At 42.0% G+C, this 72089-nt stretch overlaps 4 protein-coding genes and 1 long non-coding RNA gene across 7 annotated transcripts in view; 4 read left to right on the top strand and 1 right to left on the bottom strand.

Annotated features, from left to right (window-relative positions):
- lum (lumican) overlaps positions 1-2652 on the top strand; it is a 5930-nt gene extending 3278 nt beyond the window's left edge. The window contains exons 3-4 of one of the 2 annotated variants that reach the window (XM_060889808.1): positions 342-1248; positions 1344-2652. In XM_060889808.1, coding sequence (XP_060745791.1) covers positions 375-1248; positions 1344-1498 — 1029 coding nt within the window. In that variant the 5' untranslated portion in view covers positions 342-374 and the 3' untranslated portion in view covers positions 1499-2652. Of the gene's footprint in view, positions 1-338; positions 1249-1343 lie in introns of both variants that reach the window. The other variant, XM_060889809.1, reaches the window with a different exon arrangement.
- A 2434-nt stretch (positions 2653-5086) lies between these two features.
- On the top strand, positions 5087-14576 carry kera (keratocan). The gene is made up of 3 exons (XM_060889595.1): positions 5087-6329; positions 11639-12513; positions 12685-14576. Exons 2-3 carry the CDS (start codon positions 11652-11654, stop codon positions 12852-12854), a joined length of 1032 nt encoding a protein of 343 aa, XP_060745578.1. The 5' UTR covers positions 5087-6329; positions 11639-11651; the 3' UTR covers positions 12855-14576.
- Positions 14577-25306: 10730 nt separating this feature from the next.
- Positions 25307-47025, top strand: epyc (epiphycan). The gene is made up of 9 exons (XM_060889231.1): positions 25307-25423; positions 37741-37933; positions 38192-39166; positions 39400-39552; positions 39898-40017; positions 41845-42003; positions 43507-43709; positions 44018-44113; positions 46855-47025. The coding sequence occupies exons 1-9, from the start codon at positions 25307-25309 to the stop codon at positions 47023-47025; spliced, it is 2187 nt and encodes a 728-aa protein (XP_060745214.1).
- Positions 47026-48184: 1159 nt separating this feature from the next.
- Positions 48185-53754, bottom strand: si:dkeyp-38g8.5 (uncharacterized protein LOC568385 homolog). The gene is made up of 4 exons (XM_060890023.1): positions 53587-53754; positions 51835-51928; positions 50488-50575; positions 48185-49579 (listed from the first exon to the last, which is right to left on the bottom strand). The coding sequence occupies exons 1-4, from the start codon at positions 53657-53659 to the stop codon at positions 48887-48889; spliced, it is 948 nt and encodes a 315-aa protein (XP_060746006.1). The 5' UTR covers positions 53660-53754; the 3' UTR covers positions 48185-48886.
- A 940-nt stretch (positions 53755-54694) lies between these two features.
- Positions 54695-56253, top strand: LOC132859341 (uncharacterized). Of its 2 annotated transcripts, XR_009649732.1 has the most exons (4): positions 54697-55317; positions 55419-55514; positions 55628-55739; positions 55867-56253. It is a non-coding gene; the product is annotated as an uncharacterized LOC132859341 (long non-coding RNA). The 2 variants fall into 2 exon arrangements; XR_009649731.1 differs by having other exon boundaries at positions 54695-55514.
- Positions 56254-72089: the final 15836 nt, after the last annotated feature.

The following is a 72089-nucleotide window of genomic DNA, read 5'->3' as shown; positions in this document are numbered from 1 at the left end:
TTTTTTTTTTAGGCTTGCAATGGTTTACATTTAAAAAAGTTCGGGGGTGCTTTAGGTGGTGTACTTGGTTGAGGAGGGGCAAGCAGACTGGGATCATGATAGCAGTTTAAGTAAGCCATAATGAGGAATAAACGTGTATACAAGGGGCTGCTAATTAAGTGCAGTTGTGGCCTGATTTGTCGATATGCTAAAAGATCTTCTACAAACTAACAGATTAACTAAGACACAACAGACTAACTAAGATTTTGAGCTTATAGATGTTATACAATCGTAATGTTAATATTTATGTCTAGGTCGAATACATCTGTCTGAAAATCTTATGCTTAATTGTTTTCCAGCAGAATTTCCACAGTGTTTTTCAGTGCTGTGAAACCATGTTCCCTCTTCGGTCTGTCCTCTTGGCTGGCCTTGTCAGTTTGTGCATCTGCCAGTACTATGATTACTATGACTACCAGCCTGCCGGACAGTCTATGCCTTCTTCACCTAATTGTGCTCTGGAGTGTGACTGCCCTATAAACTTCCCCACGGCCATGTACTGTGACGGCCGCAAATTGAAGAACATCCCGTTTGTCCCAACAGGAATCAAATACCTCTACATGCAGAACAACCTTATCGAGGAGATCAAGGCAGGTGTTTTTGACAATGTCACTGACTTGCGCTGGCTGGTCCTTGATAACAATAACATCACTAGTGATAAGATCCAGTCAGGGACCATTGACAAGTTGGGCAAACTGGAGAAACTCCTCTTCAGCTATAACAAGCTGAACAAACCTCCTGCCCTTAGCACCAAGTCCCTGGATGAAGTGAAACTCATCGGCAACCAGCTGACTACAATTCCCTCAGGTACACTGTCTGGCATGGAGAATCTCACTAGCGTTCACCTGGCCAAGAACAAACTGACCACGGAAGGCCTTACCGGGGCCTTCAAAGGATTGAAGTCGTTGATGCTGCTGGATTTAAGTGAGAACAAACTGAAAAAACTCCCAGCAGGCGTCCCCGCTTCCCTTATGATGCTGTATGTTGACAACAACGATATAGAAAACATCCCAAATGGCTATCTGGCCAAACTGCCTGCACTTCAGTACCTGCGTCTGTCTCACAACAAGCTGGCAGACTCAGGTGTTCCGGCAGGCGTGTTCAATGTTACTTCTCTCCTGGAGCTGGACTTGTCCTTCAACAAGCTCCAGTCCATCCCTGAGGTCAATGAAGCATTGGAGTACCTGTATCTGCAAGTCAATCAAATTAGCAGTAAGTGCTTAGCCTCTTCCAGTTCTTCCTTTCTCTGCCACTGTGTAGTCATCGCTGTCTGACTTTTATTTTTTTTGTTTTTTTCTTTTTTCCAGAATTTGAACTGCTCAACATCTGCAAGATTATCTCACCTGTAAACTACTCCAGACTGGTTTCTCTGCGCCTGGATGGAAACAATCTCACCCAACATAGCATGCCTGACGAGGCATCCGGCTGTCTCCGTCGTGCCTCTGAGATCATTTTTGATTAGTTCTCAACTCCCTGTCTTCTTTGACCAACTACTTTAAAAGATCTATTCATACATCAGATTAACACTTCAATATATATTGTTATTACAGGGGGTAACTTTCCCTCTCAAATAGTGACAGAACACCATAGTCATATTGTCAGTATAGCCCCAAATTACCAAATAACTCCTTGTTATTTGTGTTAGAAGATCTGTACATTGGAGAATTTGTAATACTAACCAAAGTACACTGAGATCTATATAATAAAAGCTGAAATTTCCATTCCTGGCACATTCCAGTATACGGTATGAAGCACACATGTATTATGAATGTTATGTATGACTAGAGCTTCAATACAAAACATGCTTGAACACCTTTAATTTCAGTCACTTCAAACATTCATTCTGTATCTTATATTTATATGGATCGAATTGAAGCACAGATCCTCATTTGCTCTTATGCTTTTGTATAGTTTGTCTAAATGCTGGCACCGACACTCTATATTCACTGTACACATGATAATATTACTCCTTCAGGAATTAGCTTTAAAAATGTCGTTTTTTAATCACCTCTGATGAGCTACGTCTGTATACTATCTCTTTCCTGTTTGGAATTTTATATCGGTTTAGCCAAAGACGGCGTCAGCTATATTACTCTATGTTTCACGTAGCTAGAAAAAAAAGAGAAAGAGAGAAGCATTGATAAAGTCTTGCATTAATCAAATATTTAGATATTATCTTCTTCCCAGAAGGTGGACATTAGTTAAATCTACTAAAGGTGTAACTTGCAAGTATTATAGATTTAAACTGTGAAGAAATGCTATGTATTGTAATGAAAGTAACGTTTGATTTGCTCAGTAACGGCTTACCGCTCCATAAAACCGCGAGATTTATTCAATACTCTAATTTACTTGCATGCAAATCATCATACACTCTCTATAAAGCACTCTCTTCCTTCCTTTTCTGTAGGAACAATATAAACAACATTTTACATACAGTACAACGAATCGTATGCGAACGTATTTGCTATAGTTACAATATCGGAAGATAGATTTCGAGCATAATTGCAGGTCTACTATGTTTAATGATTAACCTTTTTAAGATTTTTAAAGCAAATAAATCAAGATTCTTAAACATACTGTAAACTTTAAATCCATAAACATATCACAATACTCGAATGTTTGCTTTCTTATTATTCATCTATTTAATTTGTAACTTGAAACAAACCTTAACACAATGATGGACTGATCTTGAAATAAAATGAAATGAAATGAGGATGTAATGTGGAATAACTGACAAGTCACAGATCACACTGACGATTCTAATCTCATTCGCTGCATACAACACTAATGCCATATTTACATTTACAGCATTTAGCAGACACACTTTTCCAGAGTGACTTACATTTTGTTATTTCAATTTATACTACTAAGCAATTGAGTGTTAAGGGCCTTGCTCAGGGGCCCAGCAGTGGCAGCTTGGTGAACCTGGGATTTAAACTAATGACCTTCCAGTCAGTAATCACCACATCCCAAAACAATATTACATTATTTCTGTTTTTCTAATATAAAGCTGGTCCATGTATTTAAAATTAGCTAAGACAACCAATTTCATCATTATAATGAATATTTATAATTGGGGGGGCACAGTGGCTTAGTGGTTAGCATGTTTGCCTCACACCTCCAGGGTTGGGGGTTCGATTCCCGCCTCCACCTTGTGTGTGTGGAGTTTGCATGTTCTCCCCGTGCCTCGGGGGTTTCCTCCGGGTACTCCGGTTTCCTCCCCGGTCCAAAGACATGCATGGTAGGTTGATTGGCATCTCTGGAAAATTGTCTGTAGTGTGTGATTGTGTGAGTGAATGAGAGTGTGTGTGTGCCCTGTGAAGGGTTGGCACTCCGTCCAGGGTGTATCCTGCCTTGATGCCCGATGACGCCTGAGATAGGCACAGGCTCCCCGTGACCCGAGGTAGTTCGGATAAGCGGTAGAAGATGAATGAATGAATGAATGAATGAATCATTATCTGAATATATATAGGAACATTTTATTTATTTTTTTGGACAAAATAAGGTTTTTGCCCATGTCATACTGATGCCTCAATTCCATAAAAGCGTAAATATAATTCAGAAAGTCAACATCAAACATTTTTGGGTAACTTCTTGTTCTCTGGGGTGGAAGGAATGTCACTTTTTCTCTCCTGTCAATCAGAGCAACACTAACCAATCACAGGCATCTGTACCTTCATGTGACACGGCATAGGAAGCGATTTGAAAAGATTTGCACATGGGCTGGAAGACCAAATTAAAGGATAGGTAAATAATCACTTTAATAAGGAAACTAACTGTTTTTATACTGTATACTTTTATCTTTCTTTAGTATCTACCTGCATAGATCTGTAAGATATGATTTCCTCATCCAATTTAATGTCTCACTTTAAAAATTAAGTTGTTGGACAGCAGAAGACAAAAAAAACACTTTAGTGCACTTTTTTGCTGAAAAGTACTTGAACGCCTACCAGTGAAGACACAATTTTATTCATTCATTCATTCATTTTCTACCGCTTATCTGAACTACCTCGGGTCACGGGGAGCCTGTGCCTATCTCAGGCGTCATCGGGCATCAAGGCAGGATACACCCTGGACGGAGTGCCAACCCATCGCAGGGCACACACACACACACACACACTCATTCACTCACACAATCACACACTAGGGACAATTTTCCAGAGACGCCAATCAACCTACCATGCATGTCTATGGCCCGGGGAGGAAACTGGAGTACCCAGAGGAAACCCCCGAGGCACGGGGAGAACATGCAAACTCCACACACACAAGGTGGAGGCGGGAATCGAACCACGACCCTGGAGGTGTGAGGCGAACATGCTAACCACTAAGCCACCGTGCCCCCCGACACAATTTTAATTACTTTTAAAAGATAGAACAGGCATTTATAACAGAAGCATTTATAACAGAAGCCTTTATAATCACCACATATACAGTACATTACAGCACAGTGGAATTCATTTCTTCACATACCCCAGGTTGGGGTCAGAGTGCAGGGGCAGCTATGATACAGCACCCCTGGCGCAGGGAAGGTTGAGGCAGTGAAGCTTGGCTGTGCTGGGCCTTGAACCCCGATCCTCTGATCAACAACTCAGAGCCTTAACCAGTTGAGCCACCACTGCCCCAATAATAATAGCTCTACTCATGTTCGGTGCAAACGAATCAAAGAAGGCTTTGACCAAACACTGTAATCAATTCCATTTCTAATCCAATATCAACCCTCAAGACATCTCATGCCATGTGAACGATTTCCCAGGCCACCACACATACAAGTATCTACAGTATAGTGACTGATGATTAGCAACCCACAGAAATAATAAACAAATGGTCTTATTTGTAGAAGGCTTAAGAAACTTCCTTGTTGTACACAAAAATATCCATGAATGCACTCACTCACTCATCTTCTACCGCTTACCCGAACTACCTCGGGTCACGGGGAGCCTGTGCCTATCTCAGGCGTCATCAGCATCAAGACAGGATACACCCTGGACGGAGTGCCAACCCATCGCAGGGCACACACACACACTCTCATTCACTCACACACTACGGACAATTTTCCAGAGATGCCAATCAACCTACCATGCACGTCTTTGGACCGGGGGAGGAAACCGGAGTACCCGGAGGAAACCCCCGAGGCACGGGGAGAACATGCAAACTCCACACACACAAGGAGAAGGTGGGAATCGAACCCCCAACCCTGGAGGTGTGAGATGAACATGCTAACCACTAAGCCACCGTGCTCCCATGCTGTAGATTTATATTTGCAAATTGCTGGATCTAAGAGGCCCAAACCTGTTCCTGCATGTCAATGCCCCTGTGTCCAAAACCAAAAACCAAGGTGTAGAAAACCATGGTGTAGAAGATCTCACATGGCCTGTACAGAACCCTGACCTTCTTTGGGAGGAAAGGAAATGACTGCACCACAGAACACAGACAGACAGACAGACAGACAGACAGACAGACAGACAGACAGACAGACAGACAGACAGACAGACAGATAGATAGATAGATAGATAGACAGACAAACAGATAGATAGATAGATAAATAGATCTTCCCAGTTGGTAGCATATGAAAGGGAACAGATGACTGATGGTTGGAATTGGCAGGTGACCAAAAAGTGATAAAAGAGTCCTATAGAAACAACCCCAAAAACATCCATCATAAAATTCTAACCTGAACCTGTTAACCGAATAAGTGAGCTCGAGTAACACTAGCGAAAGCGTATGCCCTCGAAGCCCCCCAGTTCAGTTTCACCTTTAACTCTACATATTTCAGACAAACATGTCTGTGCAATATCTGTAACCCTGCTCAGGCACACACGGACAAACTGATGGATGTGCCCTCTGGGTGGTCTGGTAAACTGGAGCATTCAAAACGTGAAAGCAATGCAGCAGAGTAAGCAAGCTGTGGGTGTGAGCAATCTAACCCCCCTTCTACCGTCTCCGCTATTCCTCCGTTCCTCTCGCATCTTTTACCTTTAAGGAAAAAAAGAAGGAAAAAGATGATTGGCAAAAGATAGACAGTGCATGCCCCAAAAAGACTCTGATACACACACTCACACAACCCCCTTTTTTTTTTCTAGATCCAGCAGATGTCATGGGTACAGCCTTGAGGGAATAGCACTACAAACAATACATATCTAATAAAGGACAGAGAGACACTGAAACGACACAGAGAGACGTTCACAGAGACCAGATTGGACCACGAAGTAGGAGAAGGTCATTTGGAACACGAAACCAAGACAAGAACTGTCCCATAAACTGCCACTTTTCCATGTCCAGCTCTGAAAATTCAGGTAATGTTTCATCTTAGTTTGATTTAAGGTTTATTAGTGTTGATGTATTCGAAGACGTACAAACGATGCTCCAAACATTGCTTAATAATTACGTTTGGAAACACCTGCTGATTTAGTTGTAATTGATTTGAGTAAAAAATTTATTTTAGTAGATTTGAGTAAAAAATCTTTTATTCTCGAATGTTAGACAGTCGCCTTTCACTCGGTCGATATCTAAAAGAAATGTATTGTATAGTTTTATGTTAGCGTTTGTTTTTTTGTTTGTTTGCTTTTTAATCAAGTGGTATAAAGGGATATGTTTGAAATAAAAAAGTCAATATGTTTTATTTTTAAAAAAAACAACACTAATTTTGCATTTTTGAACAGGTTTGAAGCTAAAGATATTCTTCATTACTTTCAGCCAAAATAAATAAATTAATAAAAAATGTTGGGTTTCACCACAGCTGTCTAAAAGAGCTGAGCTGAACCCAAAAGCTGAGCTAGCACAGAACCATATGTTATTAACATATCTGGCTGAGAAACAATAATCCATCCAGGAAATTAATCTGATCAAGGGGTTTTTTTTTTCATTATATTTTTTGGGGGGTGTTTTTAGAGTGAAATAGCAATATGCGAAAGCCTACACGTTTCCACGGACATTTCTCCTTAACATACTAGAAATGCTAATGCATACTGGAAACTATGCTAAACCAGTGCTAAACCTAAAACAAACTGTTTATCGCAATGAATAATTACGATTAAACGTTAAGAAACAGAATTTTTTTTAATATATTAACAATGAATGTGTTCATTTTTAGTCCATCAATTATATCTTTTATGTTTCCAGGTCCATATAACTGACTGAATTTATTCTATAATGGCATCTGAATTCGGAATATTATTTTTTTGAGTATTTTGCATATACTTCATATGTCCAGTGAAGCTCTTGGTAAGCTCTGATGCCCATGGTGAAGAGACATCTGATCTATGAGTGTTGCTTTTAACAGAAGTATAGATAGATAGATAGATAGATAGATAGATAGATAGATAGATAGATAGATAGATAGATAGATAGATAGATAGATCTTCCCTTATACTTGGCTTATACTGTAGACTGTGCAACAGTTCACTGGGAGTTAAAAATCTCGTGTTAATGCAGCATACAGTGTTCAGATAAAGATCTGAAATACTGTAATCCACAGATCTTAAACCTGGACATAACTCAGAAGAAATTCACAATACGATCACCAAAGGGCATCGAGCTCTATAATTCCACCACACTGTCGAATTCTTGATTCCCATTGGTCAGAACATTTTGAATAAAGCATTCGTTCTCATTATTAAATTTTACATTTCTAATTTATTTGCAAATTTATTATTTCAAATTGTGACAAATGGGAGATCTGACAGTTGTCTCCAGGGAAGTCAAGTCAAGTCAAGAGTCAAGAAGCTTTTTATTGTCATTTCAACCATATATAGCTGTTGCAGTACACAGTGAAATGAGACAACGTTTCTCCAGGATCAAGGTGCTACATAAAACAAAGACAGGGCTATAAGGACTTAGTAAGTTAGTCCTAGCCTCATAATGTGCAACTGTGCAACCTGGTGCAAACAGTGCAGGACAAGACAGACAAGAAAGTGCAGGACAATACAGACAAGACAGTGCAGGACAATACAGACATGACAGACAAGACAGTGCAGGACAAGACAGACAAAACAGTGCAGGACAAAAGACAGTGTAGACAAAAGGTTACAGGACAATACACAAAATACAAAACAGACAATACACAAAAGACAGTAAACAAAAAACAGCGCTGACCGACCGGTGTCAATACTGTATGTAAATACTGTAAGTTCAGACAATATTTAGAAGAAGAAGAAGACCAGGGGGCATAGAAGCCTTTATTATCGCCACATATACATTACAGCACAGTGGAATACTTTTCTTCACATACCCCAACTGAGGAGGTTGGGGTCAGAGTGCAGGGGCAGCTATGATACAGCACCCCTGGAGCAGGGAGGGGTTGAGGGCCTTGCTCAAGGGCCCAGTAGTGGCAGCTTGGCTGTGCTGGGCCTTGAACCCCAATCCTCCGATCAACAACCCAGAGCCTTAACCAGCTGAGCCACCACTTGCATGCAGTAATACTAGAATGAACACAGTTTCTTATCAGCAGGTCCCTGAGATAGTGTAAAAACAGCAACAACTGAAATATTCTACAGTATGTGCAAACTGACTGAAATGTTAGACAGTGTGTGTAAAGAGCAAAGAAGTAAAAAAGTGTGCAAAACAGCATAAAACCAATTTGTAAACAGTAAACATGTAAACAGTTTGAATGTAAGTAACATGTAAACAAGTTGAAGCTCATTTTCGGTCAGGGATTATTTGAACCTGATTAGCTTCGGCCCATAGTGAAAAGTCTGCCAGACTTGCTGATATCTATGCAGAATCATGAGTGTTAGCATGAGCTGAGTTATCAGCATAGCAGTGCTATGAAAGCCCACCTATAGGTAGTATGTATGTGCCTCTTAGATCTGGGTTCTTGGACATTATTCTGCCAGTTGGTAGTTGCTGGTGTTTGAAGTGGAACCTGACTTTCAAAATACTATGAGGCCTGGCTTCTGCTTTTTTGGAATGAAAACTTACACACACACACACCGGCTTACATACTCTGGATAAGACTGGACACCTCTGGTCTGGAACATTGTGTAAGAATAGGGTCCAATGGGCAGGTAGTGGGATTGCAGAACAAGATAATAACAGGATGTATAATGAGAGAAAAGAAAAAAAAAAAAAACATTGAAAGAGACAGCCTTAGAAATGTTTGGTCTTCCCATCAGTGAAGATGGCAAAGCCATAAGCAGTGAGAGAGAATTGTGAAGGTGGCTCAAGTTATAAGCTTATAGGGCCCAGAGGAAACCCCCGAGGCACGGGGAGGACATGCAAACTCCACACACACAAGGCGGAAGCAGGAATCGAACCCCCAACCCTGGAGGTGTGAGGCAAATGTGCTAACCACTAAGCCACCGTGTCCCCAGTTTTTTCTTCTACTGCAATAATTTTCAATATAAGACTCACTGCTTAGTAATTTTCATGTTCTGTTGTTAGCACAAAAAAAGTCTTTCCTCGCTCACCATGTTGCCATTTTCTGGAGATGTTCAATGAGTAATTCAAAAAAATAGTTGAGTCAGTAAACACTGGATTCCAAGTTCCAGAATGCAATGGAGTTATATCAGAAATTTAGTTTAGCTAGTTGGTTAGCAACAAAATAACATGCCTGATGAAGGTTTGAACAGAAATGAGTTGATTCGAACAGAAAATACAGATGAGGAAGTTGGAGAGCTGGTCAGACTGAAGGTCGAAAGCACTGCTGTATGTCTTTCATTAAGTTAAGGTCAGGCCAAAACTTTAGTGCCACTCTCAGCAGATAGTTGTATAGTTCATTCATTCATTTTCTACCGCTTATCCAAACTACCTCGGGTCACGGGGAGCCTGTGCCTATCTCAGGCGTCATCGGGCATCAAGGCAGGATACACCCTGGACGGAGTGCCAACCCATCGCAGGGCACACACACACACACTCTCATTCACTCACACACTATGGACAATTTTTCCAGAGATGCCGATCAACCTACTATGCATGTCTTTGGACCGGGGGAGGAAACCGGAGTACCCGGAGGAAACCCCCGAGGCACGGGGAGAACATGCAAACTCCACACACACGTGCTAACCACTAAGCCACCGTGCCCCAATTGTATAGTATCATGTATAATAAAGATTATTATGGAGGTCATTTATTATTAATATAGTTTTAAAATGATAGTAATGAAGTAAATCAGTTTGGAGTTGTGTTTAAAGCAGGATCATACTTACCGCTGTTGAGGTCAGGTGGAGTTGGCTCAGTCAGACATTATTAGCTGGTGTCCAGATACTCTCCTTGATCTTGCCTAGCTCAAAAAAAAAAGACTGAACCTTAGACGATGAGCTCCCATATGGAAAGTAGACAGCGGAATCCAAGAATTTAAACCATATCCAGATGAGTGCATATATAATTCTTCTCACATGAGTGCAGTTAGAGTAAGACTGATCAAAGATGTTAAACAGTGACCAATAACACCACTGTGTTTGATATAAAAAAGCATGAACTGGAACAGTAATTGATGTGCACATGTAACTTCTGGTCCCATCCCAACAAACTACTCAGAGATGACACTTGCTTAGACTGGACAATCCATGACTCATGACTTCATCCTGTGCTGATAAGAACTGACTGGCCTTACTCCACAGGAATGGCTTTAATCATAAAACTGAAGAAAACTTCACATAAAAGCTTCAAATGTACTGTAGATTTTCTTTGTAGCTGCTCGATGTATTAAATACATTTGCTGGTACATACTGTGCTGCAGTACCTACAGTATACTGCATTAGATTTACAATTAGATTGAAGAATCAGTCTAAGAGTTTGTATTATTCTCTTGTGGAAAGCTTGCTAGGAGTTACAAAGCACAATTGAGAGAATTATTTCCAATTCTGGGGGCATGGTGGCTTAGTGGTTAGTACGTTCGCCTCACACCTTCAGGGTTGGGGGTTCGATTCCCGCCTCCGCCTTGTGTGTGTGGAGTTTGCATGTTCTCCCCGTGCCTCGGGGGTTTCCTCCGGGTACTCCGGTTTCCTCCCCCGGTCCAAAGACATGCATGGTAGGTTGATTGGCATCTCTGGAAAAATTGTCCGTAGTGTGTGATTGTGTGAGTGAATGAGTGTGTGTGTGTGTGCCCTGTGATGGGTTGGCACTCCGGCCAGGGTGTATCCCCGTGTATCCAGCCAGGGTGTATCCCCGCACAGGCTCCCCGTGACCCGAGGTAGTTCGGATAAGCGGTAGAAAATGAATGAATGAATGAATTTCCAATTCTGTTGCCATGCTTCAAGCAGTCTAATGACTCACCCCTAACCCTATAATGCATTTTGGGTCGAAGAATAGTTCACTCAAAGGAACTAAAAGGCAGCTCCTGGGGGCTCCTGGCTGGTGCAACAGAAAAGCATTTGCCATATCATCCAGTTTTTGTTTTTCAAAGCCATCCTGGCTCATGGTATACTCTTTGGTCTGTCAGTTACAGTTATAGACATGGGCATGGGAAACTAAACATGCTATGTGGTCAGGTGGATCTTGTAGATATGAACCTATAGGACAGCAGCAGCACATGATTCAAGAAATATTTAACAGGTTTCTTTGAAACACACAATTGAGTTCAAGAGCAGTCAATGTTGCTTAATAGAATTGTCCTGAGATACCTAATTAATGTTTTAAAATATGTTGTATGTCTTTGTTTGAACAGGCTGAGGTTCAAAATGAAGTCGTTCCTCACTGCTTTTGCAATTCTGCTACTAGCTGGCTCAGTGGATTCTCAGGAAATGTCATATGAACACTTACTGTCCCAACTGCATGCCTGCCCCAAAGAGTGCTACTGTCCTCCCAGCTTCCCCAATGCAGTTTATTGCAACAATAGGGGGCTGAAAAGAATCCCCAAGATCCCCCCATTCACCTGGTATTTGTACATACAGAACAACCTCATTGATGTCCTTTCAGCAGATGCCTTCCATAACACCACACAGTTGAAGTGGATCAACCTTAATCATAACAAGATCTCAAATGAAGGAGTGGAAGAAAATGCACTTAAAGCCTTGCCCAATCTGCTGCATCTCTATATGGAAGAAAACTTGCTCACCTCCATACCTTCTCCTCTTCCACCAAAGATAGAACAGCTACATCTCTCCAGAAACCGGATCTCAAAAATCCCAGCAGGTGTCTTTACTGGGAAGAAACATCTCATGTTACTCAACCTGCAGGGTAACAAACTACAGGATGATGCAGTTAATGAGGTCAACCTTAAAGGCCTCAGTGGTTTGGTTCAGATCAACTTGGCAAAGAACCATCTGAACAGCATGCCTAAAGGTCTTCCACCATCCACTATTCAACTCTACTTGGACGGCAACAATATTCAGAAGATCCCTGCAGAATATTTCAATGGACTCCCCAAGATGGCCTTCCTAAGGCTTAATCGCAACAAACTAGTTAATGGAGGGATCCCAAAGAATGTTTTCAACCTTTCCAGCATCCTGGACCTACAGCTTTCTTATAACCAACTTACAGAGGTACCACTAATTTCTTCTGTCCTGCAGCATCTACACCTGGACCACAATAAAATTAAGAGTAAGTCAACAAGTACCTAAAGTTGATCTGTCTTTTATCACCAATAAGCTGTTTACACATTTTAAAAAATGTTCCTAACAGGATTATAACACTGTCTGAACACCTTCTGACCAAAAGATCATTCAACAACACTGTTGTATAACATGTATAATGTATTCGTATTCCCTGTAGGTGTGAACTCCTCTGACATCTGCCCAGTTTCTGCTGACACTTTTGATGACTACTTTGATGAAAGAGTCCCTCAACTCCGCTACCTCCGCCTTGACGGGAACGACATCAAACCTCCAGTTCCCAGAGATCTGATGATCTGCTTCCGACGTCTCAGTGCTGTAGTCATATAAGGTTAGGACTAGCCAGCTTGTGGTGGACTGGAAGAAATGCTTTTGTAAAACATAATGTTCTATCCTGGTGATCTTGTACTTGTACACAGCGGACAAAAGAGGTTTAGAGATAAGTTTTGCTTCTGAAGTGACTTCACTGTGACTTTACTGTGCTTTAAGTTGATTTAGATTACAGTATACATGGTAGAAGAGGAATAGCATTGTCAGTAGTGTTAATTTCGTCAGACGAGACGAGACGAAATATGTTCGACAACAACCTTTTTTTTTCATGACTAAGACGAGACGATGACAAGACTGCACCACTGTCCAAAAACGCTGACTAAGACTAAATTAACATGCATTATTGTTGACGAAAAAAGACGAGACAAAAATGTTTTGTATAAAATAAAACCTAAGATAAAATCTCTCTTCATTTTCGTTTACAATTGTCTCTGCTTTTTCATCAGCTGTTACGCCTTTAAAATATTCACAACGAGTTTGCGGCTTCGCGCTGTTTAGTGTGTGCGTAGAAACAATTCGTCCACACGCCGCTAAAACAAACTCCTGAGCGCAAGTCCACCCCTGGTCTAGTCAGGCTTTTTGTGTTAAATTATATTTCCTGTTGCTGTGCAGGCTGTTTTATTGTACATGACAGCTTATGTCCCGATGACCGGTCTTTGCATTACGATTAAAAGCAGTATCAATAAAGTAAAAAATGTGGTGTGCAGTCAAGTTCGAGTGTATGCACTGTTTAAACGAGTGTTCACAACTTCTCACCGATACTTTTGTGATTCGCGGACTGTAAATAGGTTGTGTTTTAGGCCCACAGTAAAGTGGCCTATTCTTTTCAGTTTTTCTGAGTATATTCATTTTATTTCTGATTTGAACAGAAACATGAGACACAAGGCAACCAAAACAGTTTTAAAAACTTTTGTAACTTAAGTTGTCAGTCGGAGTCTGTTGGGCTCCAGCTTTAGAATTGTGTTGGTTAAAATAAAATACTCTTCAGAACAGGTTCATCATTTGTGAATGTGTCTCCTAAATCAGACATTGAAAACCAGACATGTTTAACATTTGCATTCAACAAAAATCATTCAACAAGTGTATTTTGTCAGGTAATTATGACGTTTAACCAATGCTTGTGTCACGATGAGACAAAGGCGAGTGAGGATCCAAACGCAGTTCAATCTTTTATTAATCCAAATCAAGCAACAGGCAAACAGACATGCAGGCAACACCAGGCAAAATACTGAGCAAACAGGGACACAGACACAAACATACAACAACCAACCCCAGGGAAGTGAACAAACAGGGTAGATATAGCAAACAGGAACCAATCACCAAGCAGAGACAATCAGTGACTAACATGATACACCTGGGGGGGAGATAGAGTGCAATTAGTGTCCATGGTAACCAATGAGTGGGCGGAGCAAACAATTAACAGCAAGGCAGACAGCAGACAGAAACAGGGCAAAACACAGACAGACTCATTACAGTTTGAGATGTGAAACACTTTTTTTTTACTGAAATGTTTATCAGTAATAATCTCAGTAATAATTTGTTATTTTTAAAAAAGACTACAATTTTTTTGACTAAAACTAGACTAAAATTAAAAGACTTTTAGTCGACTAAAACTTGACTAAGATACCTTGTTTTCTTTTGACTAAAACTAGACTAAAATGACGAGACTTTTAGTCGACTAAAACTTGACTAACAAAAAAAGATATGTGAATGACTAAATATGACTAAAACTAAAAGACATTTGGCACAAGACTAAGACTAAATTAAAAATAGGTGACGAAATTAACACTAATTGTCAGGAAAGTTGTTGGTCTGCATCCGCATCTGTGGGTAATGAATCTAAAGAGTATTGAATGAATTGGTCAACAAATGTAATCAGCTGGTTTCTAGTTAGTATGTCTTTTAATTATATAGTTATAAGATCTATAGTCATAATTTAGTTAATGGACATTCACTAAATTGGTGGATTCAGCAGGTTAGTGTGTGTCAGCAATTTAAACCATAGAGGAAATGGTCAATATCTTTTTTACTTATTTACATTATTTCTTTTTTATTGTAAAGGGCTGGGGCTCTTAGGGATGATGTTATATTTTATTACAATTTTATCAGATTATCTGTATTGACCAATCAAATGAAGTCTATTTGGGTTTGAGAATATTGTAGACAAAACTAGTTAAAAAAAAAAATAATAAACTAACAATTATGTTTTTAAATTAATATTGTGCTCATTTTATTCATTAATGTCTTGGTGCATATTGATCTGGTAAAATAAAAAAATACATTGTTAAAAAACAATAGTTGTTTTTTTTTCATTGCACATTTGTCAGTGAAACATCAATGCGGTGTTTTAACATCAATCAGCTGTTATTCACTCACTCATCTTCTACCGCTTATCCGAACTACCTCGGGTCACGGGGAGCCTGTGCCTATCTCAGGCGTCATTGGGCATCAAGGCAGGATACACCCTGGACGGAATGCCAACCCATCACAGGGTGCACACACACACACACACTCTCATTCACTCAATCACACACTACGGACAATTTTCCAGAGATGCCAATAAACCTACCATACATGTCTTTGGACTGGGGGAGGAAACCGGAGTACCCGGAGGAAACCCCCGAGGCACGGGGAGAACATGCAAACTCCACACACACAAGGTGGAGGCGGGAATCGAACCCCCAACCCTGGAGGTGTGAGGTGAACGTGCTAACCACTAAGCCACCGTGCCCCCCCTGAAGCAGGACCCAAGTGTGCAAATTCTATACATCTTCACCAGAGACTGTAGCATAGGTCATGGCACAGGCAGGCAAAAACAGGCAGCAATAATCCATAACCATAATCGGGAATATAGAAACAATCAAAAACCCAGAAAGTCACATTACCTACAGTACACAAAACATAGGAAACACATATGCATGGATGTCCTGAAACAAAAAACAAACAAACCACAAGGTCAGAAGTAGATAAGACACCTTTATACTGATCCTTGCTGAGGTTTACTTTTTTGAGTGACCTCCGGAAGTTCTTTGACATCTGGACACCCAGGAACTTAAAACTTGGTGCACTCACTACCATAAATTCCATCAATTCATATTATAGCAAGAGTTTTGCCACCTTTTTCAAGTCAATGATGAGCTCTTTGGCCTTGCTGCTCTTGAAAGCCATAATGTTTTCTTAGCAACACATAGTTATTAGAGCTCCTGCATATTTTAAAAAATGTGTTTGTGTTGTATGGCAGGAATGCAGTCACAGATGAAGGAGGAGTACAAATTAAGGCCTGAGGGTCACCAGAATTAAGGGTCAGAATAGATGATCACTATGATTCTGACTGACTGGGAGTGGTCACACAGATAGTCCAGGATCCAAATCGTGGAGCTTGGATACCAGCTTGCATGGGATTATTGTGTTGAATGCTGTGCCATAGTCAGTGAACAGGACGGGTGGGTCCTCTGCAGATCTGCTATGTAGGTCTGGTATGCATACTGGTGTTGGTCATGGTTTTTTTTTTGGCACGGTGCTTTCGATATGTGTCCACTCCAGTTTTTCAAAGCACTTCATTATAATTCAGGAGATGGCAACTTGCCAAATGTCACTGAGGCTTTTGTCAGCTGTTTCTTTAGGCACTGGTACAATGATGGCTGTTTAAAACATTTGTGGACAATAGCCTTTGAACACATCTGCCAGATAAGCTACATAGTCCTCAAGTATTAGTCAAAGAATTCTGTGCCTGCTGATTTTCCAGAGTTTGTCTCACTTTCATCTCCTGCTGTGGATCTCCATTGAAATAAAAGAGTCTGTTCTTGTTGGCTGGGTTCTTGTGGTTGGTTCTTTGTTGTCTTTTTCAAAATGAGCAAAGAACCTGGAGAGCTGCTCGGCTAGTCTGGAGTTATTATTTAGTTAGTGTTTGATGTTGTTCTGTTGATGATAGACTGGATACCTGGCCATTCGTTCTATAGGTCGTTGTTGTCGTTTTTTAAGTTGGTCCTGGTGACACTGTAAGTTCTAAACCTGTACTGTATGCTGCACCTCACACTCTCAGCAGATGGTCTTGTTGGGGAAAACCAAGCTACATTTACAGGCTGCATTTATGTAGTCAGAACAGTATTCAAACCGACCCGCACCAATCACAAGACAGGGCAGAGATCATCTATAAATCAAAACAAGACTTACTGTACATGATAATGTATACAAAGATGTACTTAGAGACACAAAACTTTAGCACAGAGAGAGAAATCCCATGATAGAATTCAGCAGAAGAAACTGCAGGACAGGGAGGCCACGTAGAAGACCTCAAATTGTTCAGAATGGGTTCGTCTTGGCCAGACGCTGCTTGTAGGTCTTGGCTGCCCCCCTTAACCTGACACGGACAATTAGCTGGAGGGCCGCCACCATTTAAAACAAAATTCCAGAGGAAGCACTTCTCTAGATATCATGAACATGTTTGTTCAGGCCTGGGTGTCCTTAAGCAACCAGGTTTGATAACATAATCCTCACTTCTCATCTGGCTTGTGGTCTCTAACCGTCTTATATCAATAGTATTGCTTTTCATTTTGAAAAATAGATCAGTCAGAAAGGTGTTAAATGCTAATGTCTGTCCCAATGAAAAAGCCACAATACACTGACACACACAGACACACACACACACGCACATTCACACAAACACACACAGATACACTCACACAGACACACACACACACTTAGACACACTCATACAGACACACACATAAACACACAGACACACTCATACAGACACACACATAAACACACAGACACACTCATACAGACACAGACACACACAGAGACACAAAGACAGACACACACACAGACACTCACAAAGACACACACAGACACACACACAGAGACACAGACACACTCACAGACACAAACACACACACACACACTCAGACACACACAGACACTCACACAGACACTCACACAGACACACACACACACAGACACTCACACAGACACAGACACTCACACAGACACACACACAGACACAGACACACTCACACAGACACACTCACACACTCACACATACAGACACACACAGACACACTCACACAGACACAAACACACACACACACTCAGACACACACAGAGACACTAACACACACACTTAGACACACACATAAACACACTGACACATTCACACAGACACAGACACACACACACACAGAGACACTCACACACACAGACACACACACAGAGACACAGACACACTCACAGACACACACACACACACACAGACACTCACACAGACACACACACACACAGACACTCACACAGACACAGACACTCACACAGACACACACACAGACACAGACACACTCACACAGACACACTCACACACTCACACATACAGACACACACAGACACACTCACACAGACACAAACACACACACACTCAGACACACACAGAGACACTAACACACACACTTAGACACACACATAAACACACTGACACATTCACACAGACACACACACACAGAGACACACACACACAGAGACACAGACACAAACACACACACTCAGACACACACAGAGACACTAACACACACACTTAGACACACACATAAACACACAGACACACTCATACAGACACACACACACACTCAGACACACACAGACACATTCACACAGACACACTCGCACAGACACACAGAGACACACACACAGAGACACAGAGACACACACACACAGACACAAACACACACAGACACACTCGCACACACACACACACACAGAGACACACACACACATTCTCTGTTTTATCAGAAACCGATGTTCAGTTTTCTAGAAGAAGACACATACCTTAAATACAACTTCAAATGATACAGCACTGGGTCTGTGAACCATAAATGGCAGGTCCTAAGTGGCACAAACGATCTGGGACACAAAAAAGGTGAGGTGTCTTACAACATATAACACTACGTACAGTATCTAGCACCAAAATAACAACAACAAAAAAAAAACTACAAATATTAGTTGTATTGTACGTTTTTGATAGTCGAATCAAGTAAGTCTGAACCCAACCAACACTATGGGGGGCCTCAGACTGCAGCAAACACATGGAGTATGAAACCCACCCATTCTGCCACATCATGTTCACTTCATACCTTACAAAAGTGGAAAAAGATCATTTCACTCAGACATCCTCAAGACGACTAAACCCTTTATGTGTGAAAGCACCCATAATTCCTGCGAGTGTCCAGTTCTGTACTTACTGTACACTCATTCCTGCTCCGATGTACAGTATGTGCCAGTAATCATGAGGATCTGATTCGTCCCAAGCTTACAATGTGGTAGGTCAGGAAAAGAATTGACCAGATATTTATGTTTTAAAAATGCTGTCCATCATTTAAGTTGTGAGGAAATCTTTTAACATACAGTATGGGGAGGGTGAGAGGGTGTTAACTGGTGCGTTCAAGGGGTTCATTCATTTAGTTCATTCATCGCTCTAAAATAATGATCCAGCACTTTGGTGGCATAAAAACAAGAACATGTGTGACTTTATTTAACTGAACACAAGCTATTCAGGAACAGTAAGATAGTTAGTAGAGTAGTTTCCAGATGTGCTTCATGATTTTGTGAGATCAAAGCAGAACTATGACTTTGAGGAAGATTTTTATTTCCTGTAAAACAAACAAAGCTGAAACACGAGAGCTTGTAGGGAACCTTCATGGCAGTGAGGTGGCTTTTGTTTCTGTGGAGTGTTGCATCTCTTGGCAGCACAGTGCAATGTGTAACTGGCTCAGTGTTACTGACTGGCTCAGTGAAAAGAGTGAAGGAAAGGCCTTTCTCCAGGCGGAGACTTTCCCCTGGTCCAGGACTGACAGAGGAGCCTGACAGAGGGCCCATTGTGTACCGGGGACCAGTAGATCTACACATGAAAGCGGCACATGCCTTACTTTCACCCCAGTAAAAAAAATAAGACAAATATCTCAAACTTAACTCTTATTCTCTTATCCAGCAAAAAAAGCAGAACGCTCAGGGGGGGCATCTTTTTGTGTATTTTGTTTCCACAGCAGGTTCTTCCTTTTCATGTGTGTGTATATGCATATGTGTGTGTGTGTGTGTGTGTGTGTGTGTGCCATGGTGTGGGCTGGGTGCTGCTGCTCTTGCAGATATGACCAAAACCATTCGCTCCCCTTTGCTCGGCCTCAGTGCCTACCTTCGCATACACACTGCAGGTAGAGCACCCGGGGTCTAGCAGCGCATGCACACACGCACGCATTCACACACACACACACACACACACATACTCACACATCCCCATACACGACAATATACAAACGCACACGTATACACACCCATACCTCTTCTCAAAGCCGCCGCGAGAGCCCCGTTACTTTGGGAAGGCCCACCAGCCCTGTGCATGTCCAAGCTGAAGTGCAGGACCATCAGGAAAAGCGTGAGACAGAGGTAAGTGTTCTGTCAAACTTATTTTTTTACGCTAGTGCTATTTAATTTTAAAAAAAAGGGTAAAGTTGTTCACTCTTCTTGTTCTTTTAGACTTAATTATAAAGGTACGTCAGTTTATGCACCTTATGCCTGCTGTCCCAATACACACCTGAGGGAAATTATAGTTCTGTATTAGGCCTTGGATTAATGTAATCTGGTGTTTTAGAAAAGGTTTGCAATGTTATTTCATATCAGAATGCAGTTAGTATTTGTCAACAGTCATTCTGAAGCTTGAATACCAACAGAATATGAAAACGTCACCTGATTGAAGGGCTAGCATGTGGTTTAATAACGGATCATGAAGAAAACCGATGCACCGGATTGTTGAATATGTGCAAAGATGTTCATTCAAAGTAAAATGAGTCAATAACACTGAACAAAAAAATCGTTTAGCATGTTTTCTAGTTATTATACTGCACAGAATTTGTGCAAACAGACTCGTCGACTGGCGACGGAGCGCTCATGTCGTTGTGTGATCGGCAGAGGAATTTGTAAAATCTATGAATATCAAGAGCTCGATCTAGAGCCAAGGAAAACACATGCATATATCCATGCTGAGCACACTAAACACACTCATGGGAGTGTATCAAAGCCCAGCTGTGTGTGAAGCACAGTCTCTCTTTCAGTGTGTCCTTTCTGAGTTCTGATGCTTTCAGAAACAGGACACAGAAAAGCCTCGCTCTCCCTGCAGAGGTGCAGACCAAATGATCCTGCGCTTCTGCCACGTCCTAAACGAATCCTCACTCACTGCTTTTTTTTTTTGTTTGTTTAATACTAATCTTTTCCAGTGGGTACCGTCTTGAATTTAATATATAATCACAAACCCAAAAGTGTAAAAATAGCGAGTAAAAATTGGCAACTTGACTGAAAGATTTGTATGTCTATCTATTAGAGTTACAGTCATGAGTCAATGAGTCCATGGGATTTTTTTCCTCCTGTCTGCTCTCAGCTGCCATCCTGTCCACAACCCCTGGTGGAATTTCGAATATGAGTGCAGAGACAGATTGGGATATGTACTTATAAAGAAGCTCTGTCGAAGCTTTTTTACTCTCTCGCTTCAACACACACGCACACACACACACACACATTCCCCTTTAACCAAACTTTCTCCGTCTCACCTTGAGGACCAGAACTTCATCCAAATCCATGTGCCCTCTTTCTGTGCTCACGTCTCTCCTTTCTCACCTCTTCTTGACCACTCAGTTCTTCTCTGATTAGAAGTTCCTCAGATGAAGAACTCTCCGTTTCCTGTCTCTCAAAACCAGGCCTCGTCCATGATCTTACACTTTAAAAGACAGAGGATAATATATGTAACACATACAGTATATGCCCAATTATAAGCTAGCTAAAAGTCAACTATGACACCATATAACAGTTTATTCTATTTCTCAATTCCATTCATTGATTATATTCGTTCATTCATTCATTTTCTACCGCTTATCCGAACTACCTCGGGTCACAGGGAGCCTGTGCCTATCTCAGGCGTCATTGGGCATCAAGGCAGGATACACCCTGGACGGAGTGCCAACCCATCGCAGGGCACACACACAGACTCTCATTCACTCACACACTACGGACAATTTTCCAGAGATGCCAATCAACCTACCATGCATGTCTTTGGACCGGGGGAGGAAACCGGAGTACCCGGAGGAAACCCCCGAGGCACGGGGAGAACATGCAAACTCCACACACACAAGGCGGAGGTGGGAATCGAACCCCCAACCCTGGAGGTGTGAGGCGAACGTGCTAACCACTAAGCCACCGTGCCCCCAAATTGATTATATAACTAAGTAATTTTTTTTATTATTATTTAAACCAAAGTTTCACAGTTTATTCTGTATTGCTGTTCAGTCTCGTATTCTGATCGGTCAGGAGGTGTTAATTTTCTATAACAGCTGAAGTCTAGCAGCTTGTTCTAATGTGTCACTCTTTCTATAGTAACATCTCACATAGGTCATTGTATGACTTTCACTCTTCGTTATTTATTGTTTAAACACATTCTTATTCATGGAGAAATGGGATTAGACATTCAGGCCTACTGTAGTCAGCAAAATACGGTCAAGGTCTCGTGATGCGGCACAATTCTGGATTTTAAATGATGTCTGTTTTAATGCACTGATTCATTTCTATCCACAACAATACAATAAGTACAAAACAAGAAAAACAGCTCACTGCCAGACAACTGCACTTAAGCCCACACCACACTTCTGCTTATTCACTTTGGTCACTGGATGAATAATGACTGCTGTTTGATCTTCTTCCTGTGGTGCAGTTTTATGCTTTAGAACTCAGGCTCATCTGACTGTCAGCATTTTCTTACTGACCCACTAAGAAATGTAGATTTATGAATTTATTAAAAAAAAAAAAAAAAAAAAAAAAACACCAGTGCACGTAAGGACAGGCTCGTGGATTTGATCTCAGGATTAATCAGACCAACAGAATGAAAATATCTATTATAGATCAGAAGACCGTGCCGATGAACGCTCGACTCTGATTGGTCAGTAGGTATTCATTCGTTCATCTTCTACCGCTTATCCGAACTACCTCGGGTCACGGGGAGCCTGTGCCTATTTCAGGCGTCATTGGGCATCAAGGCAGGATACACCCTGGACGGAGTGCCAACCCATCGCAGGGCACACACACACACTCTCATTCACTCACACAATCACACACTACAGACAATTTTCCAGAGATGCCAATCAACCTACCATGCATGTCTTTGGACCAGGGGAGGAAACCGGAGTACCCGGAGGAAACCTCCGAGGCACGGGGAGAACATGCAAACTCCACACACACAAGGCGGAGGCGGGAATCGAACCCCCAACCCTGGAGGTGTGAGGCGAACATGCTAACCACTAAGGGTCAGGAGGTGTGTTCTTTATAAAATGTTATCGGTTCTGTAGTAACTCACGCGGTTACTCGGTTATTCTATTGTTGTCTCAGAGCCAGAACAAATAGACTGAAAAATAGCTTCTTTCCCGTGGCTGTTTCTGCACTGAACAGCAGATATGGTGTTAACAATCACCACTGCACTGTCACTTTTCTTCTGTGTTTTGCACTATTTGGCACCACTTTAAAACCATGCTTCCTTGCTCTACCCAAAAACACAAAAATCATTACACACTGTATGTCCTTCCATATTTATTGTTTATTCTGTGTATATCAGAATGTCAGGCGGAATCCTCGTATCTCCAAAACCGTTATTTTTCAGGAAATTATCTTATCTTAACCCTGCAGTGCACAGGGTTTAGTCCTCGTTACAGTGGATTGTCTTGCGCTAAATTCCTGTTCTCAGATGAGCACCAGAACTAGCGGGGGTCAAGATTTTTTTTTTCTTTGAGCCCAGTGTTTTGAAGACATTTACCTCAGAAGACGTGTTGATTCGTTGCGACTCTTCTTGAGGAGAAATATGCCGTGAAGCTCTCCCGCGGAGTGAGGAAGAGGTGGACAGTTGAAGTGTCCAATGGAGTTATGAGATTTGTGCTCAAGCTATTTTCAAGACTTTAGATTGGTTAATAACTTGTAAAAATAACAGACCTACATGGGGACTGACTAATAGCATCGATATGTGAAAAAATATGAAATTGACCAAATTTGGACATACGAGGTTTCCGCCCGACAGCGACGATATATGTATATATATATATATATATATATATATATATATATATATATATATATGTATATATATATCTATACATCTATATATATACATATATATATATATATATATATATATATATATATATATATATAGATATAGATATAGATATAGATGTATATAGATGTATATATTCATAATGACATTCCTTTTGTACGGATATATCTGTCATACCACTTCATACTGTATCATACTTAAATAAAAACCACACTATATATACCCTTATTCAGTTATATGTACATACAGTATTACTACACCTTCTGTATAACCTCATACCCTTATTTATTACACGGTCACTTGTAAATAAGCTATCTACTGTATGCACTTCTGGTTAGATGCTAACTGCATTTCATTGGCTCTGTACATGTACCTTGCACAATGACAATAAAGTCGAATCTAATCTAATCTAATCTAATCTAATCTAATCTAATCTAATTATCATTTGAATGCGTGCGGAATTGTCAAGATGGTGATGTTTATGTAACTTAATTGATAAAACATAAAACATGTCGGATTAAATAACGTAAACAACGAAAGCTGGAAAAAATGATACAAAACAGGATAATCATTTTAATTTGAATTCCACCTAATAGTCGTTTTATTAAAGCAGCTTATTCTACTGTATACTACTGTAGATTTGTCAGTTATTAGAGCGAAACTAATAAGAAAGGTATGTAGGTGTGTCTCCAGGCAGAAGTTAATGAAAGCAGCCCGAGCCTGGATGTCTGGCACTGCCGCTCATGCCCCCGGCTGACTCGGAGTGTCGTGCAGCGTTAGGGTTTAAGGTTTAGGGGTTAAAAGTGTTAGGGTTAGGGGTTAGGTTTATGTTTAGAGGTTCGTGTTAGGGAAAGGGATCTAAGATTAAGGTTTGGGTTTAGGGTTAAGGGTTAAAGGTTAGGATTCAGTACAACAATAAGATTTTATGTATATAAAATATATAACTACAGAATCTATGGTCAAAGCTCTGCTGAAGTGTGTAGCCGATATTGCACTGAAGTTTCAAATGTTTTGAAAATTATCCTAAAGTCATCCATCGTCTGAGTTAAAACGAAGGTTATGTTCAAGTTGAGTTTAGTCACATTTTTATGCTTGATTAAAAACAAACAAACAACAACAAAAAAAAAAAAACAGCTAATTTTTGTGTAGATTTCGGTGATCGAAAAAAATCCTGGAGAAACTAAGTTGCAGTGTAATTATGTGAATCTAATCATTTTTAATCTGGTGAGATGTTTGTATGCCCTCATTCATTCAGCCGTTTCCTTCTGACAGGTGGATGATGATGATGATGCCATGCAGGTTAGTTTTAGGACTTCTGGTCCTGAATATGGCTTTGGCTTTTCCCTCAAGAAACACCAGACAAGCAGAACCAGACAACTACGATGACGACCTGGAAAAGATGGACGTCGAATATTACGATGAGCTGACCACGGATGAACCTGAGGTGGGGAACTGAAAGTGCTGTGGGTTGAGGGTGAAAATCCTTTCCAAGATAAGAACTAATTCATTTGTAAGAACAGTTTAATGCTTTGACTGTCTACAGATATTAGTGAGTGACGTGACGTACGGCTAAGTACGGTGACCCATACTCAGAATTCGTTCTCTGCATTTAACCCATCCAAAGTGCACACACACACACACAGCAGTGAACACACACGCACCGTGAACACACACCCGGAGCAGTGGGCAGCCATTTATGCTGTGGCACCCGGGGAGCAGTTGGGGGGGTTCGGTGCCTTGCTCAAGGGCACCTCAGTCGTGGTATTGCCGGCCCGAGACTCGAACCCACAACCTTAGGGTTAGGAGTCAAACTCTCTAACCATTAGGCCATTTATAGTGTGACTTTATGTTAGTAGGCATGTTTAAAGTCAATTTCGTAAACCAAGTTTGAAAAGGTGTCTCAGATTATTTACTCTGAACTGATTCCTTTCCGTAACACACAAGGAAAACCCACGTGATCAAACCAAACCTTGTTCAAGATAAAAGCAGAAGTAGCCAGTAAAGTTAAGTTAAAATGTATACAACAGCATTAAAATGCATATTCGATTGAACTGAAATTTAAAATCAGAACATGTTAAGCTTTCATGCTTGAAGATTTGTTAAGGTTTAGGTTCAGGTTGGGACACTTAGAAGGCTATATAACATTATATGAAAGTGAAATCCAATCCTAACCAAACCACTGTTTATTAAATTTCTACAAATTCATCTTGAGTTCAAGATCTTTACTTGTATCTTGAAGTGCAACTGAGTAATTGCTGAAAGGATACTGTATGTGGTAGCCATGCAAGTTGGTAAGGATTTAAAGGTGAGGTGCATGATGTTTAAAAACCAATGTTGACATTTGAAATCACCAAAACAAACACACCCCTAACCCAAATGGGTGTCACCCCTGTTTTATAGCTCCGCCCCACACATACATACGTAACCCAGGCAACTATTATGGCTGAACCTGTTGGGGCAGCTGACCGAGGGGATATTTTTATCAGTAAATGAACACAATGAGTAATACTATGGTAATACAAATGTGTTTTTGTAGTACTGTGTGTTGTACCGTGAAAGGTTTAGCTCCGTTTCACGCAGAAGACGACGTTCAACACCTAGAACCCGAGGCAGAGGTAACGGCAGTGGCTAATGTCAGACATGCGCACTGAACACTCTCTCCACCGCATATTGACAAGACACGCCCCTTTATGCTAATGTCAGACGTGCACTGAACACTCTCTCCACCGCATATTGACAAGACACGCCCCTTTATGCTAATGTCAGACGTGCACTGAACACTCTCTCCACCGCATATTGACAAGACACGCCCCTTTATGCTAATGTCAGACGTGCACTGAACACTCTCTCCACCGCATATTGACAAGACACGCCCCTTTATGCTAATGTCAGACGTGCACTGAACACTCTCTCCACCGCATATTGACAAGACACGCCCCTTTATGCTAATGTCAGACGTGCACTGAACACTCTCTCCACCGCATATTGACAAGACACGCCCCTTTATGCTAATGTCAGACGTGCACTGAACACTCTCTCCGCCGCATATTGACAAGACACGCCCCTTTATGCTAATGTCAGACGTGCACTGAACACTCTCTCTGCCACATATTGACAAGACACGCCCCTTTATGCTAATGTCAGACGTGCACTGAACACTCTCTCCACCGCATATTGACAAGACACGCCCCTTTATGCTAATGTCAGACGTGCACTGAACACTCTCTCCACCGCATATTGACAAGACACGCCCCTTTATGCTAATGTCAGACGTGCACTGAATACTCTCTCCACCGCATATTGACAAGACACGCCCCTTTATGCTAATGTCACACTTGCACTGAACACTCTCTCCATTGCATATTGACAAGACACACCCCTTTATGCTAATGTCAGACGTGCGCACTGAACACTCTCTCCACTGCATATTGACAAGACACGCCCCTTTATGCTAATGTCACACTTGCACTGAACACTCTCTCCACTGCATATTGACAAGACACGCCCCTTTATGCTAATGTCACACTTGCACTGAACACTCTCTCCATTGCATATTGACAAGACACACCCCTTTATGCTAATGTCAGACATGCGCACTGAACACTCTCTCCGCCGCATATTGACAAGACACGCCCCTTTATGCTAATGTCAGACATGCACACTGAACACTCTCTCCGCCACATATTGACAAGACACGCCCCTTTATGCTAATGTCAGACATGTGCACTGAACACTATCTCCGCCTCATATTGACAAGACACGCCCCTTTATGCTAATGTCAGACATGCGCACTGAACACTCTCTCCGCCGCATATTGACAAGACACGCCCCTTTATGCTAATGTCAGACATGCGCACTGAACACTCTCTCCGCCGCATATTGACAAGACACGCCCCTTTATGCTAATGTCAGACATGCTCACTGAACACTCTCTCCGCCTCATATTGACAAGACACGCCCCTTTATGCTAATGTCAGACATGCGCACTGAACACTCTCTCCGCCTCATATTGACAAGACACGCCCCTTTATGCTAATGTCAGACATGCGCACTGAACACTCTCTCTGCCTCATATTGACAAGACACGCCCCTTTATGCTAATGTCAGACATGCGCACTGAACACTCTCTCTGCCTCATATTGACAAGACACGCCCCTTTATGCTAATGTCAGACATGCGCACTGAACACTCTCTCCGCCGCATATTGACAAGACACGCCCCTTTATGCTAATGTCACACATGCGCACTGAACACTCTCTCCGCCACATATTGACAAGACACGCCCCTTTATGCTAATGTCAGACATGCGCACTGAACACTCTCTCCGTCGCATATTGACAAGACACGCCCCTTTATGCTAATGTCAGACATGCGCACTGAACACTCTCTCCGCCGCATATTGACAAGACACGCCCCTTTATGCTAATGTCACACATGCGCACTGAACACTCTTCGCCGCATATTGACAAGACACGCCCCTTTATGCTAATGTCAGACACTGAACACTCTCTCCACCGCATATTGACAAGACACGCCCCTTTATGCTAATGTCAGACATGAGCACTGGACACTCTCTTCGCCGTATATTGACAAGACACGCCCCTTTATGCTAATATCAGACATGCGCACTGAACACTCTCTTCGCCGCATATTGACAAGACACGCCCCTTTATGCTAATTGGCTACACGTTTGTTTTGTTAGTCGGCCCGATTAGTTTTCTGAAGCATTTTTCAAACATCGTGCCCCCCGACTTTAACAAGCCGTTTTATTTTTTTGTTTCTTTTTATATTTTTTATTCATTCATTCACTCACTCATCTTCTACCGCTTATCCGAACTACCTCGGGTCACGGGGAGCCTGTGCCTATCTCAGGCGTCATCGGGCATCAAGGCAGGATACACCCTGGACGGAGTGCCAACCCATCACAGGGCACACACACACACTCTCATTCACTCACACACTCACACACTACGGACAATTTTCCAGAGATGCCAATCAACCTACCATGCATGTCTTTGGACCGGGGGAGGAAACCGGAGTACCCGGAGGAAACCCCCGAGGCACGGGGAGAACATGCAAACTCCACATACACAAGGCGGAGGCAGGAATCGACCCCCCAACCCTGGAGGTATGAGGCGAACGTGCTAACCACTAAGCCACCGTGCTCCCTTATATTTTGTATATAATATAAAATTGCACAGAGGTGAAACAAAAATTCTTGAATTTGGATTTGATTCATTTTTGTCCATGTCTGACATAAACAAGTGCAACAAATTTTCTATCAATGCATTTGTTGTAATGTTTCTATAGTAACAACTTATACTGGGACTTGAGTGAGGGATGAATGGGAGATGCTCCAGACAAACGGATTAAGTGTGCAGTTGTTGATATGGTGAAGTGTTTATGATGAAACTTTAAAGTCTGGTGAAGGAAACTATAATATGCAGTATATTTTAACGAATATAAAATATTAGTCTTGGCAAACTGCTGTGGTATAAGAGGAATATCACTTAAGGTGTGCATTTATACTAAAGTATTCCTGTTCAGTATAATTATAGTAACTTGTTCATTATTTCCATACAACAGCATGACATTATGGAGTTTTTTTTAAAGATTCCGTACTTAAACATCTGTATACTTTACACATAGATCTGCATTTGTAAAGAATGAGTGGTTACTTGATTCTATGTACTGAATAAGGACATGCGGTGGTGTTGTGTTTCATTTCAATGTACAGTAGCCTACACTATGGACTGTACTGTTTGTACTGTTGTGTAAATATACTCAAGCCTTTAAGTTGAAGTCATTTGTCTACAGATATTCTGCTTTTGTTCCATTACTCTGGTAGAAAGAGCTGATTTAATATAGCAGAGATCTTTCTGTGAAACGTGAAGAATTTAAAATATTTGAGACTTATCCATTTTTTTCTGTTGGCTCACTTCCTCTTCTTCTGGCACAGTCATCTGGAAAAGTTGATATATCCATCTGTTTGGTTTTTCTTGCCTGTCATACAGCTTTTTTTTGAGTGATTCAGTTCCAGGTGTGTTTGGTAACTGTTAGATGTTCAATCTGGCAGATATTTAGCAAGCAATAATCCTAATTGATATCGTTAGAGACTCATAATCAGGTCAAATGTTAAGATCTGAAGTTTGGGTCAATTATAGATATAGGAGGGATTAGCATATGTATGAAATTTGTAATAATACCTACAGTATAAATGATTTACAAATGTCTTTTAACACACTTTGTTGCAAAACAGCTTACAGGAATATATCAATTCAAACCACTTACTGATGTTAGCTGAACGCATTAGCACAGAAATGTTTATTTACAGCTCATTTGCATGTAAATAGTTTAAAAACAGACTGGTTTGGGGTCTGGGAAGCACTTGAGCTCCCTGAAGGCAAACTCAGAGAGAATGAGGAGGAGCTGCTTTCTGCAGGACTTTCAAGCCTACACCTAGAACCTGGACATCTGGACTTGTCTGAACAACACCCAGTACTTCAGCTAGTTTTGCACAGCACATATTGCATACTGTTTTTTGCATTACCGCTAAACACATCTGCCACCGATCTGTATTTTTATATTCGATTTTTATATTTTCTCTCTATTTCTCTATATCTACCTACATGTATAGTGTTTTTATTCTAATTTGGTTCTTTTTTATGACAGACAGTTGAAAAGTATCAAAGCATGTCATTACAATGCCTATGGGTTGTACTGTATATGTTAAAAAATACTGATGTTAAATTCATTCATTCATTCATTCATTCATTTCCTACCACTTATCCGAACTACCTCGGGTCACGGGGAGCCTGTGCCTATCTTAGGCGTCATCGGGCATCAAGGCAGGATACACACTGGACGGAGTGCCAACCCATCGCAGGGCGCACACACACACACACACACTCTCATTCACTCACTACGGACAATTTTCCAGAGATGCCAATCAACCTACCATGCATGTCTTTGGACCGGCGGAGGAAACCCCCGAGGCACGGGGAGAACTTGCAAACTCCACACACACAAGGCGGAGGCGGGAATCGAACCCCCAACCCTGGAGGTGTGAGGCGAACGTGCTAACCACTAAGCCACCGTGCCCCCTCGAAACATAAACAGATAAGATAAAAGAGCAGGAAAGTGATCCGGTCCCAATTATGTTTTTGATGAAACATCATTCTTTGGCCTCGACAGGAAGAACCGTTGTGTGGTACCAAGTGTATGTTTAAACATACGAATAAAAAGTTTACGTTTACTCATTAATTTGAGGGATGTGGTAGCGTAGTGGAATTACCAAGGTGGCGGATTGCCAACTAGAAGGCTAGGAGCTTGAATCCCTGGGATATTTAATGTGTGTTCAATATTTTAACACAGTCTGAGTTGTTACATGTAATATATTTGTAAAAAAAAAAATCAGTAAAAAAGAGAGCGAGAAAGGGAGGAACAGAGGGAGAGATGGATAATGGGAGAGGGAGGAAGGTTAGGAGGTTAGCACTGACTCATTTGCTTTTACATGGTTCTGCTTTATGTCATTAGCTATTAGCTCTTTTTGGCAGGTTTTGTGTGTCATGTGTTTTAGCAATAAATGGAGGATTTCAGCTCCATAGAAGTTCATGTATAGTAGAAGAACACATAAAAGTGCATGTATACATTTTTTAATCCTCTCCTTGTCTTTTCCAGAATTACTTCCAACTGGTACCAGCAGCTGAAGATTTAAATTATTGCATAAACTCTAAGGATTTATAACCCAAAAGACTAGACATAGACCAGACAAAAATCAAAAGAAGACAGAAGATTTTAGAAAAAAACTAAGATCCATGATATTTTGTTATAAAACAGTCAGTTCTCATCTGACCATTTGATTGGTAGAAAGGTGTTGGTAGAATGCCAGTATTTTCGGTCTGTTTCCCATGTAAAACTTCCTGGATCAAAACTGTTACTATCGTAGAGTCAGCGACATCAACAACAGACATACTAAATAAACATTTACAAAAAAAGACTATTTTTGACCTTTTGACTTTAAAGATGAAGATAAAACGTTTGTAAAAGGTAGAAAGATTTTACCGACTGCACCTTTAACAGGAATGTACAAAAAACTTGCGTTAGCTAGCCAACTAGCTATAAAGTTAGCATAGGTTCTTCAGGATTGTTGGCCATATTGTGTCTGAATTGTCCACATTATTGCCAAATAAAGGCAATATCGCAGTGACAATCATTAGGTTAAACGCAATAACTTCACGGCTGCGATTACAGTAGCTACGTGAAGGCAGCGCCGATATTCTGTATAACCGCAATCTGATTCGATGGTGTACAACAAACCTGGTCAATCAGCCTGGACCTTTCTGGACCGTCTGCCAAGTGCCGTAAATGTAACACGCTCAGGGGTTTGCGAGAGATCTTAAGGTTTTTCGAATTGTCCAAAACCATTCCAAACCTAATGAAAGATTTTCTGCAAAATAATACATTGGGTCACAGTTTTCGATTAAAAACAGTTTGCAACAGGTTTGTGTAAAGTTATATTTTACAAGAGTTGATCTACTATTGACAATTAAATAAAGAGTAAAATGAAACATGTTCCATCAGATATTCAACAGATATCATCTGTTTATAAGATCAGTTTTTATTACAGTTCTAATATACAGTTTTAATATTAAGTGAGTGTGTGTGTGTGTGTGTGTGTGTGCATGTGCGCGTGCTGCAGGGTGGATTCTGTCACACTGTGCCCAGTTTTCCTGGGACCAGCTTGCTAATACTTGTGTGTGTGCGTGTGCGTGCGTGTGTGTTGCAGGGTGGATTCTGTCACACTGTGCCCAGTTTTCCTGGGACCGGCTTGCTAATTCTTGTGTGTGTGTGTGTGTGTGCGTGTGCGTGCGTGTGTGTTGCAGGGTGGATTCTGTCACACTGTGCCCAGTTTTCCTGGGACCGGCTTGCTAATTCTTGTGTGTGTGCGTGTGTGTGCGTGTGTGTGTGTGCACGCGTGTGTGTGTGTTGCAGTGTGGATTCTGTCACACTGTGTCCAGGTTTCCTGGGACCGGCTTGCTAATTCGTGTGTGTGTGTGTGTGTGCGTGCGTGCGTGCGTGCGTGCGTGCGTGCGTGCGTGCGTGCGTGCGTGCGTGCATGTGTGTGTGTGTTACAGGGTGGACTCTGTCACACTGTGCCCAGTTTTCCTGGGACCGGCTTGTTAATTCTTACTGAAGTTGAAATAAAGTCAGAAACATGTCTCTTCACTTAGGGTTAGAGTATTTACCATGAATCCTGTTTCATGTTATGACATTTTTATACAGAGGATCAAAAACCTTTGGTACTTTTTCTAAATATATGTACTGATATACGGGGGCACTGGGGATTAGTGGTTTAGCCCTTCACCTCATGGGGCATTTGTGTGTTCTCTCTGTGCTTTGGTGGTTTCCTCCAGGTTCTCCAGTTCCCTCCACCGGTCCATAGACATACATTGCAGGCTGATTGTCATTTCTATATTACCTGTAGTGTGTGAATTGATGTGTGAGTGTGTGTGATGGGTTGGTCCAGGGTGTTCCTTGTGCCCTGAGTCCCCTTGGATCCCCTGTGTGACCCTGGTAGGATAATCAGTACAAAAGATGGATGGATGGATGGATGAATAGATGGATATACTGATATAAACTTAAGTAGACATAGTAAAGTCGACAAGCTTGGTTGCTAGATTGGAAAATAAAATGGAATAAAATCCATTCTGTGGATAAAACACTCTGACAAATGTGTGACTCACATTGACCACTGGCCTTGTTTTGTCCATTGCTCATACTTCTGTGACCTCAGATCATCTCAGTGAAGTTCATTTCACATTCCTGGCTGCATATGAAGATTTATAATAGACTATATATCATGATTTAGCATGAGTGTATGTGTTGGCTGTAACGTGTTGGTTCTCCGGCTTATTTTAGCCTGCCTTTTCGCTTCTCGTCTCCCAACAGATATGTGTGTTTGCATTGGGAGCTGGGAGGTTGGGGGGCTGATGGTCATGAGGCGGGGTAGACTAACAGCTAGCACAGAGTCAGGCCTTGTTGTCTCTCAAAAGCTTTCGGTGTTATTACACTGAAACTCTAGTTATACTTATTAAACACTCATTTAGCCCAGCAATGGAATTTGTTTAGTCTCTAGTTATGATGTTCTCATAACTCATACTAATCATACAATACACACTGAGCACGGTAGGTTTAGTTTTTATGACAAATTGGTTGTTTTCTCATTGAGAAAAGTCTGATTACTTTGGTCAAAAGAATCGCTGTGCAGGAAAGGAAAAGATTTTCTGCCTCCATGTATGTCTTGGTTCCACAAGGACCATTCACATGTCGATGATAGACTTGAGCGTTTTTTTGAGCATGTCTGAGACACGTATGCAGCTGAATGTGGTTTCATGGCGCCACATTCTGGTTTGTCATGAAACTGCAAAACTGATACATCAGAGGTTCAGAACTGGATCCAATTTACACATTTATTTTTTTTTTTTTTGGTGGAACTGGATTTGTTGCTAAAAAGTGTGTGACCAGTAAAGCCATTACACCTCATATCTAAAGTCCATTAGCGTTACTGGGTGTGAGACGGTGTGGTGCTTTAATGGCTCTGATAGCTGAAATAACCGCCTTGTCACTGTGCTGCTCTGGATACCATTAGCAGTGTGAACGAGTCTCTTACTTGTCTCAGGATGTTCTTACATGCTGAGACAGGCAGCCTTTTCAGATGTATATGTTAGGACTCTGCCCGGACTTTGGCCATGTGCCTTTTGTTTGTTTCTTGTTCACGTGTCTGCCCCGCCCTTGTCTTTTCCTCCCCGCCTCTGCACACCTGTCCCCGGACCGGTTTGTACTATTTAGGATTCCGCCAGACCAGGACCCAGCAGGACAGCTGCAGCCTGGACCGGCCGATTGGGAGTATTTTATTTCTCTTATTGGATTTTTTTTTTTTCCCTGGACTTCGAGGTTTTGGTGACATCGGTCCGCATTTTTCCAGTGAGGGACGCCGCTCCGCTTCCGGTTTCTCCGCGGGGGGGCGCCGCCTCACTTCCTGTGTGCGGGCCATGTCACCAGCCCGAGTTTTGTTTTTTTTTGTTTTTTTCGGTGTCCTGCGACATCGCTCCGCACCTGTCCGGTGTGGGGCGTCGCTTCACATCCGGTTTCCGTGGAGGACGCTCGGCCCTCCTGTTCGGCTGTGGACGTCGCTCGGCCATCCTGTTCGGCTGTGGACGTCGCTCGGCCCTCCTGTTCGGCTGTGGACGTCGCTCAGCCCTCCTGTTCGGCTGTGGACGTCGCTCGGCCACTCTGGCTGCGCCGCCGTGTGCCTTGCTCCCCCACCTGCCTCGCCGTGTGCCTTGCTCCCCCCACCTGCCTCACCGTGTGCCTTGCTCCCCCCACCTGCCTTGCCGTGTGCCTTGCTCCCCCCACCTGCCTCTCCGTGTGCCTTGCTCCCCCCACCTGGACCCGTCGGGACTGTCAGGACAGATTGGCGCGAGGTAGGGGTACTGTCAGGACTCTGCCCGGACTTTGGCCATGTGCCTTTTGTTTGTTTCTTGTTCACGTGTCTGCTCCGCCCTTGTCTTTTCCTCCCCGCCTCTGCACACCTGTCCCTTATGTCTAAATAATTATTTGTACTATTTAGTTGAGCCGCGTTGCCTTGTGCAGTGCGGAATCCTCTGTTGTCTTTTGCTGCTGTCGTCATGTCTGGTTTTGTCTTTGTCCTGTTTCGTGTTTTTTAAGTTAATAAACCCCGTTTTTGTTAAGCTGTTATGCGTTTGGGTCCGTTTTTACCCCCGCGCGCTGACAGTATAAGGATTGGTTTTTGGTCTTTTTCTTATTCATTAGGTTCAGCCATCTCCGTGTAAATCCCTCTATCAAGTTGAGGAAAATATATATATTATATTATTTTATATTATATTTTATATTATTATATTATAAATTAGGTACACCTTACTAGTACCGGTGTGGTCTTCTGCTGCTGTAGCCCATCCGCCTCAAGGTTCAACGTGTTGTGTGTTCAGAGATGCTCTTCTGCATACCTCGGTTGTAACGAGTGGTTATTTGAGTTACTGTTGCCTTTCTATCAGCTCGAACCAGTCTGACCATTCTCCTCTGACCTCTGGCAATCAACAAGGCATTTGCGCCCACAGAACTGCCGCTCACTGGATATTTTCTCTTTTTCGGACCATTCTCTGTTAACCCTAGAGATGGTTGTGCGTGAAAATCCCAGTAGATCAGCAGTTTCTGAAATACTCAGACCAGCCCGTCTGGCACCAACAACCATGCCACGTTCAAAGTCACTTAAATCACCTTTCTTCCCCATTCTGACGCTCGGTTTGAACTGCAGCAGGTCGTCTTGACCATGTCAAGAGTTGCTGCCAGGTGATTGGCTGATTAGAAATTTGCGTTAATGTGGGCCAATTTATTAGGTACACCTTACTAGTACCGGGATGGACCCCCTTTTGCCTTCAGAACTGCCTTAATCCTTCGTGGCATAGATTCAACAAGGTATTGGAAACATTCCTCAGAGATTTTGGTCCATATTGATATGATAGCATCACGCAGTTGCTGCAGATCTGTCGGCTGCACATCCATGATGCGAATTTCCCGTTCCACCACATCCCAAAGGTGCTCTATTGGACTGAGATATGGTGACTGTGGAGGACATTTGAGTACAGTGAACTCATTGTCATGTTCAAGAAAACAGTATGAGATGATTCGCGCTTTCTGACATGACGCGTTAAACTGCTGGAAGTAGCCATCAGAAGATGGGTACACTGTGGTCATAAAGGGATATATATAATATATGTAAGCATTTTATTGCACTTGCAGTGGGTGCTTGACCACTGAGTACTGAGTGTAGCACTTGGTATAGATTAAACTCAGAATTAAGGACTAAATAAGTAACTTAAAGTGTTGTGTCCACATCCGAATCACTGCACAGTAAGCAAATGTACATCTCAACTAATCTGTTCAGTGGCAAGTAGCAGATATATAGGATGTATTCTTCCCCAACTTGCAGGTAGAGTTTACATTGATGGAGGAGCGATAAACCTGATGAACGGCTCATAAGTCACTCAGAGCCAAAGTGGTTTATAGTAAACATTTCAACATGCTAGCAGAATGTCGTCATTTCCCTGCAAGTCTTCATACGACTAGTCAACAAGAACTCAACAGGGAGTGAGCAGCACTGGCAACTGAAAATATTCCATATTAAGAACAATTCAATTATGGATAGCTCTAATAAAATTATATAGACGATACCATGTTTTTCCTTTTATAGTGTAACCTACCAGGTGGCAACTGTTCAGTTAATAATTATCATCCATGTTTTTATCATCATCTTACTCAAATCCGTCTTAATGGCATTCAAAAAGACATTTAAAATTGAAAAGCCGGGGGGCACGGTGGCTTAGTGGCTAGCATGTTCGCCTCACACCTCCAGGGTTTCGATTCCCGCCTCCACCTTGTGTGTGGAGTTTGCATGTTCTCCCCGTGCCTCGGGGGTTTCCTCCGGGTACTCCGGTTTCCTCCCCCGATCCAAAGACATGCATGGTAGGTTGATTGGCATCTCTGGAATATTGTCCCTAGTGTGTGATTGCGTGAGTGGTTGGCACTCCGTCCAGGGTGTATCCTGCCTTGATGCCCGATGACACCTGAGATAGGCACAGGCTCCCCGTGACCCGAGGTAGTTCGGATAAGCAGTAGAAAATGAATGAATGAAAGACACTAGCCATATCAACACATGATTTACCTCCCTTTTTCTTGCAGATTGAGATTAGCACTCTGTCCCCAGAGGACTACGGCCCCGCACATACAGCCTCACTAGAGGAAGAGGAAGAGGAAGAGGAACCAGAAGAGGAAGTGGAAAATGAAAGGGGGGATAAAAAGGAAATACCTATAATGCCTTCACTCATCCCATCAGGCTCTGGAGGGGTTTCAATGGGACCGGACACTCCAGGAGGTCTGTATTACACCAACCCAGTCACACACAAACACACTACTGTCTTACCAACACTTTGCAACATAAAATTGCTTTATATTCATTTAACTAGCAGTTTGATTGGTTAAATGTTTTGATTTTCTCATAATTCTGTAACCCTGCTTCCTTACAATGCATCGTCTAAACCATTGCTCCCATCATCTCTAACAGTCTAAACTAAATCATTGTCATCATGCAGTTCTAATCTGTCTCTTAACACCTAATCTTGTCTCTAACAAGAGGAAGAGCCGCGTCTGATGCCCAGTGAAATCCGTCATATCTCTGGAGACATTTTGGGTTCTGGGCACATGCTGAGTTCTGGGAGTTCTGAGGCTTCGGCAGATTCAGGGATTTCTGGAAAAATTCCTGATGCTGGAGAATACCATTCTGGGGAGCCTATGGCTTCTAGAGGTTCTGGAGGTTCTGGGGGCTTTATTTCTGGATGGTCTGCAGATGTAAGCTCTGGAGATATTAGTTCTGAAGGCTCTGTAGGCTCTGGTTCAGGAGTCCTTGGAGAACTTGTTTCAGGAATATCTAGTGGCTTTGTTTCTGAAAATGATGTTTCTGTGGACTCTGGAGACTTTGTTTCCGGAGTGTCTGAAGACATAGTTTCCGGAACATCTGGAGGCTTTGTTTCCGGAGTGTCTGAAGACATAGTTTCCAGAACATCTGGAGGCTTTGTTTCCGGAGTTTCTGAAGACATAGTTTCCGGAACATCTGGAGGCTTTGTTTCCGGAGTGTCTGAAGACATATTTTCCGGAACATCTGGAGGCTTTGTTTCCGGAGTGTCTGAAGACATAGTTTCCGGAACATCTGGAGGCTTTGTTTCCGGGGTGTCTGAAGACATAGTTTCCGGAACATCTGGAGACTTTGTTTCCGGAGTGTCTGGAGACATAGTTTCCGGAACATCTGGAGTCTTTGTTTCCGGAGAGTCTAGAGACATAGTTTCCGGAACATCTGGAGGCTTTGTTTCCGGAGAGTCTGGAGACATAGTTTCCGGAACATCTGGAGGCTTTGTTTCCGGAGAGTCTGGAGACATTGTTTCTGGAGTCTCTGATGTTCTTGTCTCTGGAGACAATAAAGAATTTGTTTCAGGAGTCTCTGGGCACTCTGGAGACTCTCGGGAAGTTATTTCCGGATATTCTGGGGAACATTCTGGAGTTTCTGGGGACTCAGGCTCTGGACCCCCTGTGGTAACATTGGTTCCTGGTGGAGGTCAGTACTATTGGCTGTAGTGGACACTGCATTCTATACACCTAAAACCTGCATACTCCATAGTGTAGAATGTGGGATAACTAGTTGTTTAGCTGGCCAGGTGAATGGTTTCTATTCTGATATTTAAGTTCTTATTAGTTTTTATTGCTAAAATTACAAACATACTATCAGGCCTCTTCTTGTACTGTGGGGGTCTAATTGATCTCTTACCACATCACCTTGTCTTTACCAAGAGGAGGAGATCTACATTACAGTTACCAGTCAACCTGAAGAGTTCTCTGGATTCCCTGAGGAATCGGGGCAACCTGTGGAGCCTGTGACTTTAGGGCCTCCTGAGGAATCTGGGTTTGATGAATGGGTAACAATCACCCCTACTCTAAAGGAAGGTTAGTATTTCACTTGCCCCGTAGAAATCATATTGTTAATATATGCAACTTGGTAGCACAACAGCCTGAAAAAGACCCTCAGAGTCATAGGTAGTCCGACAGACAAATATTGGATCATTTTAAAAGAAAGCAATTTCCTGTTTCATCCAGTAATGTTAACACAGTACATCTACTGATACATAATTTTCCTCTCCTCACATAACTTTGTGCTTCATTTAACTGGCTGTTATGGGTTAAATGTGTGTATTTGTGTTCAAGATCTCAAGATCTACTCTACTCACTTTATCTCTTTGTCAAACCCTGTGCTAATCATTCTCCTAACATCCTAACGTTGTGTGTAACAAGAGGAGGAGCTGTTTTCCACCACCCAGACCCCACCCCAGGAGGTGACTGGGAGTACAACAGGTTCAGGGCTACCTGAGAGCCCTGATCCTGATGTTGAGATCATTGAAATTGATGGAAAAGGTTAGTGTCCTATCTGTCTATTGTGCACTTAAGGTCAACCAATATGAATATTGTTAATTACAACAACCGCATAGAATTTAGCAAAATAAAAGAATATTCCACTAAGAGACATGCACACTAAGGTCAGTATTCTTTCATTAACACAATGTCTAATGTTTTAAATTCTACATTGCTTGCATATAATTGGAACAGCTTGTAAATGGTGTCTTTATTTTCAGACCTGTTATTTGTGCCCCTGTGTTAATCCATAATGACAATGCCGATGACAATTTATTTATATAAATTATACAATTATAATCATCACATGATTTTAAAATATCATTAAGAACCTTCAAAAGTGCAGTGTCGGTAGAATGGGATTCACGAAAACTTGACTGAAATGTTTCAAACATTGAATTATCAGCTAAAAATCTAAATTAGTTATCTAATTATCAGCTAAAACATCCGGAGCTGAGCGGCTGCAAGCGGCAGTGGTGTTGTAGCTTTGGTGGAGAGTGTGTATCACTCTTCTCTCTGTTCACCGGCACTTGCTCATGTTTAACAGTGCTTGGTGTACGTGTATATTGTGTTTGCTCAAATTTTACCCACAAATTAGCAAAAATGAGTACGAAACAGACGTCGTTAGAAAGTTCAAAACTCTGCCGGTGTTCTGGATTAAAGTCATGGCGGAATACCCTGATATTGCCATTTCCGACATCCTATCTGTGTGAAGCGGGGTTTTCGGCAGTGACAGCAACCAAAACAAAACAACGGAATAAACTGGACATTGCAACACACTTCGGGTGTCATTGTCTCCTATTACCCCAGATGGAACCATCTCGTTGCAAAGAAACAAGCTCAGGGTTCTCATTGATTTAGCGTTGTAGTGAGTTAAAATGTTAAATCACTTTATATTCATTTTTTGGTGTAACTGTATTTTATTTTGAAGGCATGTTTACAATTAAATTTAAATTATTAAAACAATCTAAAATATAAACAATCAAACCCCCCCACCCCCACCCCCCACTCCCAAAAAAAAAGCGGGCCGCGGGAACATTATCAAGCGTTGACCGGTCTGCGCCGATAAAAAGGTTGGGGACCACTGCTTTAAACAGTCAGACATAATGCCATATTCTAAACTGCGATTAACGATGAACAAAAGATATGGAGCAACATCAATAAAACTTGCTTGAATAAAAAAGGAGGAAGAATATCCAAAGACGAGCCCGAGGACTTAAGATGCTCAATTATTTCCAGCAAATCTGGAAGTGAGACTAGTTTAAACTGACTAAAAAAGTATTGCCGATGGAGGGATTAGACGGATTAACAACCGAATGAGTTATCCCCAGCCGGAGATCCCTAATTTTACTATCAAAAAATAATAAAAATTCTTCACATACTAAATGGCCTTAAGGGTTAACAACTATAGATTAGAAAGATATTTCTAATCTAGATATTTATATTGATATCTAGATATATCCAGATATTTTGCTGTTGCAAGTGTTTAAAACATATACAGTAGGCTACTGCATGCAAATTTGAAAGTCTTAAACTAGCTTTCATGTATTTGCAACCATTTTCAGAGTGTTAGTTCAGGACTAATTCTTTTTTAAACCGGTCCTCTGAGATCCCCACATGAAGCACAATTTACTTTCTTCCAGCTCCCAACACATGGATTCAGTTTTCTTACTCAATTGGTTGAGTGTATTAAAGGGAGCAAACACTTGGACAATTCAGGGTTTCCTGAGGACCAAATTGAGGAAACTACAGATTACTACAGATTAATTGTTTATTTTTTTTCTTTTTCTTTTCTTTTTTGTGGACACCATTTACTGGTTTGGTGGCAAGGTATGTCCACCTGTCTACTGTGTACCTGCCTGGGAGGATCTGTGTACTGTGATGATGTGAAGCTGGTGAACGTGCCTCCTCTTCCCAAAGATACCACTCACTTCTACGCCCGCTACAACAGGATCACTAAGATCAACAAATCAGACTTCGCTAACCTGAGTAGGTTTACTTGAGTATATTTTTTTTCCAATTTGAAGAAATGTTTGCTAGGGCTGTTTGGGTATAATGCAATGATACTTTTGATTATTTCTGTCAGTAGTGTGGATATTGTAATATTAATTAGATAACTGTTGCCCACAATATCCAGTCAGGTCCAGAAAACAGAGTCAGGGTGCAAGCAAAGGTTAGATACATTCATTTTCTACCGCTTATCTGAACTACCTCGGGTCACGGGGAGCCTGTGCCTATCTCAGGCGTCATCGGGCATCAAGGCAGGATACACCCTGGACGGAGTGCCAACCCATCACAGGGCACACACACACTCTCATTCACTCATGCAATCACACACTACGGACAATTTTCCAGAGATGCCAATCAACCTACCATGCATGTCTTTGGACCGGGGGAGGAAACCGGAGTACCCGGAGGAAACCCCCGAGGCACGAGGAGAACATGCAAATGCCACACACACAAGGTGGAGGCAGGAATCAAACCCCCAACCCTGGAGGTGTGAGGCAAACGTGCTAACCACTAAGCCACCGTGCCCCCCCAAGGTTAGATACAGCGTGAACTAAATCAGGCAAGAGCAAGTTGAGAATATATTCGAAAGGCTTTGTAATAACTGGTGAAAACAACACAGAGTGTATAAGGTTAGGTGCAGTGAACATGAGCGTGAGCTCTCTTGCTTCCTAGGTGGTGTATCAGTATATGGCGTACATGAGTTTCTGAAGCTTCTCAGGTGGCATTCACTAAATTCCAGGGGTTTCGTTACCACGACATAAAGTGGCCGTGTTTCCAGAGGTCTTGGAAAAACGACCTCTTTAAAAAAAAAGAGCATACTACGAAGGACAAAACAGTCATACAGGTAGATTTATTTTAGAAAACAAATAAACAACCAAAAACTATGGTTAGGGTTAGGGTTAGATTATCAAATAGGCCACGCCTACCCGATGATGCAATATCTGTTACTTTTTACTTGTTGTAGCCGATGATGAAATTACCAAATATTATTACCGGAAATTTCATCATCAGCTACAACAAGTAAAAAGCTATTTACATTTGTAGATGATGTTGGCTGAGGTTTCGGATCGTCCGGCAGTTTTTTTGACCTGAAAAGCTGAAAAAATAAGTGTTTTGGAAGGAAACAGAGCTAGCATCAATGCTCTCTGGCTATTGTGGTGCATTTTGGGATTTTTTTTTATGGAGCTAACGTTCCAGTTCACTGGAAGGATGACAGCCTTTACAATGGCCAACTTCCTGCAAAAATGAGATGTAGCCAGTGCCTTTGATGCCCGTGAGTTGCAGTCCTTGTCAGCCATGATTGTGGAGGGCGTGCTGTAATCTGGGAGCAGATACCGGTGTAGACATGGCAATAATAATATTATTTTTAGGTTTTGCTGGTGCTTACCATGCATAATGCTGTATGTATGTACAATACCAAGATGATAAAACAGGCCAGAAATTCATATTGATTTCTTTCTAACTTTTTTCTCGGCCATTAAGACAAACTTAAGAGGATCGATCTTACAAATAATGCCATCTGGAAGATCGAAGACGGTGCTCTCTTCGACCTGCCCGCTTTAGAGGAGCTGGTAATACGAGAAAACAGATTGGCTCAACTTCCAGCGCTGCCAGCCACCATGACCCTTGTAGATGCCAGTCACAACCATCTGGGCAGAACCAGCATCCAGAACGAAGCCTTCAAGGTAAAAGGGGAAGAAAATGCATTATATAATCTGTCACTGGAGTGGCATTTATAAAGTAATTTTTATTTATTGCTTATTAGTCGACTTCCACAGGGACATGTACGACAAACCCTCCAGATAAACTAAGGCTTATGATAATTGTAATTAAATGAAATGTATAATCGTTGAGTCTTCAGGAGAGCGAGATGTTTACTCGGTAACATGATAAGCTGTGTGTTTTTTAATCGTGTTGATTTCAAGAGGGGAAAAAATTGCTTGAGCAAATATATAACAACTGATTTCTCTAACTTATTTTTTCCTGTGTGTAGGACATGACAGGTCTACTTTACCTCTACCTGACAGACAACAGCATTGACTACATCCCCGTCCCTTTGCCTGAGACTCTGCGCTCTCTGCACCTACAGGTACCCGCACTGCCACCTCAGTGCTGCCCCCATGTGTACACTACATGCTTTCATTTGCCACTAAACCTTAAGAGAACTTAAGAGAGTCAGTCACTGACTGACTGAGAGCAGTTGCAGCTATCCTCAGACTTCAACACCTTTTAATGTCACTCTAAACCTACAAAGTTACAGGCATGTTATATGTTTAGTAGCTATTGAAGAATGTTTAGACTATTCTTGGATGGATGGATGGATGGATGGATGGACATTACAGCACAGTCAAAGTCTTTCTTATTTTTTTGGAGGTTGGGATCAGAGCACAGGGTCAGGCTTAATACATCACCCCTAGAGCAGAGAGGGTTAGGGGCCTTACTCAAGGGCCCAACAGTGGCAGCTTGGCAGTACTGGAGCCTGAACCCTGATCCTCTGATCAACAACCCAGAGTTTTAACATCTTGAGCCACCACTGCATGTCCCCTACATGCATTATAGGATGACTGGTGTCTATAAATTGTCTCAGTGCATGTGATCATATAGATAGACCCTAGGCTACATGTAGAGATAGACCCTAGGCTACATGTAGAGATAGACCCTAGGCTCCATGTATAGATAGACCCTAGGCCCCATGTATAGATAGACCCTAGGCTACATGTAGAGATAGACCCTAGGCTACATGTATAGATAGACCCTAGGCTCCATGTAGAGATAGACCCTAGGCTCCATGTATAGTTAGACCCTAGGCTCCATGTAGAGATAGACCCTAGGCTACATGTATAGATAGACCCTAGGCTACATGCATAGTTAGACCATAGGCTCCATGTATAGATAGACCCTAGGCTACATGTATAGTTAGACCCTAGGCACCATGTATAGATAGACCCTAGGCTCCATGTAGAGATAGACCCTAGACTCCATGTATAGTTAGACCCTAGGCTCCATGTATAGTTAGACCCTAGGCTCCATGTAGAGATAGACCCTAGGCTACATGTATAGATAGACCCTAGACTACATGTATAGTTAGACCCTAGGCACCATGTAGAGATAGACCCTAGGCTACATGTATAGATAGACCCTAGGCTCCATGTATAGTTAGACCCTAGGCTCCATGTATAGATAGACCCTAGGCTACATGTATAGTTAGACCCTAGGCACCATGTATAGATAGACCCTAGGCTCCATGTAGAGATAGACCCTAGACTCCATGTATAGATAGACCCTAGGCTACATGTATAGATAGACCCTAGGCTACATGTATAGATAGACCCTAGGCTACATGTATAGTTAGATCCTAGGCACCATGTATAGATAGACCCTAGGCTACATGTATAGATAGACCCTAGACTACATGTATAGTTAGACCCTAGGCACCATGTAGAGATAGACCCTAGGCTACATGTATAGATAGACCCTAGGCTCCATGTATAGTTAGACCCTAGGCTCCATGTATAGATAGACCCTAGACTCCATGTATAGTTAGACCCTAGGCTCCATGTAGAGATAGACCCTAGGCTACATGTATAGATAGACCCTAGGCTACATGTATAGTTAGACCCTAGGCACCATGTATAGTTAGACCCTAGGCTCCATGTATAGATAGACCCTAGGCACCATGTCTAGTTAGACCCTAGGCTCCATGTAGAGATAGACCCTAGGCTCCATGTATAGATAGACCCTAGGCTCCATGTATAGATAGACCCTAGGCTCCATGTAGAGATAGACCCTAGGCTACATGTATAGATAGACCCTAGGCTACATGTATAGTTAGACCCTAGGCACCATGTATAGTTAGACCCTAGGCTCCATGTATAGATAGACCCTAGGCACCATGTATAGTTAGACCCTAGGCTCCATGTAGAGATAGACCCTAGGCTCCATGTATAGATAGACCCTAGGCTCCATGTATAGATAGACCCTAGGCTACATGTATAGATAGACCCTAGGCTCCATGTATAGTTAGACCCTAGGCTCCATGTATAGATAGACCCTAGGCTACATGTATAGATAGACCCTAGGCTACATGTATAGTTAGACCCTAGGCACCATGTATAGTTAGACCCTAGGCTCCATGTATAGATAGACCCTAGGCACCATGTATAGTTAGACCCTAGGCTCCATGTATAGATAGACACTAGGCTACATGTATAGATAGACCCTAGGCTACATGTATAGATAGACCCTAGGCTACATGTATAGATAGACCCTAGACTACATGTATAGTTAGATCCTAGGCTACATGTATAGATAGACCCTAGGCTCCATGTATAGATAGACCCTAGGCTCCATGTATAGATAGACCCTAGGCTACATGTATAGTTAGACCCTAGGCACCATGTATAGTTAGACCCTAGGCTCCATGTATAGATAGACCCTAGGCACCATGTATAGTTAGACCCTAGGCTCCATGTATAGATAGACCCTAGGGTCCATGTATAGATAGACCCTAGGCTACATGTATAGTTAGATCCTAGGCTACATGTATAGATAGACCCTAGGCTACATGTATAGATAGACCCTAGGCTCCATGTATAGATAGACCCTAGGCTACATGTATAGATAGACCCTAGGCTACATGTATAGATAGACCCTAGGCTACATGTATAGTTAGATCCTAGGCACCATGTATAGATAGACCCTAGGCACCATGTATAGATAGACCCTAGGCACCATGTATAACAGCTATAAAGGATCTTTCCCTCCCTTTATAAACACATTATAACTATAAAGCGGATGTTATAAAAATTCTAATTTCTTTCTTTTCCTTAGAACAACAACATCCAGATGATACATGAAGACACCTTCTGCAAACAGAAGGACATGAACTACAACCGGAAGCCGCTGGAGGACATTCGCCTGGACGGCAACCCGGTCATCCTCAGCAGAACTCCACAGGCTTATGTGTGTTTGCCTCGTATTCCTATTGGAGCCCTTGTTTAAACTTAAACACACACACACACACACACACACACACCAAAACCTGAGTTCTCATTTTCTTTCTTAAGGCTGGAGTAAACACTTGCATGATTGGCCATTTTATACAAGAGGTCTCCCCCCACACACAAACATACATTCACTCTCACTCACAAACACACACTCACTGTCTCTCTCTCACACACACCACACATTCTCCCTCTCTCTCTAACTCCCTCTCTCTCTAACTCTCTCTCTCTAACTCTCTCAAACACACACCACACATTCTCCCTCTCTCTCTCTCTCTCTCTCTCTCTCTCACACACACACCACACATTCTCCCTCTCTCTCTAACTCTCTCTCTCTCTCTCTAACTCTCTCAAACACACACCACACATTCTCCCTCTCTCTCTCTCTCTCTCTCTCTCTCAAACACACACCACACATTCTCTCTCTCTAACTCCCTCTCTCTCTAACTCTCAAACACACACCACACATTCTCTCTCTCTAACTCCCTCTCTCTCTAACTCTCAAACACACACCACACACTCTCCCTCTCTCTAACTCTCTCAAACACACACCACAAATTCTCTCTCTCTCTCTCTCTCTCTAACGCTCTCAAACACACACCACACATTCTCCCCCCCCCTCTCTAAAACTCTCAAACACACACCACACATTCTCCCTCTCTCTCTAACTCTCTCAAACACAAACCACACATTCTCCCTCTCTCTCTCTAACTCTCACACACACACACCACACATTCTCCCTCTCTCTCTCTAACTCTCTCTCACACACACACCACATTCCTCCCCCTGTAACTTTCTCTCTCTCACACACACACACAGTCTCCCTCTCTCACACACACACACACTTTCTCTCTCTCACACACATTCTCAGACACACTCTCTCTCTCTCACACACAAACTCTCTTTCTCTCACACACACTCTCTCTCTCACACACACACACACACTCTATCTCTCTCACACACACACACTCTCTCACACACATACCCAAGTTGTTCCTCTCAGTAAGGTTTTTTTAACCCCCGACACGTGCAATATACAAACCTCATTTAACATGTTTAAATGTTAAACATGACAAAGAAAGATGACGTGTGTGAATATTTAAGAACAAATCAGATTTAAGAAATCTGGAAGGAAAAAAACAATAATCAGAAAAATGTTGGAAGGGTAAAAACTCAAACCTTTAATGTATTTTACTTCTTTTCTTTTTTGGACTGATGAGAACCGGACAGAAGTGTTTTGTAAAAATAAATAAATGATATATTGTTAATATTCATATAATTTTTTTTTCTTTTAATCTTTGGAGCGCAAAATCAGTCACAGGCTGGTGCTTGCTGAATTTTTTGAAAGGTAAAATTTATTATCTAATGCAATAAAAGAAGCATCCACATAAACATTTTTGTTGTAAAGTCTGTATTGTAATATAAAAAAAAACGTAAATCCTGATTTTTTTTTCCACATGAACTGCAATATTTGATATATTAATTAATCAAAAAAAAAACAACATTTTTTTTTGTTTTGTCCATGAGGCAAAGAGCCTTCGAGTTAACACTTCAGAGTTATTGTACTGTGTGAGGGCGAGATGTGCTTTGTATGGAAATACCACAATGTAATAAAAGTTGTCTGGAAGACCTCTTCAAAACAGAGGTGGCTTAAGGTTTTTCATTGACAGCCTGACTGAAGAGAACTCTAGCTCGAACCCTGAACACGTCTGGGACATGTCTACCGTTCACATCGTTAGGATACCACAAAAAAAAAAAAAACAAAGCTTTCAAGCAAAACATACAGCATCTTCCAACAAAAAAATAATAAAATTTACAAATCAGGGTAAGAAGACACCAATTCTTTAATCAGAAAGCTTTCAAAAGTTTTCGATCAACTTCTCAAATAAATCGAGGAATTTTTGTCTCCTCTGTATGGACGCTAGCTCCATTTCTCCCTCCGGCGCTTTCTCGGGTGCCTCCTGATTGTCGATTATTTCTCCTCCGAATCCTGCTCTGTGTCTCTCCAGTGCTGCTCTGTCTCTCTCCAGCCTTGCTCTTTCTCTGTCCATCTCAGCCCTCTTCTTCTCCAGCTGAGCACGTTCATGCTCCACAGAGGCTCTGTCCCGCTCCACGGCAGCCTTCTCCCTCTCCAGAGACGCTCTGTCTCGGTCCAGAGCGGCAAGCTCTCTCTCCAGCCCAGCTCTCTCCCTGTCCAGGACCATCTTCTCTCGTTCCAGGACCATCCTCTCGCTCTCTAGAGCCGACCGGTCGCTGTCGATCAGCGTCCTCTCGTGCTCCATGTCATCTCGGTCGCTGCCCAGCTCTCGTCCCGTGTCCCCCGAGAGCCCGGTGTCTTCTCCGTCGACCAGGAGCTCGATGTCGCTGCGGAACCCGTCACGGCCTCGTCTCCGCGGTCTGTCGGGTCGGTACTCGCTGTCCTCACCCAGCGACATGGTGGACACCATGGCCTCACTGTCATTCAGCCTTCCCTCCATGGCGTCGTCCATCAGTGAGAACCACTGCCAGTTGGTCGGGTTCACCGTGATGCCTGGTGGAGGGTTCTTCATTTCCTGTGAGAGGAACAAGACAGGATTTCAGACCTAAACTAACCACCAAACATTAAATAACACTGGTTACATATAATCGAGTACGACTCGTACGCTGATGAACAAATAACAGAATTTGAAACAGAACAAAATATCTAAACAATCTAAATATTTGCTTGTTTTTCCAGTAACAAAGCTTATTGTTCAGGGTCACATTAACATCAAATACAGTGTCAAATTAACACTCAATACAGTAACGAATGCTGATCAGAAGCTTTAAGGCCATCATGAGTGAACAGATCAGAAGCCCAGGCTCCTAGTTCCCATTTGCCTGAAAGAGATGTAGGATCAACAACCCTAACCTCTCTAAAATACCAGAACACCTTATTGTTTTATTTTTAATCTGCTTCTTCAGGGTTGCCACAGACCTGGCAACCCTGGACTACTTAGTAGCATTTACAGATACAGAAAAATGAAAGTCTGAATATTTGCTTCACCTCTCATTATTTATGTGTGGAAACATTACCAAGCTAAATAAAGCTCAGACAGTAGTAGATATCGCCGGTGCTGCTGATAAATACGTCGCTAACACAGACGGCATTCTTTACTGATTAGCGCGTTATATGATTTGTGTTTCTCCACCATTTCTCCCAGGAACTAAAACCACTAGACAGGCCACAAGGGACATGAACGACTCATCACCTGCTCACATGAACATAGTACCAGTGTTGTGGTAAATTTCTCCTGACAACTCGCTCATCTAAATCTTTATAATTCTGTAATTAACAAGTTGCATCATTTTACCTGATAAAACCAAGGTTATGATATAAATTGAGAGATTAAGGAACGAAAGGGCGACGATATGTCTGATGTTGTTGGGTGTTGAAAGAGACACCAGAAAACCGGATTAGATTAATATTGTAAACGTCTACCTTGTATTTCTTTTTGAGATTTTCCCATTTCTTCCTGGCCTGACTGGTCGACATCTTCCTGTGGATCCCCATCTCTTTCAAGATGGCCCTGTAACACAAACATACACAAAGGTTATAATACACATATACCTCTGTTATTATTAGGGATGTACCGATCCGATATTTTGGATCGGTATCGACGCCGATCCAAGCATTTTGAGTGGATCGGGTATCGGTGGTGCGTGACCGATCCTAATCCGATACCCGTGGTCATGGGCGTCGGAACCATTATATGTGGGTGGGACAGGACCCACCCACTTTTTAAGACCAATAATATTAGACCCACCCACTTTTACCGTCCCTATTCAACGCATAATGTCTTTTTTATTACTTTTCAGAGCGCCGCCAGTCGAATCCAGTCGATTCCGCGTTTTACCTACAGCATTGACCACACTCCTGCTTCCTGAAATCCATGGGCGTCGGAACAATTATGTGTGTGTGGGACAGGACACGCCCACTTTTTATTTGCTTCCGACGCCCATGCCTGTGGTGGTTGATTAATGAACAGCAAACATCACAGACTATTGCTTAAACTTATAAGAAAAATACACTTATATATTAAATTACATTAATGAAAATAAATATAATAAATTTTAAAGGAAATATGTTGCACAACCGCCTGCGACAGACAGACAAGTTTAGCAGGCGCCCTTTCCATTTACCTCAGCGCGTTAAACATGTCGCTCATTTGGGTGCAAGGTTTACTGTTTAATACGTTGTGTTTCAAGAGTTCTAATATAAGATTCACTTTAAAATATTGCATTTTCTAATTTAATTTAATAATTGCAGTATATATGGTTTAGATTGTTATACCACTAACTGTTAAAAGTACTGTTTGCTACTGCATTAATACTTTTTTAAGGTTTCTTGTGTTTTCATTTGTCATCCAGTAACGGGGATTTTTGTATTTCTTTGCCAGAAACAAATAAAGCTTTATAACTAAGCGAGTTCTATACATTCTTTAGTTTTAAAGGTAGAAAAGAACACAGATATCGGATCGGTATCGGCCGATACTGGTAAACGCTGGTATCGGAATCGTATCGGAAGAGAAAAAGTGGTATCGGTACATCCCTAGTTATTGTACCGACCCAAGTGAAAGTCTTATTATTCTGTGAAATTTCTTCAGAGACCACCGTGAATATCGGCAGCACCTGCCACGGCGTTGAGTTTTTCAACTCGTTTTATATTCTTTCAAACTTGTGTCATATAAAACAAACTTGTGTTATATAACACACACACACTTTACATTTTATTGTGGATGTGTCTGTGAGTGTGTGAGATAAAAGCTTATAGTGACACTATTTATACCTCCAAGCAATGACTGAGGTGTTCCTTTTTCCAGTGAACAGAGCATCGTTGGCGGCGCGTAACCTCACAAACTTCACCAACTCGGCTTCAGACACTTGAGGGGAAACAAAATAGAGAGTTTTAGTACGTAAATAACTTTAAAATACACAATTTTTCCGAATTCCTGTATTATTCATGACATATTTCCGCCAAGTCTAAGATAACTATAGAAAGAATTCTGAGAGTCAATTACTGGCTAGATGTCGAGAACCACTTGTACATTTGTCATACACGTATAAGATTATAAATTGAATTGGTTTCCAATTCAATTGATTCCACTAATTAATACACAACGCACTTTCTGTGTAAACCTTAACTAACTGATGATAAATCTAATACAGAAGTATTTTGGGGAAAATGTACTTTTTTGTTTTAGGAAAGCAGGATTTCATTAATAAATATACAATGGTGAGTTTACACAGACCTGGCAACCCTGGACTATTTTTCTATGTTCTCAACACTTATTAATTTTCCAATGGTTTTATTTCTGTGTTATTATCATTTATATGGAATTTTGCTGAATTATTTGCTCACACTAAAAGTAGTAACATTCAACTGTTTTCATTTAAACTTGTGAAATACATTTACAAAATCAATTAAATAACAACAACAACAACAACAACAACAACAATAACTGTTGTAATTTAATTTAGATAAAAGTAAAAAGTAAATTGTTATTGAGTTGGTGTTTTATAATTGTAGCTAATAAATAAATACAATGGTAAAAACAAAATAATAAAAAAAAAAAAAACTAAAACTATTCTAGTTGATTTGTTCATCATAAACGTTGACACAACGTTTATTTAGTAATCAAAAATTGTTATATCCCCTTGAGATTTGGGACTTGATATAAAAAGTCCTGTGTAAAAAAAAAAACATTAAAAATGTTTACATTTATAAATAGAACGTTTTATTTTAACCTATTTTAGGATTATTTTTAAAAAAAACATTTTACATATTATTATTTATAATAATATTATTATTATTTTAATATATATATACATATATAAAATTCCTCGTGACATTTGGGACTCGATATAAAACGTTCTGTGTAAAAAAAAAGAAAATTAGAAACGTTTACATTTATAAATAAAACCTTCTTTTGAACTTTTATAAGGTTCTACAATTTTTTTAAAGTATTTTAGACTTTTTTTAAGGCAAGTTCTAAAAGGAAAAAAAACAAAACAAATTATTTAACAAATAAATAAATAAAAATAAACACAAATAAATGATACACTTTAAACACATGTAGACTGATTATTGTCTCTGTTGTTGTGCGTTAATTTCACGTGTTATTATAATGTATAGTGATTATATTCCACATGAACGTTTAGAAAAGAGGATGCGAATAAAATCACAACAGTTTGTTGCTAAGCGGCGCCTCAGTGACTCGTGACTCACTTTAAACAAGGGGAGACTTAAGGAGGTTATACCGGTTTGTACCGTGTGTGTGTGTGTGTGTGTGTGAGGTGTTCTGTATCCGCACAGGTTTATTAAGACATATGTAAAGTATAAGCTACATTTCTGTAAACACATCAGACCCCGTGAGCCGTTACACCGACGCCATGAAGCGAGTGCGCGAGGCGGCTCAGGAGTCGACTCGCTAGGCTAGTCAACATGGCCGCCGCCGTAGCGCGCGCGCGCAATAACAAGAGAGAAAAACAACAAAATCCTCAATTCGCAGAAAAATGTGTCGATTTTCCGTCTACTTACTCTTATAAGTAAAATCCGGGCTTATGGTGGGATCTTCCGGTGGCGATTGCACCACATAAAAGGCGTGATCCATGCCTAAAAAGTTGTGTTTCCTGCCGGCGCGAAGTGGTCTAGTGTCCCACAACAAGGGGACTTCGTACAAAATGGCGCCCTCACTCACTCTGCTTCAAGCGCCCCAAAGGAACTGCTAGACTTCCGGTTACATTGCATTCTGGGATATATATGTATAGATACATAATTAATAATTATATATAATTAAAATGATAAAAAAATATTAAAAAGATATTAATAAAATTAATCAAAATTAAATTTTTGAACGTACATGACATATAGACAGACAGATAGACAGATAGATAAATATATAGACAGACAGACAGATTGATAGACAGACAGACAGACAGACATACACACAGACAGACAGATAGATATACACACAGATAGATAGACAGACAGACAGACAGACAGACAGACATACACACAGATAGACAGACACACAGATTGACAGACAGATAGATATACACACAGATAGACAGACAGACAGATAGACATATAGACAGATAGACAGATAAGATAGTCCAGTTGAAATATATAAGGAAAAGAGGTGGGAAGCTTTAATACAAAAAAATGAGCGTAAACAAAAAGGTAATGGATTGGCCAATAAGTAAATAAATAACAAAATTGTTAAAAATACCGTCTTCTACTGTCTCGGTTTTTTAAATATCCAGTTAATGTCATTATGACATATATATATATATATATATATATATATATATATATATATATATATATATATATATATATATCTTGAATTTTTATTATATTAATTCTTTATACTTATGTTTACCTTCTGCTCTATGTTTATGTTCTGTAAAGCTGCTTTGAGACAATGTCCATTGTAAAAAGCGCTATACAAATAAAATGGAATTGAACTGAATGATGTTATTTTATGAATAAAACAGTTTTTGTAACAGGGTTCTGTTTTTCTACAACACGCCCGGACACTAGGGGGCGGTACGAGCACGTCAATCACCGACAACTACGCCGAAGAAAAATAAAGAAGCGTCTGATTGGCCCGATGACTTATTTTCGTCACTTCCGCCTGCTTTTAACGGTTATACGTGACGTAGCAGGTTTAACGCGACAGAATCGTTGAGACGACGCAGCGACCGACAGCCTCGCGTTTGGTCTCAGTTCGCTTTTTTAAACACCGTCAAAACTCGTCTAGGGTTCGTTTAAGTGTCGGCGGTTCGTTCATTTCTGTTCGATATGTGTGTTGTTGTTGTTGCCGCCATGGCGACGGGAAAGAGAAAGGCGAATACAAACAGATGGAGGAGAAAGAAGTCGTGTGTGGGGAAAGCTGGAGCTCGGAAACACGTCAGGAGGTCACCGAGGAGACACACACGTCGTGTTCCCGACCCTGTGTGTGGACACAAGCTTCCAGCAGGAGCAATGGCGCCCACAAACACCACACAGTACCTGATGGAGCTCGTCTACAGTGAGCTGAACATCACCGCGTCTCCACACGCACACACGTACTCTTACACGTCTGCCTACACGGACCAGGACACCATGGACTTCCAGCGCCGCGACTTCGAGAGCGTTTTCTTCCGCAACGAGGTTTAAAGAATCGACGCCATTTTGACGGCCGCCATCTTGGAAAGGGCAAAAAGGAAACACGAGAAAACCCTGAAGCTGAACCGATTTAAATCGGATGCGAGCCGTGTAACTCAAGTTTGTTACCCACTTGTATTATGTTACTGTGTTTTACAAAGATTTTGCTGACGCATTGTATACGTGCAAGGGTTCATCTGTTGGCTCTCCTTGTCTCACAGTGACGCGCAGAATCGACGCCATTTTGACGGCCACCATCTTGGAAAGGAAAAAAAAAACACACGAGAATCCTAAAGCCGAACCGATTTAATTCCGATGTGAGCCTTGTATCTCGTTTGTTACCCACTTGTATTGTTACTGTGTTTTACAAAGGTTTTGCTGACGCATTGTATACGTACAAGGGTTCATCTGTTGGCTCTCCTTCTCACAGCGACGCGCATGCGCAGAATCGATGCCATTTTGACGACCGCCATCTTGGAAAGGGAAGAAAGGAGAAAAAATAACACAAGAAAATCCTGAAGCTGAACCGATTTAAATCTGATGTGAGCCTTGTAACTCAAGTTTGTTACCCACTTGTATTCTGTTGCTGTTTTAAAAAGGTTTTGTCTGTTTTTGCTGACGCATTGTATACGTACAAGGGTTCATCTGTTGGCTCTCCTTGTCTCACAGCAACGCGCATGCGCAGTGGGAGGCTCGTGGCTCTGCGTCAGAGTGTAAGCCCCGCCCACGCCTGCTCAGACACCTGGGCGCACAGGTAAACCTGCTCCACAATGGTGTGTGTATGCACTGTCTACATGTCTGTGTGTTGTGGTGTTTTGCTGTGCCTGTGTTAGAGACTTTTTCAGGTCTGCTGCTCCACCGCTGAAGACTTTCAGCTGAACTTTCTGAGGTCAGAAGGTCATGAGGCCAAAAGGCTCCCAGTCTTCAGACCTGGGGTAACTTTTTTTTATCCTGGTCATTGTACTCTGATGCACTGTATGATTATGGAGATACATGGGTTGTATAATTTGTATATAAATGTGTAAAATATTATCTATTAAAATTATTTTGCTAACACTTGGTGGTTTTCTGTCTTTGGATAAGGTCCAGTATCAGGTTATTTATTATAAATGTATATAAAGTAAATGTAATCAGTATGCTATTCTAACACACAACACAGATCCTTATATCCAGAACGACTAATATTTTTATACACCTGAGCAATTGAGGGTTAAGGGCCTTGCTCGGGGGCCCAACAGTGACAGACTGGTGGACCTGGGATCAAACTCACAACCTTCAGATTGGTAGCCCAACACCTTAACCACTAGGCTACCACACACCTACGTGTGCACAACACAAACCAGACACTATCAGTCAGAAAAGAGTAAGTATAAAACTTGGACCTGCTCCTCGTGATATTATACTCATGATTCAAGCTTGTTCCAAGCCACTGTGTCGGACAGGCTACTGTCAAAACCGGCATGTAATCTATTGAAACTAGATGGAGCCATTTAGACCGGTGACACGTGAGAAATAGTTTAGTGGGTTCATCTCACTCTTCTAGGATGATCCTGCCTCCATTCCCATGCCACATGGGCTCACGGGAGGGGGTGCAGGGGGTGATGTAGAGAATACGCTATGGTGTTCATATTTAGACACAGGTTAGAGCAATACATTAACGTGCCGCCTGAAGAAATATCTTAGAGGAACATTGCGTGTTGCTTTAATGCTGTTCTGAAACTGTAGCATCTATAAAAAGGTGTTTTGAAGCTCTCCTGGAGGCTGGTGAGGGTTAACACATTTCCACACTAGGGGCCTTCATGTGTTATTAGTGTCTACAATTACTGTCAGCTTTATGAGTTACGGCATCAGCACACCTGCCGCATCCACGGCACACCAGTTCTGATCTTTTCCTTACACAGTTCCTTCAGGAACACGGTGTTCCTTTCGTCACCCTGTGGCCCATTCTTCAGGCTCTGTGTGCTCTCTGTAACAGGTGCACGCTCCTAACCAACTCTGGCCACTGTGAGGCACCGGAGTGCTGCGGTGTGAGTCAGCATGGAAAGCAGGACGCTCTTCTGTTTCGGCGGCGTCTAAGGACTCACGAGAGCAAGGTGTTGATTATTTCAGTGCCACATTTAGATTATAGCATGCAGCATTTGTCTAAGAGGGGCATGTGGGCTTTTAAAGTGACGCGAGGGGAGGGGTGTCGACAACCCAGGACAAACTGCTCCGATTACACAGACAGTGAGGACGTGCACTTCCTCTGGTTTATTAACTTGGTCTCTGTGATTTTCATCAGCTTGAATTGGCCTGTCGCTTCCTCCCCTCTACTGAAGCAAAGATAACACGCTTTTTTCATTTCTTCCGTCTCCACTACCCACGATAGAGCTTCCCTAGTGCCAGCTATTCATGCCAGGCAGTACACTTGTCCTCATGGCCCATCTGCCAAGAGTAACAGGCAGTTATGGCACATGCGCAGGCCAGCATTGAGGATGCTGTCAGCGAGAAGGAGGCAGAGTACCAGGCGCTCGATGCTGATTGATGTGCGAGCCCCTGTGCCAGGCAGCGCTGCTACTCTATCGATCGGTCACCGGGCTGATCTCAGGAGGAACGGCGCCCTCGCACTATTCATCAAGCCTGTTTTTCCCAGCCGGACAGACAGACAGGCGGTGAGCCACACTAACGCAGTTTAGTAGAACGGCCTTCAGGGGACTTCATTTTCACTCAGGCTCGACACAGCAAGTGTGATAGCACAAGATTTGTGTGTTTTGAATAATTGTACCAAAAAAAACACTGCTAAATTCTTAACAAGTCTGTGCTATTGTTACCATGGAAACAATTTGCACAGGGATTTGTATGTCACCGGGCTCCCATAATTCTAAGAGCATGAATACATTTTATATTATATAAGGAAAAATAAATAGATGAAAAAAATTAAGTTATTCATAAAGCATCTTAACCCTTATAAGAGCTCATAAGGTCACAAAGTGTTAGGAGAAGTGAGGAGGACTTAAGAGAATTAAGAGTTTTTTTTCATCAGAGACAGAATACGCAATACGCTAACGTCTCAGACACCGAGCATATAGCAGCAGAAATGAGAGAATTTGTGTCTGACATTTTTGCTCTATGTCGGAGATGTTTACTTTTATAACATTTATAACACACAGATGTTAGAACATCTGTAATACGATCAGTCACGAACGTAATCCCTACATGATATAGTCTCAAATATCATAACATAGAGACAAAGTGAAGGTTTATGATAGAGCAGATTTTAAAAGCGCTCCTATATTTTTTTATTATTGGACGACCAATCACAGTCTTCAAAAGAATGTGTCGCCTAGTAACAGGTTTAGCTCCGCCTCCTCTCTAAGATAAAAGTCGTTCTATTTTCCTTGTTCAGAGTTGATCTGAGACCTGAATTACTCTTAAGATAAGATTCCTCATTAGACATTTTTAAGCTGAAGTAAGAGCTTGACTGCAACACGGAACTGTGGCAGAAGGTCTTTGGCTGATCTGTAACATCTTTATTTTTGTACTGCATACGTCTCAACGACATGATGGAGAAGAACACATGGGCAGGTTATAATAATATGATGATGATGATGAAGATGCATTATCTATATGCACACAGCGCATATTTATAATACTCAGATGTGTATTGAGAGTAACTCGGGGCCTTTTTACACCCGGTCACTTCATGTGTTTTCTCTGATCCGATAGCTATCTGATTTGTTAAAACTGTTCCATTTACATTAGGCAACATAAACGCGTCTCTGCGAATCGGATATCGATCCGATCTTTCTACTCCCGCCCAAAATGCAAATATATTTTACCTCATTTCCAGGGTAATTGAAATGTTACACGCTTTGGTGTGTGCGGTTTTCAGAACGCAATCAAAAAGAAGACGAAAAAACTCGTTACGACGTTTATGCTACAAAAAAACAGCATTTACTGTTTGCTGCGTTTTCGCTGGCAGCAGCAGCGCATTTTAAGACCCGACGAGACGCCTGGGTGAAAGATCACCTGCGAGTGACGTACTTCCGTTTGGGAGGAGTATAGCGCTGACGTATGTGGCTTGAACAACCACATTCATTTACACCTGTCCAGTTTCATCTGAAACACGTCCCAGACCACCTCCTGAAGTGGTTTGTACCATCAGATTTATATCCGTCTCGAAAACGTTTCGGAGGGCATTTAGACCTGGTCTTTTTACCATCGGATAGATATCTGATCACAGAAAACACATGAAGTGACCAGGTGTAAAAAGCCCCTCTGTACCACAGGTAGCTTTGTGGAAGACCGCTACCCATAATTCTCCTCTTGCATGTTGGTCTTCAGCCTGTTGTCACTCTGTGCTTACTTTAAACATCGTACGTGATACTTAAGGAAAACCACTGTCTTGCTCGCGCCTGTCATGTTCTTGTTGAGCTGTGTTGTAATTACAGTCCCTGTCCCCCATCCTCACTGTCCCATACAGTCCACACCGCTCAGATCAGCAGCACACAAAAGCACAGACTGGATGAATTTCTTTCTAAAGTGTGCAGATTTAACAAGTCCAAGGTTTCAAGGTTCTAGTGAGAAAGAAGGATAGGAGGCGAGGAGGGAGGGCTGGGGTTTGCAGTGCAACCGAGCTTACAGATGCTGTTAATGCTTTGACCTTCTCCAAGACAGGAAGTGACAGGTCCCTGTGGCATTCGGAGAAGCTGGAGCGGCGGGATGGGGGTTGTGTGGACATTGGAGCTGCCGGGGTTGCTGAAAGGTCGCTCTGTAAAGTCTAGATGTTTGACGAGCTGTGGTAAAAGCCAGACTTCGCTGTGTCGTTTCTTACTGTTCCAGTGTGTCGCACGAATCCGTTAACTCGATGTCACGTCTTGTCGAATCAGAGCTGCTGGCTTTCAGTGTGAATATAAGAGAAACCAAGAGCATCTGATTCTTACGGCACACTTTAAGGTTCTTGGGTCGACGAGGTTTTTTTTGGATTGCAGAACGTATTTTGCCGTGACCTAATTGAGGTCGACCAGCTCAGGGATTTTAATGACTCTCAGAAAAGGAACTGGGGCACAGGCATAAAGAGCTGTGTGTGTGTGTGTGTGTGTATGTGTGTGTGTTTGTACCCCTGGGAACTTTCCCCCAACTTCAGCCTCGCCTCATTAGTCTAGTCAGACTGTGGCTGAGGCGCTGCTCGTGTCGCATTTATTTCTGTCCCTCCAAGGTGCCCCATCAGGCCTTTACGTCTTGGCTACCTCCTGGGACGTCGGAGGAGTGATTTGACTGGTCGGTCAGAGTGGTTTGAGCTGTGTGTGTGTGTGTGTGTGTCAAGGAGGCTAGCGGCCCAGCCCGATTCAGCATGCTAGTTAAACACATGCTGTCGAATTCTCAATTTCCGATTAGTCAGAAGGTGTTGATTAGTTTTCCGTTACAGCAGCTCGAACTTTAGTCCAAATTTCTGGAAATTTCCATTAAATACGGTGTATTGTTCTTCTTATATTCACCCACTAACAACACTCACATTTATATTCCGAAGCTTTGGCCCGCATGTTGGTTTTCTTGCTTGACTGCCTTCAACTTGAAACCCAATTGGTCAGGAGCGGAATTGTTTTTTTTAGTAGGCGTGTAAAGATAAATGTTGCGGAAAAAGTAACATTTATCTTTACACGCCTACTAAAAAAAACAATTCCGCTAAATTGTTAAATAGGACGCACCGATCATCAGAAATAACAACTGCAGGCGTAAGCAAACAGTCTTCCCTCTTTCTGAGCTGCAGGGAAGATACAACTCTTCCAACAGGTAGATTTCTGAAAGATAGATCTGTTAAGAGGATTCTTTATTAATTGGTATAGATTTGAATTTGTACCGATTGGATAGAGCGAAAAAAAATGATGTAAGGCTGATCAGGAAACGAAAACATCTTTGGCTTTAGCATTCTGTTCCAAAGCTCTCAACGACAAGTGTCATGAATACCAGCAGGTTTGTCTTCCTGTCGTCTTCTCTTCTCTCCGGGGCTGTATTCATCTCTCCCACATGCTGACCCTGCTCCGGTTCCCTTCCTGGAAACCAGAAACACACCCCCACTCTTCCCAGAATAGAGCCATCACAATCCGAACAGGAGTTTCCATGTGAGAGAGAGAGAGAGAGAGACTGAGCAAGAGAGCGATCCAGCGACTGTCGAGGAAGAGCTAAAAACAGCCAGTTGTTGAGATGCAGAACGGACCACGGTGTTGTAAACCCTGATCGTGATCACCAGCGCAGAAGATTTGTTCACGCTCACCAACACGGTCTTCCGCAGAACTTATTATTAACGATGAATCGCTTCAGAGTCAGTGGTGCTTGCAGTGAAAGGGAGGAATCTGAGAGTTGGGTAGAAGGTGTCTGTTTGTCCGTGAGCTGCCGTAATGTCAGCATTCTGGAGTCTTGTGCTATATATGTGGTGTGAAAGAAATGAACCAGAAATAGAGCAAAATGGCAATCGAGTGGGGGAGTTTCAGGACTGTCGCTGGCGTAAATATAGATCATGAATTATTCACACCTAAAGAAACTATTCGCTTAAAAATTGCTGATGGTAGAAAATAGTTTTCAGTAGAAGTCTGACTCACGCCTCGTTAGACAAGTTGAGCTCGTTAACCTCCCTCTAATTACCCTCAGGTTCAGGCAAGTGCTTTTTTTTTCAGTCAATTCAGCTACATTTTATTTCTTCGTTTTCTAGAATTGTGGATTTTTTGATGCTCAAGCCACCAAATACGTGACCAACTTATTTTAAGTAACGTGCCACGTCACACTGTCCGATATCATGGCGTCTGGACCACAACGATCAGTTTATCACATCAACAGCTTTTTTTTTATTTTTTAAATGTGTTCGTTTATCAGAATTGATCTAAAAGCTGCACTCTGCGTCATTCATGTTCAAACAGATAAACAGGCTTCAATTCATTACCAAGAAACAGAATAAAAGATCAATTTTCATAATAAAAAACATTATATAGTAGGGCTGGGCGATAAAACGATAACGATACGTATCGCGATAGACACGTGATCGTTATCAATAAAAAATGTGTTCGATAAAACATCAAACAGTATCAGGTTTGTTTGCAGCATATCGTTGTCTCGTGCTGGTCTGCTGGACTCCTCTTCAGTAACCGGCGACTGATGAGCAGAAAATGAGCCGCAGCGAGCGAGGAAATTGTAAATAAAAGAGGAAAAGTCAGCTCACCAGTATGGCAGTTTTTTGGATATTACACCAATGTCGTCTGTAAATTATGCAATAGCACTAAACTTGCACTAAATTCTCAGGTTTCTCTGTTTATATTTAACACTTTGCACTATTTTATTACACTTTATTAAGCATTTCTTACATTTTCTTTCATTTTGCACCTTAAATGTTAAGAGATAATTGTTAAGTGTTCATTGTGACTTTAGACTTATGTTTACATTTTAATTATTTAAGTTTTCCTGCTTGTTGACATTTCTGCCTTAATAACTGAGGGGATTACGATCAGAGGAAGGTTAAATTAAATAAAAAATAAAAATGTTTAAATGTAATATATTTTTCTCCTGGTCCTCATTTTAAATGGGTCATAAAAAATATCTATAATTATCGATATCGACCGATATGAAACACTGATATCATGATACAGTTTTCAGCCATATCGCCCAGCCCTATTGTATAGAAATAAACCCTGCTGTGTAATATGTTAGCTAATATATTATTGTGCAAGGGAACGGACTTGTCAAGGCTAATCATGGACTCTACAAGACCTCTGTTCTGTGGTGTCTAGTACTAACACATTAGCAGTAGGTCCCTTAGGTTGTGAAGTACAGCCTCCTAGATAGTTTCTCCAGCACATCCCTCAGATGCTTGATCAGAGTCTGATCCAGAAAATTGTAGAATCTATAACAATAAGCTTGGAGTTCTTCAAGGAAGTCTTCCGGGGACTCGTGTACCCCTTTTCCACCAAAAAGAACCGGGTGCTGGTTCAGAGCTAGCACTGGTGCTGGTTCAAAGTTGGTTCCACTAGCGAACCTTCTAAGAACCGGTTTGCCTTTCCCTCGGTTAGAGAGCATCACAGAGCCGAGTCTGACGTCACTGTATACGTGTCACGTTACACAGCAACGTTAGCGCAGCAGCGACAAACACAAACACAACATCAACAATGGTGGACGTTGCTTTGCTGTTAATGCTCATGGCTTTGTGAACCTACATTGGCATCCAAACGCGGCGAATCCAACGTGTACGTGCAGCTCCATGTAATCTGTATAAACGGAGGTTGTTATCAAGAAAGTACATAACGTTATTTTATCATTAACACAGAAAAAATGTAGCATTAGCATGTAGCTACCTACTATCATGTGTGCTGATAATTGATCATATTGTGGTAAAGTAAAAGTGTATTAAACATTAGTATACTTAAGGTACATTATCTAATGATCTAACAGTAGCCCCGCCCACAGCCCCTGACACAAGCGGTTATTAAGTCTAGACTAGCAACGTTTTGGTTCTACATAAGAACCACATTTCCTGGTTCAGAGCCGGTGCTTTGGCTGTCGAAAAAGAAAGAACTGGTTCTAAATTAGGCTCCGAACCAGCACTCAAACTGCCTCGGTGGAAAAGGGGCAGTGGTGTACCAAACACCTTTCTTATACACTTTATTGGATTTTTGCTTTAATTGTCACCTGTCTATAAATGCCCTTTGTAGGTTTATAATTACAGTCATTTGTCAGTCCTTTACCCCATCCATCAGACCCCTATGACTAAGCAAGTACTTGGGAGGTGTGTACACCAATCAATCTCTGTACACCAGTGACTTTGACGTGTTAGGATGCAGGTGGTGTGGTACGAGTGTGTCACTATTGGGTTTAGAAATAGTCCACAAACTAAGCAATACACAATAACCAAATAAAACTCCAGCACAACAGCAGCACTCGGGTCAGAAGGTGATATTAATAAAGGCTGGATCACCGAAGGATGGTGAACTTCTTTACCGTCAATCCTCAGGATGAAATTCCTTTGTTTTGTGTATCTGGGTTTAAAATACTGTATATAAACACGGTTAAAGTTTATCGGCAGCAAAAAGCTCTAAAAACGTAAGAACATTTAACTCTGGCTGAACAGCCGATATCTCCCGATGCCCGAATAGAGAGATCCAATCAGAGCTCAGCTTTGGGATCAAGATCGGTAACACATCAGCATATGTAGCCCTTAAAAATTGAACAGACTACATAGGGTTTTTAGAATTAGTGTAAAATGGACAGTAAAAATTCCAACTTGTGAAAGTATCTAGAATTTAGTAGAATTTTAATGCAGTGATGTCTCTTATGATGCGATTACAATCGTTTACATTTACACCATTTGCAAGATGTCCTTATCCAGAGCAACGTACAAAAGTACTGTTAAGGTTCTATTTATGTATACATTAACACTGGTTCACTAGGTTACTGACTTGGGACACCATCAGCCTTAAACAGTTCAGGGATTTTTTTTAAATACATATAATATACATGAGCTATTTTGAGTGTTTCATGAAGAAGTAGGTCTTCATCCATTGTTTTGAAGACAGTCAGTGACTGAGCTGTTTGGACATCTAGGGGAAGTTCGTTCCACCACCTCGGTGTCAAAACAGAGAAGAGTCTTGTAGTATACTTATCTCTTACCCTGAGAGATGGTGGGACCAGTTGAGCAAGTGCTGGTAGATCTGAGGAAGCGAGATGCGATGTGAGGAGTGATGAGAGCTTTGAGGTGAGAGGGAGCTGGTCCACTTTTGGCTTTGTACGCAAGCATCAGTGTTTTGAATCTGACGTGTTCAGCTACCGGAAGCCAGTGAAGGAGCTCAGCAGCCGGGTGGTGTGGAGAACTTCGGCAGGTTGAAAACAAGTCACGTAGCTGCATTTTGGATCATTTGCAGAGGACAAATTGTGTTCATAGGTAGACCTGCCAGCAGTGAGATGCAGAAGCTTAGTCTTGAGCTTAAGCTTAGCAGACTGTATAGACAAAAATGGCCGAATCATCAGATCTTTGTGTAAGGATATTCACGATGAGCCGTCATCCACCATGATATGTCTGCCAGACATGCTGAGATCCGAACAGAAGCCGTGGTACCAAAGGGTGGGAAGGAGAATAAAAGCTGTGTGTCCTCAGCATAGCAGTGGTAAGAGAACCCATGTGAGGAAAAAACAGATATCAACAATCAAACATCACATTGTGCACTTGGAGGAGTTTTTTTGGTTGTTGTGGGTTTTTTTTTTAATGTATTTATTTATTTTAGAAATTGTTTGTTTGAATTAAACATTATCTGGCAACTTAATGCTTGAAATACGCCACTACTGTGCTCGATCAAAATCGTATACTTATCGTAAACACGAAAAATGGCGATTTTGGACGTCTGGTGGAACAAATCGAATCAGACGACAAACGGTGTGAACTCTTCTGGGTTAGAATAGTATCCATGAGTGCAGTCATTAGAAAGGAGGGCAAACTGTGCACAAACAAACACACACGTATTCACCATACACAGAGCAGAGACCATCTTTCAGTTTAGTTCATCGAGCACTGAGACACACACTTCCTTCCTGTGTGTGTGTGTGTGTGTGTGTGTGTGTGTGTGTGGTTGTTTGTAGCTTCTGTGCTTAATTGCATTTGCAGCAGGTGGAGAGAAGGGAAGAATAATTGGCTTCTGTCAGTAGCGACATGTGAGTTTTGGCAGCAGCTAAACGAAATGGGAAAAAGATTGCTGCTGACAGTGAGGAGAAAGAACACAGCAGCTTTCTCTCTCTCTCTCTTTTACTCTCTCTCTCTTTTCCTCTCTCTCTCTTTTCCTCCCTCCCTCTCTCTCTCTCTCTTTTCCCCTCTCTCTCTCTCTCTCTCTCTCTCTTTTCCTCTCTCTCTCTCTCTCTCTCTCTCTCTCTCTCTCTCTCTCTCTCTCTCTCTCTCTCTCTCTCGCTCTCTTTTCCTCTCTCTCTCTCTCTCTCTCTCTCTCTCTCTCTCTCTCTCTCTCTCTCCCTCTTCTTCTCTCTCTCTTCCTCTCTCTCACTCTTCCTCTCCCTCTCTCTCTCTCTCTTTTCCTCTCTCTCTCTCTCGTTTCCTCTCTCTCTTTTCCTCTCTCTCTCTCTCTCTCTCTCTCTCTCTCTCTCTCTCTCTCTCTCTCTCTCTTTTTTTTCCTCTCTCTCTCTCTCTCTTTTCCTCTCTCTCTCTCTTTTCCTCTCTCTCTCTCTCTCTCTCTCTCTCTCTCTCTCTCTCTCTCTCTCTCTCTCTTTTCCCCTCTCTCTCTCTCTCTCTCTCTCTCTCTCTCTCTCTCTCTCTCTCTCTCCCAATCCAATTCAGTTCAGCTCATTTCGAATGAGTTTTATTGGCATGACAAATTGTACATGTATTACCAAAACATTTAATGAAAGAAAAAAAATTATACAAACAAGCAAACTAGACTTGCGTGCAAGGTCATGAGCTGATCACTGATTGGTCGACTCCTCCCTCTTGTTGTGGTCGGTAAATGCAGTATCTCTCTTTGAATACTGAATAAGATCGGATAGCTATCGGATCACAGAAAACGCATGAAGTGACCAGGTGTAAAAAGCCCCTCAGACTTGGCCCAGTGTTCTAACCCCACCTGCATCTCACAGGGGCAGCTTCTCCGTGCCTGATTCACTTGAGCGAGTCTCGGGATGAGCCAAACCGGCCCGCTCGCCTGCATCCTCGGATACAATCCCAGCGAATTAAGCGAAGGAGAATTATGCAAATGCTGCAGCAGATGTTGCAGAAACAAAAGCCGTGCATATTCCCGGCGGTCATGCTTTCCGCATGCCTTCACAGGTTACTTCCTGAGCAGACTTCAGGGACCGACTTGCTGTTTTCTTTCCAGAAAAAAAGGTCACGGCTAATAATAGCCATTGAACAGGTCTGGCATGAGGATGTGGGTTATTGTTGACGGACAATCGAAAAAGGATTTGAGAAAAAGAAATCGAGCGCACGTTGCTGTGAGGGATACTGCCTCGTGTCACGCATTTGTTGTGCCCACATACATGGTTCTCTGCATGGCCAGAATGAGGACAGAAGGAGCGCTCAGTGAGGGCCCTGTGCTGCTGCGGTGTGACCGAGGGCGTGACTGTGTTGAAGCAGGCTTCCATCATGATGGTTGTACACTAAATTTCTGTTTCTTAGAGTAAGAATAGGTCTGAATTACAGAACAAAGTAAAAGTCAATGAATGCAGATTAAATACAAACTATCTGAGATATTCGAAAGAAGGCACACGGCGCTTTCCTTTTAGTGACGCGGTGATCTGAAGGTTTATAAAGGAAATTTACACACCAGTTATCTATAGCATGAAATCTGCTGATAGGTGAAGTGAAGCATTACACTGGTGCCTGTAAAGGTGCTGGATATATTATACAGTAAGGATGTCTAGACGACTGGATCAGGGCATCTATACAGCAGCAGTGACTAAAGTGACGTGACATACGGCTAAGTACGGTGACCCATACTCAGAATTCGTTCTCTGCATTTAACCGATCCAAAGTGCACACACACAGCAGTGAACACACACACCATGAACACACACCAGAGCAGGAGGCAGCCATTTTGGGGTGGTTTGGGGGGTTGGTGCCTTGCTCAAGGGCACCTCAGTCGTGGTATTGCTGGCCCGAGACTCGAACCCACAACCTTAGGGTTAGGAGTCAAACTCTCTAACCATTAGGCCACGACTTCCCAGATTTTGGGTTTTTGTGGTCAGAGCCCAAAGACCTAACCATTACTCCATTAGGTCTTGTGTGGTGTTTCTGGGGTGTAGTGGTTAGTACCAACCAAAAGTGCTCAGAGGAAAGACAACCTCTTCCTTCCTCCGTTCTATACGGAGCTGTGTAGCTGAGCGTCGTATGCCCCTTTTCCACCGAGGCAGTTTGAGTGCTGGTTCGGAGCCTAATTTAGAACCAGTTCTTTCTTTTTCGACAGCCAAAGCACCGGCTCTGAACCTGGAAAAGTGCTTCTTAAGTAGCACCAAAACGTTGCTGGTCTAGACTTAAGAACCGCTTGTGTCAGGAGCTGTGGGCGGGGCTGTGGGCGGGGCTACTGTTAGATCATTAGATAAAGTACCTTAAGTATACTAATGTTTAATACACTTTTACTTTACCGCAATATGATCAAATATCAGCACACATGATAGTAGGTAGCTACATGCTAAGGCTAACTATTTTCTGTGTTAATGATAAAATAATGTTAAGTACTTTCTCGATTACAACCTCCTTTGGATGCCAATGTAGGTTCACAAAGCCATGAGCATTAACAGTAAAGCAACGTCCGCCATTGTTGATGTTGTGTTTGTGTTTGTCGCTGCTGCGTTGCTGTGTACGTGTGTAAAGTAACACGTATACAGTGACGTCAGACTCGGCTCTGTGATGCTCTCTAGCCGATGGAAAGGCAAACCGGTTCTTAGAAGGTTCGCCAGTGGAACCAACTTTGAACCAGCACCCGGTTCTTTTTGGTGGAAAAGGGGTAAAGAGTGACCGTGCCGACTCCTGTACACCACTGAAAGACCCTACAATGGACATGTGAGCATCAGAACTGGACCAGAACCAATGGAAGAAAGAGGTTTGTGAGGTTCATGTGGACAGCATCATTTTTCATTGTGTGTGTGTGTGTGTGTGTGTGTGTGTCACTTACCTGGGAAAAATATGGCACCAGAAGGCACTAAGTGAAGAAGGAGAGCCGGAGGAAGCAGTGTGATGCTCTGGGCAATGTTCTAACGGGAAACATTGAGTCCTGCATTCATGTCGATGTTACTTTGACATGCATCTCCTACCTTAATATTGCTGCAGACCAAATCCACCTCTTTGTGGTGAACAGAGGTCTTGTGGAGTTTATGATATGCGTCTAACAGGTATATACTTTATAAGAAAGTAAGATTATCGGATGTGTTTAATTATGCTAAATTTCAGATAATGCACAAGTTGTGTGCAGACAAACATTTTAATGCTTTATTTTTTTTAATGCTGTGTTTTTCAAGGATTTATTTATTTATTTATTTGTATTACCTGTATTGTCTTGTTGTCACGCACTGCATGCTATTTCACTTTCCTTCGTCGTCCTTGTCTCTTTCTCACCCCTCCTGATGATTTGATGCAGTCTCCAGGTGCTCCATCGCTCATTGCTCTCAGCCTAAAAATATAACACCCCCTATATTGCAGCAGGTAAATGGCAGAACTCCGAAGGGGCGCTCACGTCTCACATTTCCACCCCACTGCCTCACAGCACAGGCCCCATCGCACTCCACACCACACCACAGCTACGGCTGCAGAACCTCCTGAGATCCTCCCTCCTTTATCCTACGTCACCTTTCTTGCTTGTATTCTGGTGCTACATCACGCGCTTCCATCTTTTAACCTTCACACACTTGTTCTCACACTGGAGCACAGCGCTATTTTCAGCTCATCAAATTCTACCCTGCCATCTACCCTGTGTTCTTCTCTGGGGTGATGAGATTAGTTCACTCTCTCTGCAGCCCAGACGCAGCACTCATGCGGATACCAGATCTGTCACGTCTCCCAAACCTCCCAAAAATCTCCGACAGCAGCGCGGCTTAGATTGATATGTTATTGTTTCCGATAGTAACCACTTATGCAGATTTGGAGCAGTGGTGGTTCAAGTGGTTAAGGCTCCTGGCTGTTAATCAGAAGGTCAGGGTTCAAGCCACAGCACTGCCAAGCTGGCCAATTGAGCGAGGCCCTTAACCCTCCTCGCTCCAGGGGCGCTTATCATAGCTGACCCTCTTTTTCGACCCCAATTAAGTTGGGATATTTGAAGGAAAGAACCCCACTGTGCTATAAAGCATATGTGGTGCTGATAAAGGCTTCTATGTCCCAATTTCATTAAAACGTGTATGATGTTTAAGTGGTGTAGGAAAGTCTTTAGAATGTAGGCAGCTGCTCTAACTTGTTTCGCTAATGTGACCAGAAATGGATAAATATTATAATACATCATTCTTTAAATAATGCTAATTTGTAATCATGTTGTATAAGATGGATTAAACACTCCAGGATGTCCCTTTATAGGAAAATGATCCATTCATTTAACGTTAACATCATTAAGCCATTAATTATTATCCTTTAACAGATAACAGATAAACAGATAAACTTTCCATTCCCAGGGGTTTTACATAAAGGTCACCCAGACTGAAAGGTTGTTTACCTTCTCAGGTCCCTGAGACCCTGTTAAAACTGATTAGTCGTTAATAGAATGAACTGCATCAGTGATGGATGGGAAGAAGGAAGGATGGATGGATGGTTAGATGAGGTGACATTACAGCTTTGGTTCAGTCAAAGTTGTACCTGCATCGTTTTCCCTAATGAGGAGAAACTCAACCCCCTGATGAGGTCTGAATAACTGATCACACACGCTACTGCTGGAGCTCGTTCTCCTCCAGCATGTCAACATTGTCGCTGACCTGCAGATTACAGTCTCTGTCACTGCAGGAGGTAAGGTAATGCCCGCACACGGTCAGTAACTAGCCTGCGTAATGACTACATTATCATCAACAGACCACCGAACGACAACTATGACATCAACAGATCTGAATCTATTCAATAACTACACACAAGTTTGTAAGGGTCCAGATGTGTTTAAAACTGTGGCAGCAAGGTGGCAAATTTGGGTGGGAGGATTTAAGCTTTTTGCATTGATAAGCTGTATTTGTAGCTTCTTCTCTTAGGTGAGACCTTTGAGGGAACGTTAAGATTAAATGTAACTAAAAATAAAAGAAATTCATTTCACCAGCTAAATAAAATTTGCATATAAAGTGATTTAACAGGGGGGGCACGGTGGCTTAGTGGTTAGCACGTTCGCCTCACACCTACAGAGTTGGGGTTCGATTCCCGCCTCCGCCTTGTGTGTGTGGAGTTTGCATGTTCTCCCCGTGCCTCGGGGATTTCCTCAGGGTACTCCGGTTTCCTCCCCCGGTCCAAAGACATGCATGGTAGGTTGATTGGCATCTCTGGAAAATTGTCCGTAGTGTGTGAGTGTGTGAGTGAATGAGAGAGTGTGTATGTGCCCTGCGATGGGTTGGCACTCCGTCCAGGGTGTATCCTGCCTTGATACCCAATGACGCCTGAGATAGGCACAGGCTCCCCGTGACCCGAGATAGTTCGGATAAGCTGTAGAAAATGAGTGAGTGAGTGAGAGTGAGTGGTTTAACAGAAGAAGTCTACAATTTCATAGCTTTTTAACAGTACTTTATGTTCCTCATGAGAGGGCGTTACTTTTTTATTGACGATGTCCATGGATGAAAAGGCTACTCAGTATGATCTATTGAATATTCAATGCTGTTTGCTGGTGATTTCACAAATCTTGGTGTTCACTATAAACCTGTGGTCAGAGACAAAACCGAGCCAGATGCGTAATGGGCGGTGGGGGGTGGGGGGAACATTATACGCTAGACTTTTCGGATTATATCACGTCTGCACTTGGTGTGACATATAAAATAAGTGCCTCTGGTGATTAAAGGGGGTTTGTGCGGTATATAGCAGAAAAGGTCAAGAGCTTAAGGTCTCCTCTATGAGGCTACAAATGATGTCGAATTATTCAGACACCATTGAGCAGGATAGCAAATTCATTAAGGCTGTTATTTTTCCATCAGCAGAACAATCAAAGATAAATAATAGCGTCAAGCTAAAAATATGCACAGATTCACCATCTAGGTTACGAGTAGACGAGTTTCAGTTCAACAAACCATGTATACCAAGTATCATGTACTTTTTATTAAAGCACCCATTCTCTAATACATAGTTATTGTTTCTATAGTAACAACTCAAGACTAAGTCTTAAGACTAAATGAAAAAAGAAAAACATAAACATGGAGAGATGGTGAGGTTTTAAATAAGGATATGTCTGTTTAGTAGGGTTTTTGGAAAAGTCTTGACTTCAATACGGTGGCCG

This window comes from Tachysurus vachellii, chromosome 16 (genome assembly GCF_030014155.1).
Source record: "Tachysurus vachellii isolate PV-2020 chromosome 16, HZAU_Pvac_v1, whole genome shotgun sequence".
NCBI classification, from domain to species: Eukaryota; Metazoa; Chordata; class Actinopteri; order Siluriformes; family Bagridae; genus Tachysurus; species Tachysurus vachellii.
The sequence above is the reverse complement of the archived record's forward strand: the minus strand, read 5'-3'. Positions and strand labels throughout refer to the sequence as shown.

What these genes read in the sequence shown, in the direction of transcription:
- kera (XM_060889595.1), top strand. Translation starts at nt 11,652, where the DNA reads ATGAAGTCGTTCCTCACTGCTTTTGCAATTCTGCTACTAGCTGGCTCA. An exon ending in GGACCACAATAAAATTAAGA is followed by an intron (nt 12,514 to 12,684) that starts GTAAGTCAACAA and finishes TATTCCCTGTAG; the next exon opens with GTGTGAACTCCTCTGACATC.
- epyc (XM_060889231.1), top strand. Translation starts at nt 25,307, where the DNA reads ATGGCTTTGGCTTTTCCCTCAAGAAACACCAGACAAGCAGAACCAGAC. An exon ending in CACCCCTACTCTAAAGGAAG is followed by an intron (nt 39,553 to 39,897) that starts GTTAGTATTTCA and finishes GTGTGTAACAAG; the next exon opens with AGGAGGAGCTGTTTTCCACC. An exon ending in ATCAGACTTCGCTAACCTGA is followed by an intron (nt 42,004 to 43,506) that starts GTAGGTTTACTT and finishes TCGGCCATTAAG; the next exon opens with ACAAACTTAAGAGGATCGAT.
- si:dkeyp-38g8.5 (XM_060890023.1), bottom strand. Translation starts at nt 53,659, where the DNA reads ATGGATCACGCCTTTTATGTGGTGCAATCGCCACCGGAAGATCCCACC. An exon ending in CCCGGATTTTACTTATAAGA is followed by an intron (nt 51,929 to 53,586) that starts GTAAGTAGACGG and finishes TTTCCCCTCAAG; the next exon opens with TGTCTGAAGCCGAGTTGGTG. An exon ending in ACCTCAGTCATTGCTTGGAG is followed by an intron (nt 50,576 to 51,834) that starts GTATAAATAGTG and finishes TTTGTGTTACAG; the next exon opens with GGCCATCTTGAAAGAGATGG.